General features: G+C 44.1%; 3 protein-coding genes across 4 annotated transcripts; 2 read left to right on the top strand and 1 right to left on the bottom strand.

The window, feature by feature from the left end:
* Window positions 1–27619: 27619 nt before the first annotated feature.
* Window positions 27620–30168, top strand: LOC134458369 (uncharacterized). The gene is made up of 3 exons (XM_063210665.1): window positions 27620–28232; window positions 28329–28408; window positions 28961–30168. The coding sequence occupies exons 1-3, from the start codon at window positions 27763–27765 to the stop codon at window positions 30166–30168; spliced, it is 1758 nt and encodes a 585-aa protein (XP_063066735.1). The 5' UTR covers window positions 27620–27762.
* A 1050-nt stretch (window positions 30169–31218) lies between these two features.
* LOC134441370 (uncharacterized) lies at window positions 31219–37282 on the bottom strand. Of its 2 annotated transcripts, XR_010033156.1 has the most exons (9): window positions 36771–37282; window positions 34761–35367; window positions 34044–34645; window positions 33843–33919; window positions 33527–33704; window positions 33302–33378; window positions 33018–33190; window positions 32576–32701; window positions 31219–32211 (listed from the first exon to the last, which is right to left on the bottom strand). XR_010033156.1 is itself a non-coding variant. In XM_063191730.1 (7 exons), exons 1-7 carry the CDS (start codon window positions 37164–37166, stop codon window positions 33097–33099), a joined length of 2031 nt encoding a protein of 676 aa, XP_063047800.1. In that variant the 5' UTR covers window positions 37167–37282; the 3' UTR covers window positions 32895–33096. The 2 variants fall into 2 exon arrangements, 1 of the variants encoding a protein (XP_063047800.1); XM_063191730.1 differs by lacking the exons at window positions 31219–32211; window positions 32576–32701 and having other exon boundaries at window positions 32895–33190.
* Window positions 37283–43390: 6108 nt separating this feature from the next.
* Window positions 43391–64329, top strand: LOC134458362 (uncharacterized). The gene is made up of 14 exons (XM_063210654.1): window positions 43391–43456; window positions 57227–57344; window positions 58044–58181; window positions 58271–58315; window positions 58806–58880; window positions 58993–59076; window positions 59178–59240; window positions 59540–59887; window positions 60263–60366; window positions 60619–60703; window positions 62193–62391; window positions 63241–63277; window positions 63518–63629; window positions 64304–64329. Exons 7-14 carry the CDS (start codon window positions 59189–59191, stop codon window positions 64327–64329), a joined length of 963 nt encoding a protein of 320 aa, XP_063066724.1. The 5' UTR covers window positions 43391–43456; window positions 57227–57344; window positions 58044–58181; window positions 58271–58315; window positions 58806–58880; window positions 58993–59076; window positions 59178–59188.
* Window positions 64330–67558: the final 3229 nt, after the last annotated feature.

Raw genomic sequence — 67558 nt, 5'->3', positions numbered from 1 at the left:
AGAAATTCACCATTTGTTATGGGTAAATAGTAGGCTAGTTAAGTTCACTTTACTATGAGAGAGAGAGAGAGAGAGAGAAAGAGAGAGAGAGAGAGAGAGAGAGAGAGAGAGAGAGAGAGAGAGAGAGAGAGAGAACTCATTGGATTGGTTAACACCCCTGTTAAGAGTGACTTCTTCTATGAAGGTTTTTTTTTTCAGCTCTCTGGGACAGTAGCACAGCAAAGGCTTTCTATTGTGAGTTTGGCCAATCGTTTTTTCCACAACTGGAACAAGAAACAGCACAAATTGAAGTGAATTCCATACATGTCAACTACTAACATTTCCCTTACACGCGGCACACGATGTAAACGCAGTTACCGATGATGCATGCGACTAGCGATTTGGACGAAGATTCTCACACATCGCCGCGTCATAACGCATCGTTGCGCACATGTTCTGTTACTGACCCGATGTTACATGTGTGCACACATGAATCAACTGCAATACCCTGACGGTCACTTCCTAATATTTTCCCCTCATTCTGTGTTACCGTGGGACTAATTATCTAACCAATACAGTACCAGCAGCTTGCTACATAGCCTACTTTTGAAAGACTCACATTACATGTCTCGCGATCGACTGCCACTCCCCTCGAGATCGACTGGTAGCTCGCGATCGACTGGTTGGGCACCCCTGATGTAAATGAAACATGTGTAACAGGGCGCACTGTCTGTTCAGTAAGGTGTGTCCCTCAGCAGTTCCCATACCTCAATGACGTCACGGGACTCAGGTAGCCGCTCAGTGGCTAATCCGTAATTGGTGGCTATGCCATTGTTTTTATAAAATCAGATGAATTAGACCGGCTCATTGGAGCCTTCCTGGTGTGCCGGTATTCGCTGATGATGCCAGGTGCCTTTGCTACTGGTTCGGCAAGGTATGTGTGATCACAGTTTTGTCTAGATGACTGCAACCATCTAGAAATGTGTATTTAAACATATATTGTTCATTCTCAGGAGCCAGAGTTCCCGTGGCGTCTAAATCCAGTCTTGTGGCTTTCCCCCCTCTCAGTATTGTGGAGGTGAGCTTGTAAATATTCTTTGTCACATGCGTAGCTCATGTTAAACATTTGTCCACTAATTGTATGTAACATGTACTGATCCGTGTGTGTGTGTTCACCTGATTCCAGACACCTCAGAGTACGTCGAGGGTCTCTGTGGGCAGACTGCTTGCAGCAGCTGCTCACCGCTGTTTTGCCCATAGCCAAAATATTTTAGCCTTTCTGTTTGTTTGTTTGATTTTCTTTTGCCTGTCCGCCGCTTCCGCTTGTCACATTGCTATTTTACAGGGTTTGGCTGTCCCAGTTCTAGGCCTGTAGGCTGCTCTAGTCGGGGCAGGGCCATACAGTAGACTAGTAGTTTGAGTGTGATTATACAGATTTATTCTGTGTGTAGTGGATATCCACGCTTATTGTCATTTAATCACTTACATAGCATAGTGAGCCTATGAGCGTGTGTGTGTGATTGGTGTTTACCATAGGCCCTTGGATTTGTGCACGAGTGGTAGTAAGCCTGCCCGGCTAGCCTGGCTCGGTGAAAATCCTGTGGCAGCCAACCCCGTTCTTGAGCATTACTGTTTTTATCTCAGCGGCGCAGGGTTTTTAACTATTGATTTGAATTGTATTAATAAAGAAAAGATTGTTATTCCTTTAAACAAAGGTACGTCTCTTGTCCATTCTATCCGAACCTGTTGTGCCTTATTGGTTGACATCAAAATATACTCTGGGGTGGCAGTCCCCCAGTGGCGTAGTCGTGCAATTACAAGTAGCAGGTTGGTGATTTATTATTTTAGGAAAACTAACATCTAAAGGTCCACCTTACTACACATTGAAGAAGCAGCGTATGAGAGTTATGGAAGCCCGGACATCCTTGATGCTTTGCTGTCAGCTGTTCTTGTTTGTTGACCTGTTAATCCACACTCCACTCTTTAATGTACCCCATAGGTTTCCATGCTATTGTAACGAACCAGAAATAAGCCCAATGGAGGTTTATTTCTGGTTCGTTACAATGGCCATACCACCAAAGCGCCTAAACGTGGCATGGAAATCTTCGGGGTATATTGAAGAGTGAATTGTGGGTCACCAGGTCAACAGACAAGAACAGCTGACAGCAAAGCATCAAGGACGTCTGGGCTTCCATAACTCCCATGCACTGCAATGTTAAACACATCATGGCAGTAATTAAGACAGAGTCCTAACCTACTTTTGAACATTGATATGTTATGTACAAAGTCACAAATTTCAACTGATTTGATGTGACCTGCATGTCTTGTTTTCTGAATATTCTTGATTATTCTGCTAGTCTGCAGCCATGTTTAAACGTGAAAAACACTTCTGATGGCAGCACAGAATTCCAGTTGACTGTTACTGAAAGGGTGAGTTTAAAGTCACCAGATTAACACAACATAAGTTTTATTTGTCTACAGGTACAGCCAAAAGACCATTACAGTAATGTTGAAACATTGTTGCCCGTCTCACTGGAGCAAGTTTTTTTGAGTATCTAAGAGTCGCCAGAGGAACCCAATGTCGCGCGGATCTACAGAAAACGTGCCCACATGCCTTCGTCCACAGTAGAAATGGGCGGTGCGAGGTACTTTTAGGAGATCAGAGCTAATCTGCAGCCCTAATTAACCGTCGTAAACGCTTCTGACGGCGGCGCAGAGGCAGAATTATGTGAAAAAACAATGAATTTGTCAGTGAAAATGCACGTTTTCAAAAGTCGCCAGATACACCAAAAAGTTTTTAGGCGCTAGATGAGTTTTTTGTCGCCAGGGCTGTCAAAAAGTCGCTAAATCGGCAACAGTGAAGTAATCGACTTTGTATTGAGACACGCAACAGAGGTGACTAAAGCGACAGTTTGTAGTTGAATTCCAGCTTACAAGTGACCTACAGCATTATTAACTCTCACTTTCTGTGGTCACTTGTGGGATTTTAGCTGCTACGCAGACCCCCGCAAAGAGTGAGATCTTCCCTCACTAGGCACGCGACTGGCGACCCACTCATTCGGTTGCTTCTTTTGGGCTTGTTTTCACAACGCCCGTCAGTCGCTTATTTTGGGCTTGTTTTCAGGACGTTATTTGTCGTAGAAAATCTGGCAACACTGGACCAGATCACTGTGGCATATTTCGTGCAGTGCCCCTGTCTCATCCTGGAGGTTATAACACACATAATTCTCAACAAATATCATTTCACTTTTAAATGCAGTGATTTCTGTGGTTACGCCCAGTAAGGAATAGGGGGAGTCGCCTATGTCCTCTCTCAGCTCTGCCCTGAGACGAGGTGCTAGCATGGACCGGATGACAGTGGTACATTTTGTGCGGTGCATCTGAAATGCCCCTGTCTCATCCATCCTGCAGGATATTAGATAGTTCGTCTATCACAATGATTGAGGTGTGGTTAGACATGTAAGTTTCAATACGCAACTCACACCTTTGAGGAGTTAGCCTGTCAGCCGAGAGCCCAAAAAGGGGCTTGTTTTGGGGGGTCAAATTCTCACTATATTTTTCTGAAAGCTGTGTCTCTGGAGTATATTTATGATAGCAAGCTGGATCTCATAGCTTTGTAGTTTCACGGTAGGGACACATAGGAGACGAAGCGAGCAAAGCGAAGAGGGGCGAAATTCAACCGTCAGCGAATCAAATGGAATGGAGCAGTTATGCTGTTGATTTGATTTGGCCAAGGCGGGCGAATTCGCTTCTCATTTGCATAACATTAAACTTTCTTTAATAATTCCGCTTTGCTTCGCTCCTGTTCGCTTGCCTTCGCTTGGCCAAATTCGCGTCTATGTGTATTGAAAATATTAAAAATCGCCTAAATTAAAATGTCTCTTAAACCATTTCTGGCTGTTATATCATTATTAATTCAGAAAAATATTCAACCTCATAGTTCCACCATCAAAATGACCATTTAAATTAATATGTTGAAATAAAATATTATAATATGGCAATTTATGCTCCCAATCATACATAATTGCATCACTACTAACAATGTCAATAGCTTTTCCTGCAGAAATGTCCCTGTCTGCTGCACAACTGTCCCATAGCACGGCTCACAACAGGCAGGACAGGTACGGAACAATGCCATCAATTCTTCCTTGCAGACAATGATTTTTTTTTCTGTGCCGCTGTGATAGCAATTTCAAGGCCGCCTCACCCCCATTCATAGTCTGGTATATGACTCTGTATTCGGACTGGCGCTTTGAGGAGTGCGCGAACCAGTTATAAGTTTCCCTTATCAGGTACTCAATGTGGCTTACAAACTGGGCCATTGCCTTGTGTGCCACAATATCAAGGGAGTGACAGACACACCTTATCAACTTGAGAGTCAGCTTCCTGTCCCTCAATAGCGTAAAAAACTGACTGGTGTTTGCCAACCGTCACACTGGTTATAAGCATTTTTTAGCACGAATGGATTCAGGCAACATGCCTCAAAGCCTAAGTGCTGGGTCAGACAAATAAAGTTTGGTGGGCGTGGAGACAGCTCCCTACAGCAGGTGCTCTCAACTGTTGTATCCATCAGCTGACACTATCGGCATGAACACCTGTCAGACACAGCAGGGCAACAACTAAGTGTAACAGGGTGGTGTTACACAGGTTTCAACTTTTACTTAATCAGAGTAGAAAAGGTGACTACGCCAGTCTCTTTATGGGTGAGACAACCCAGATGTTATAATATGTACACAATTTCCCCGACAGGTTCAGGATGATGAATGAGGACACAGCTGTTAACACAGAAATTCTTTTTATTTTCTTTCTTTTCTTACTCTGTGTTAAAATGGGCAGGTAGCAGGTACACAGTTCACTAAGTATTCATACATACATCCACAGCTATGTAATCACAACTGGATTCATACCAGGCTGTTACCGTGCAACAAGGCTGATAAGAAGATGACACTGAGTGATGCACTAATTTAGAGAGCCTATACTACTCCATTCGTTGCGAACTTGACACAGCAAACACACACAAAAATACAAAGGGGGGAAAACAAAATAATAAACCCCGATGTCAAACGGGGATAAATCACAGCAAACTCAAATGCAGTTCACAACGAGGAGGTGCTACTAATCAAGCCTCTTGTCCGAGAGGTTACTATAACACTCAGTGAATTACCACCTCATCAATAAATGTAATACACGATAAATGATACTAATCCCAACCGATCAGTCTCCAGTCGCTCATCCCTTACCTAAGGGGTGGGCGACTGAAGCTAGCCGTGTCAGACCGTACACACAATGAATGAACGACACGCACGCATGCGTAGTCCTAGGAACGCGCAACTTCGCTTCACCTGCCCCAACTAAAAGCTTGGTTATAAAATAAACAAAACAGAACCCAGGAAGAACGGTGGCGTCCCTCACCCTTGCCAATGGGCGCCTCCCAACCTGAAAGGCACAGTAATGGTTACTAGTGAACGACAGCTATGGTGTGGAAACCACACATAACTGGCACAGTTGAAAGTTACTTTGGGCAACTTTAACGTTACCTTCAGGCTGTAGTCGGATGACGAATCCTGAGGAGTTCGTCTTGCTCCCGCTGGCCCCGACTAGAAAGCTGCGACCAACAGCAGTACATTAGCTAGTGTACAACACACAGGAGTTACGCATCCCAGAATTAAGAGGAGCCTACCTTCAAGAGCTGGATACATCTCGCAACCCATATTCGCCTGCGGTGCGCTTTACGCGCCACCACCAATATGCTGCCCAAATGCCACAGCAGCATGCAGGGCAAGGGCACATGCAACGCCAAGGCTATGGGGACTGGCAGCAGCAGCGAATAACAAACAAACCGGGCCTTTTATACGACCCGGAAGTCGTCCGCCATCGCCCACCTGGCACTCATTTAATAATCATTACGCACACCAACCGGAGACCTGGTCCATCCGGTTACATAAGCATAGGCTACTGTAGGTCTGTTTTTGTACGCGCGGACGTCGCCTGTCCATTAGGAGTATAGCAAACAACTCCCTACATTGCATCTGCATTTTATTCTGTTTAGTTTCTGTGCACTTTGTATTGACGATGGCTATATGACTTTTTTATCTGCTGATGTCATTGCAGCTGGTCCTCGACTGTAAATGGCTTTGGTAAGCGTCTGTCAAACGTAACCTAGTGCAATGTAATATGAAATTTTAACTTCAGTATGAGAGACAATAACAGCAAGTGCTTGACGAAGTAAGCAGGGTGTCCGCGGAGTCTAAAAAAGTCTAAAAAAGTCTAAAATTACACATTATCCATTTTAGGCCTAAAAAAGTCTAAAATATAGGGATTTTTTGCACTTGAGTCTAAAATTGAGGTTGAGTAATTTAAGACCTACGTTTCAATGCAAAATATCGACAAAGGATTAATGTTTATTTGTTCTGTTTTGCTTTGTTTTTACGTCCTTTTCCACGCCACTTTTTCTGGTATTGTGGCAGTTATGGTCTGTGTAGTTCTACATGAAATGTTGCTTTTTGTAACGTACAATAATAAAACTACAGATGTTATACGGAAATGTACTGTAGCTCCTCCTCCCCTTTCACCGCACAGTCTGACTAGAAAGCCCACGTTAGTGGTGTTATATCTAGACATTGTTTATATCTAGACGTTGTAAAAGCGATATTGGCGTTGCGTTGGCCATACATTAGATAACTAGGCTTCTTGACTGTCTTAAACACCTGGAAGAAGTTAACTAATGAGGGAAGTCAGTCACCACCTCATTGAAAAAGAACGGATTTCTATTTGGAAGGATGATAAAAACAGAAGACAAATGTGACAGTGCAAGCCAAGGGAATATGTCAGCACCAGTGTGAATCGTTGCAGGTAAGAAGTGATTTTTAGTCCTTGCAGTGGTGATGGAATAGTCAGGTGTTGGCTGTGGCTTAGCAGTCTAGCGTAGTTGTTAGCCTCAACGTTGGCGAAGCTTGATTGTGTCTGTGCGAGCGAAAGAGAGTAGCGACAGTGTGTGTGTGGCTAATCTGAAATTATGAGTGATTTAACAGTCGAATTCCCATGGAAGTGCCTTTGTTGTAGTCCTATTCTGTTTGATGCCTTGGTATTTTGTGCTGGTTCTGTGGTAGCAATTTGCAAACTGGTGGGCATTTGAGCTGTTACGGTCATGTCCACGCACAAACGTTTCGTGTGTGCTGTCACATGCACTTCTCATTAGCTCAAAGTCAGTCCGTCAATGTTTGAAAGACCTCAGGAGTCAAAGCACATGAAACATATTGTGCAATTCATTTAACAAAATGGATAAGATATGCTATGGTGATGGATGATTTAATTGTTATAACCCCGTTTTGCGTTTTCTTTGCCTGCTGCTTATGAATTGATCACCATTTAGCTTCACGTTATGCTGCTTGAAAATATGTTAAGCCTAAACTACGTCTACATCAAAAGAGCCCTAGATTTTGAATACCGTAGTCAGCTGCGCATTACCGACTCGCGCCGTGGCAGAATCTTTCTCCCGTCGCGCTCTTGAGCTGTCATGCAAGTTTACTCTCGCTTGCGTGAGACCTCTGGTACAACCCCCCTAAAACGAATAAAGCATGAATCTTTGGATTGAGTGGCATGGGCTGAGTTGGTCAAAATTTCGAACTATTTTGTTATTAGTATTAACTGCCACAAGACGTTCTCTTGGACACCTCCAATAGATGAAACAAATAAACGTCATTTTATGGCAGCATTTTATGGCAGTAGTGGTGTTAGCTCATGTTCTGTTCTTCTATCTTGGTTAGGTCCTCTTGATATAGGCTTGCACACATGGCAATCACATTTTGATTTAAAAACCTCAGTCAGTGCAATGTAAAGACAGGCTGTTCACAAATGCTGGCTTTGATAATTTATTGTGAAAGCGAGCATTGCACCCTCTCACTGGTCATTTATGATCAGATCTCTTTATGCTTATAATATGCACTAGTGTGTGTGTGTGTGTGTGTGTGTGTGTAGTGTAGTGTGTGCAGGGCCACTGACAGCTTTTACCGGGCCCGGGGCTAAATCATCTGAAAGGGCCCCCCTCTCAATAAATACAATACAATTGGGTCCCAATTCTGCGGGGCCTCTTTGGGCCGGGTCAACTGTCCCCTCCCCTGTCGGCTTCTGTGTGTGTGCGTGTGCTTTTGTGTGTGTGTGTGTGTGTGCGCGCGCGCGTATCAATTGACCACAATCTGGCTTTATTTCATTTTTTATTACTCCGCGAAGGTCTAAAATTTTGCCCATGATGGTCTAAAAAAGGTCTAAAAAAGTCTAAAATTTCACTTGTTAAAAGCTGCAGACACCCTGGATATGGGTCAATGGAACCATGTTGTGTGATCTGAAGAGACCAAGATAAACAAATTTACTTTAGATGGTGTCAAGCATGTGTGGTGGTAAACAAGTGAGTTTTACAAAAAAGTGAATCCTCTCAATAGCCAAGCATGGTAGTGGGACTGACATGTTTTGGGGATGCATGAATGCTGTCAACATTGGCAATCTGAAATACCGTACACCTAAAAGAAATATGCATGTCAACATGCACTGTGACTACTGAAGCAGATCATGATATTCTCCATTGGATTGCATTCAAATCTCACACCAATCTATTTAAGCCAGGTGCACACTCAAAATGTAAAAGTTCAATGAAAAGAAAGGTTGAAGCACACACCAATGACCTCCCTTTTAATCCCTTTTCATTTCGAGACGATTCGAGCCAACACGGCCCCTTCTCTACCGGATTTCAATCTGGGATGTACTCACTTTTGTGGGCACATGTTCAAACATTAATGGCTGTATTTTTTTATTCTGGGTGAACAAGAAATTTAAGCGGTTAAATATGTTGTTAAAAGGTCACTAAACATTGTGTCAAAGTGAAATTTGTTTGATGCTTTCCCATGAAAAGATATACTCAGAAATCTGCCAAAACTGCAGGGGTGTACTCACTTTCGTGATATACTGTAAGAAACACTGACAGATAGGCAACTGACTGAAGGAATAAGGTAAAGACATGCAACAACTAGAATGTTAAAAAAAATAAGTTTGTAATGTAATATAAACTTAAATTATATTAAAAACAAATGATTTAACTCATGTCTGCCAGTGAATCTGTGTTGTGATTTCAGGGGTAACTTGTACAAAGCAGCATGCAACATCACCTGCGAGCTTCCAGACATGACCCTTTCACACCTGAAGTCTGCATACGAAGGGATGCCCAGGGAAACTGCTCCCCTCATCACCACCATGGAGGTCTCAAGCGATGTCCCTCTGGTAGACTGCACCTTTAGAAAGGTCCAAGAAGGGAGTCTCCTCTCCTACTTCCTACCACTAGGAAACCCTCCAAAAACCACCTTGCATGCCATCGCACCACCAAGACCATCCCTACCTTTAGAGCACTACCAGTTGGAACCCAGAAAGTGTTCCTTTGTTTTCACACACCACCAACAACTCCATATGGCGTCTTTGGAACAAATTGAGGAGAGTTATATAGTTATATTTAACATGTTCTTTCTATTCTATTTCCTATTAGTCCAGCGGATTGGTGAATTGATCATGCACTTTTGAGTAAAAGCATGAAAATTGGTACACATATACCTCTTCCTATGCTTATTAATATAAGCGTTGGAGGCGTCGCGAAAAATGAAGAATTTTCAAGATGGCCGCCAAATCCAATATGGCCAACCCAAATTAATGAAACTACCTGACACGTTGTTGTAAAAGCATGAAAATTGGTACATATATCCTTCTTGATATGCTAATTAATATTAGCAGTGAAGGCGTAGCGAAAAATGAAGAATTTTCAAGATGGCCGCCAAATCCAATATGGCCAACCCATATTAACGAAACTACCTGATACTTTGTAGTAAAGGCCTGAAAATTGGTACACATGTCCTTCTTAATATGCTGATCAATGTTACTGTTGGAGGCGCCACGAAAAATGCTGTATTTTCAAGATGGCCGCCAAATCCAATATGGCCAACCCATATTAGTGAGAAATCATCATGCACTGCGTCATAAATGCCTGAAATTTGGTAAATACATACTCTATGATGTACCTATTAATGTTAGAAATGAAATTGTTGCGTAAAACCAAAATTGAAATGTTCAAAATGGCCACCAAATGAAATATGGCCAACCCATATAACAGGAATTGTATAGCAGATGAGTGAATCCATTATGCACGTAGTAAAAGCATGAAAATGGTTACACATTTCCTTCTTTTTCAGCTGATTATTAGATGTGAAAAACACAGAATTTTCAAAATGGCCGCCAAATCCAATATGGCCAACCCATATTAACTACCGGGCACTTTGTGGTAAAAGCATCATAATTGGTAGCCTACACAGTTACGTCTTTATGTGCAGATTAATATTAGGAATGGAGGTATGAAAAAAAATCAGAATTTTCCAGACAAATCAAACATGTTTGACCCATATTAGTGAAACCACCATGCACTTTGTAGCAGGAGCATGCAATCAGCACACATAGACTTATTGATATGTATAATAATGTAGAAGGGTTCACGTGAGAAGTGTGTGTACGCACACAGACACACACACACAAGTAATAGTCCTAAAAAAGATTACTCTGGAAGTGATACTAACATAGCCTAATTTCGAAACATCAAACCCTACCCTACTAATGTTATACTGTATATAGATATGTAGTGTTACATATTGTGTTACAGTACATTAGTGAAACCAGGGCACAATTTGCTGTGAAAGCATGAAAACACATGTATCTTTTTATTGTATTAACATCATCAAAAAATCAAAAGAATTTTCAAGATGGCCCCACATCAAATATGGCCAACCCATAGATGTATATATGGGCATAACATATCCTATATTTATCTCAGTATAAATTTCTCTGTACTTGTAGTAGAAACATATTTGTAGTCTTTGATGAGTCAATAAATATTTTAGTCACATTTTCAATGGATTTGAGCCATTTATCATTGAAATAAATGTGCACAACCTTCATTCAAGTACTGTAGGTAACAAAACAAAATCTTGTCCCAACTTCACCTTGCATATGTTGCATAGTTTGCATACCTTGAACTACAAATACAGAAATGGGGGTTCACCATAAGCCAAATCTTGCACACCATTATTATAGCCAAAAAATGAATCCTAATACTGTACAAGTAAACTTTCACTCAAGATTACTCAAATTTACATACCCAGAGTTGACTTTGCACCAACTGTGCCATTCACCATTTATTCAAAGTTTGTGTGTATCTTTTAATTAGGCATTGTTGGCAGTTTGATTGATGTTGGCCATAGGATATACTGTATTACTGGGGAATCCCATGCTGCTTTGCACACTTTCTGATCTGAAAGACAGCATGGATTCCATCCCTCAGAAATTGCGTATGTAACCTTCAGAGTATCTCACTTGTGAGATCAACTGGTGTTAACCAGGCAAGACATACCCATACAACATGCATGGGACAGGATTGCAGTTCGTTTGAAAACCTTGAAGTACAGCTAGAAGTAGTAATTGATTATTAGTTTCTTTTCTTAACCATGTTTTAACCATGTCCATGAATTGACAAATCAATTGAACTTTCTGTCTAGCAACCTGCTAGAGGTACTGTATATCCCACAATGTGCCTGCAGGATTAATGTATATGGGTTGGCTACATTTGATTTGGCGGCCATCTTGAAAATTCGGGTTTTATCTGCTATGCCTCCATTTCAAATATTAATCAGCATATCAAGAGGTAAATGTGTACCATTTTTCATGTTTCTAGTACAACGTGGGTGTTAAATTCATCAATGGTTTCATTAATATGGGTTGGCTAGATTTGATTTGGCGGCCATTTTGAAAATTAAACTTTCTTGCAATGCCTCCATTTCTTTTATTAATCATAATATAAAGAAGTAACTGGACATCCATTTTCATAGGTTTACAACAAAGTTTCAGGTACAGTAGCTTCATTAATATGGGTTGGCCATATTGGATGTGGCGGCCATCTTGAAAATACAGCATTTTTCGTGGCGCCTCCAACGATAACATTGATCAGCCAATTAAGAAGGACATGTGTACCAATTTTCAGGCCTTTAATGCAAAGTATCAGGTAGTTTCATTAATATGGGTTGGCCATATTGGATTTGGTGGCCATCTTGATAATTAATAATTTTCCACGACGCCTCCAATGCTAATATTAATCACCATATCAAGAAGGATATATATACCATTTTTCATGCTTTTACAACAATGTGTCAGGTAGTGTCATTAATTTGGGTTGACCATATTGGATTTGGCGTCCATCTTGAAAATTCTTCGCCTCCAACGCTAATATTAATCAGCATATCGACTAGGATATGTGTACCAATTTTCATGCTTTTACTCAAAAGTGCACGATTAGGCCCTTTTGTGTGTCTAATCCGCCGGACTATATGTGTTTTAGAGAAGTCTGTCATGTGAGAGGCGTGTCCTCTGCCGACAGCCTGGCTGTCAGGATTTTGCGGCCAGGATGCCAGACAGCCGAAATGAAGAGAGGGCTTCAATTGGAGCCGGCAATAGAAATGTACTGCATGGAAAGAGACGTCAACCATTACCCCTGCGGCTTCCTGGTACACCCTGAGGCACCATGGCTGGGATCTTCACCTGACGGTGTTATTTATGACCCACATGCAGAACCCCTGTTTGGGCTGGTAGAGGTGAAGTGCCCCAATGTGAGGAGACACGTTGACTGCGCCTACCTGAAGAGCGTAGATGGCACTCCTTGTCCTAACACGGGCATGTGGGATGCACCCAATTCAAGCAGTTTTGGTCAAGCAAAGTCTGTTGCTAGCCGTGGGTCACTATCAAAGGCAATTATTTATCAGTCATATCTCTACTGTTATCACCCTCCCTAACATCTAAGGGATCCTAGACACCCAGGCACCTGCATCCCCCAAATCCAAGGCCACACACCTGTGCTCTTGGCCATGTACATTATTTGTGTGGAGAAGGATCCTCTATTAGTCTTAGTCATTTCCAGGGATAACCACCTTTATCTATTTTCATCGATAAATTTAAATATAAAATAATTTTAACGCTAACTTAATGCACTAATTATATGTTCTTCTTTTATTTATTTATTTGTGTGTAAGCATGGCGAGCACACACATGATTTTTTTTCTTTTATCCTAAGTTCTGCTTTGGCCAGAGTAATTCAAGGTCAGGCCAGTGATGTGCACAACCTGCATTTGGCAGACTGCCCAGACTTGGGTCTGTCAGGTGCAGCTCCTCTCACTAACACGCACACTCCGGTCACTGTGTCTCTGTTCAACATAAAGAAATTAAATATTAAAATTAAGAAATGAAACATGCAAATATAATATGTAATAAAAGTAATAATAGTAATGTAAGTATAATGCAAGTGGTATAATATACGGTTAGTTGTTACTGTCCTTTAGGTGCAAGCACTAACTACTCTGTCACTCTATATACCAGATTTCCTCCACAAAGTACAAAATTTCTATGGCAAAAATTGGGCAGGTTTTTCTGCTAAATGCCATTTTTTCCCGCACACAGCCACCCTAAGCAGCCCAATTGGGTGGGAAACAGGCCAATCTGGCAACACTGTCCACAGCCGTATAACTTTGAACCTCCGAGGCAATCCACCAGGGGGACAGGAAAATCCCCCAAATCTCCAACCCGAAGCTAAGCCTTGTAAATTAGCTTACAAGTAGGCCTAGGTTGCGACCCGAGAACGGATATCTACGTTGTATCACTGCAAGAAACAAATTGGCATGGTCAAAACCGATATTAACTCATTGAGTGCCAGCCATTTTCAAATTCAGACCGGGGGGTTACCAGGCTTTTTTCAACGTTTGAGTGATTTTTCAAGAGCCATAAAAAATTGAGTTCTTTGTCCATGTGAACAACAAACATACCAGATCAACGTGTTAGGCCCACCCCCCATAAAAAACGCAATTGACTTGATATCAAGTCTTTGACACTGTGCCATACATTCTGAAAAGACTTGTTTTCAAGTCCATGGCACTCAAAGAGCTACCGTCAACCTTTCGCCAACAATTATTCGATGACCATGATTAGACTACGTCATCCACCTGACAAACTACTTTTGATTCGCCTATTCACTTACTCAGGGTGTCTGCAGCTTTTAACAAGTGAAATTTTAGACTTTTTTAGACCTTTTTTAGACCATCATGGGCAAAATTTTAGACCTTCGCGGAGTAATAAAAAATGAAATAAAGCCAGATTGTGGTCAATTGATACGCGCGCGCGCACACACACACACACACACACACAAAAGCACACGCACACACGCACACACACAGAAGCCGACAGGGGAGGGGACAGTTGACCCGGAAAGAAAGAGGAAAGAGCCCCCCCAGAATTGGGACCCAATTGTATTGTATTTATTGAGAGGGGGGCCCTTTCAAATGATTTAGCCCCGGGCCCGGTAAAAGCTGTCAGTGGCCCTGCACACACTACACTACACACACACACACACACACACACACACTAGTGCATATTATAAGCATAAAGAGATCTGATCATAAATGACCAGTGAGAGGGTGCAATGCTCGCTTTCACAATAAATTATCAAAGCCAGCATTTGTGAACAGCCTGTCTTTACATTGCACTGACTGAGGTTTTTAAATCAAAATGTGATTGCCATGTGTGCAAGCCTATATCAAGAGGACCTAACCAAGATAGAAGAACAGAACATGAGCTAACACCACTACTGCCATAAAATGCTGCCATAAAATGACGTTTATTTGTTTCATCTATTGGAGGTGTCCAAGAGAACGTCTTGTGGCAGTTAATAATAATAACAAAATAGTTCGAAATTTTGACCAACTCAGCCCATGCCACTCAATCCAAAGATTCATGCTTTATTCGTTTTAGGGGGGTTGTACCAGAGGTCTCACGCAAGCGAGAGTGTAACTTGCATGACAGCTCAAGAGCGCGACGGGAGAAAGATTCTGCCACGGCGCGAGTCGGTAATGCGCAGCTGACTACGGTATTCAAAATCTAGGGCTCTTTTGATGTAGACGTAGTTTAGGCTTAACATATTTTCAAGCAGCATAACGTGAAGCTAAATGGTGATCAATTCATAAGCAGCAGGCAAAGAAAACGCAAAACGGGGTTATAACAATTAAATCATCCATCACCATAGCATATCTTATCCATTTTGTTAAATGAATTGCACAATATGTTTCATGTGCTTTGACTCCTGAGGTCTTTCAAACATTGACGGACTGACTTTGAGCTAATGAGAAGTGCATGTGACAGCACACACGAAACGTTTGTGCGTGGACATGACCGTAACAGCTCAAATGCCCACCAGTTTGCAAATTGCTACCACAGAACCAGCACAAAATACCAAGGCATCAAACAGAATAGGACTACAACAAAGGCACTTCCATGGGAATTCGACTGTTAAATCACTCATAATTTCAGATTAGCCACACACACACTGTCGCTACTCTCTTTCGCTCGCACAGACACAATCAAGCTTCGCCAACGTTGAGGCTAACAACTACGCTAGACTGCTAAGCCACAGCCAACACCTGACTATTCCATCACCACTGCAAGGACTAAAAATCACTTCTTACCTGCAACGATTCACACTGGTGCTGACATATTCCCTTGGCTTGCACTGTCACATTTGTCTTCTGTTTTTATCATCCTTCCAAATAGAAATCCGTTCTTTTTCAATGAGGTGGTGACTGACTTCCCTCATTAGTTAACTTCTTCCAGGTGTTTAAGACAGTCAAGAAGCCTAGTTATCTAATGTATGGCCAACGCAACGCCAATATCGCTTTTACAACGTCTAGATATAAACAATGTCTAGATATAACACCACTAACGTGGGCTTTCTAGTCAGACTGTGCGGTGAAAGGGGAGGAGGAGCTACAGTACATTTCCGTATAACATCTGTAGTTTTATTATTGTACGTTACAAAAAGCAACATTTCATGTAGAACTACACAGACCATAACTGCCACAATACCAGAAAAAGTGGCGTGGAAAAGGACGTAAAAACAAAGCAAAACAGAACAAATAAACATTAATCCTTTGTCGATATTTTGCATTGAAACGTAGGTCTTAAATTACTCAACCTCAATTTTAGACTCAAGTGCAAAAAATCCCTATATTTTAGACTTTTTTAGGCCTAAAATGGATAATGTGTAATTTTAGACTTTTTTAGACTTTTTTAGACTCCGCGGACACCCTGCCCATATCCTTCATCTGTTCATCTCTCTTGAGACCACGATAAACAAATTTGCTTTAGATGGTGTCAAGCAGCAAAAGTTACTGCCGTTTAGGGGCGTATTTATTCAAACAGGGAAAATGTCCTTAACAGTTAACAGTTGTATTTCCCTACACTCAGTGCATGTGGTGCCTTTCTTTTCTTCATAGATCTGAAGCAGTTTGCCCTCACTGACACCTCTCCTGCCTCATTCTTGTTAGACACTGGGAAAGAGAAGTGGCGTCCGTATTAGCAAACACAAAGAGCCAATTTACGTTTAAAATGGTCAACAACGGTATGATTATAGGGCACAACAGTACATACCCAAGTAAAAAAAGTGTACTTAATATATACTTAATAAGTATGTATTTTTGTATTTAAAATATACTTCAAAAGTGTGTATTTAAAGAATGTTATTTTGGGACAACTTATAGTATATTTAAATACACTTGAAATATGAACATTATGAATATTAAACACATTTTAAGCTGACTTTTTTGTACTAAAATCAAACTTTGTACAAGTGTACTTAATATACTGTACTTTAGCATGCAGTTTAGTGTATTTTAAGTATACTACAAATCTATTTCAAGGTCATAAGAAAGTACTTAATAGCATGCTGCAGAAGTACATACTTAAAGGGCTGATGACACAAACATGAATCAATTACATTCCTTAATTCAACTATGCAATGTGGCCAACATGTTTGATTTGTGTCATACACACACTAAAAGAAAACGTTATGTGAATATCCAACTTTTAATTCCACCCAGCAAGGAAAATTATTCTGTGGCCCATTGCCATGCTATGACGTCAACGCCAGAAGGCGATGTGGTTCATCACTTCACACTATCACTAGCTGTTCTTCACATTCACTTTGGACGCCCAGGATGAGTATGAACGCGGCAGCTGTTACAGTCTCGAAATGTTTGTCAGTGACGATGAAGATGATGGCGATTATGATTATGATGGTGATGGTGATAGGCCTATGTACTATGGCCATACCCATCCGTATAGATTTGAGCCTGTGCCTGATAAAACAACAACAGCTCACTCCGTTGAGGTGGAAACCCCACAGGCAACCATGGGTCCAGCTGCTGCATCACGAATGGAAAATAAAGATTGGTAGGTCAACCCGTCTTCGTGACAAGGATTACTTACAAAGTTAATATCTTGTTGTTGTCTTGTGTGTGTAAACACTTCATTGGCTATATCACGTGTTAGGACATGAACATAAACTGAATAGGACCTAGGAGGTAACTACGAATAGCTACCACAACATGCAACTATGCCCGAAAAATGTATTATATAGCCACCACAACACGCAACTATGCCCGACCAATGATACATTTAGATCATGGCAGGGACGTCTTCTAGTTTATGATTTCTTATCTTAATCCTTGAATGAAGCCAAAAGTGTTACATCAGCGTAAGCAAATCACAACAGGACACAATGTAGCCCACTCGCCTAAGTTAGCTTACCCCTGTCTATTTAGCAATTAGCCGTCATATGACAGAATAAAACCATAAATCCAGGGGGGAAACTTTGGTTGGTTAAAAGTTGCTTAGGTTATTTTGTATCAGTAACATGTAAATAGGCCTAAATCATCCAACGCAACCAAAGGCAGTGCTTTCCCATTGCTCTCGATGCATTCAGTTGAGAAGGCGATTGACTTCATTTTTAGCTTTTCTTTTAACCAGGTGAAGCCTATTTATTTGAGATATGAACCGTGTACATCTACCAAAAGTCAGGCTGCACATCCGCATAGGCTACTCACTGACAGTATGAATTGCACACAAAAATATCCGACTACGGACAGTATTCAAAATGTATTATAGGCTACGTATATGATTGTGTTCTTACTCCACCTGGTGTTGATAAAAGATCATAGCATTTTCACAGGTCTATTTGCTTATTTGTGACGAAGACTGGATGGTAAACTACTGCTATTCTATTTGTGCAGGTGTCAGTGTGGGCTGTGTGTAGCCATGCTTACAGAGAGGGAGAACATTTGCTGTCGGGACCAGGAGCTGGTGAATCAGAAATGACCAGATGGAGTAACCTGCATCACCAGCATTGACAGTAAATAGAATGGACGCCAAATCAACGCTATTTGCCATTCGACGCTTTGAAGCCAGATTTGGGAACATTCCAACTCACATTCCACCTTAGCAACGCCAAACGCAGGTGCTGATTGGACAACAACAAGACTTCTAACGGTCAATCAAACCATGTTCTGATGCTCATTGGTCAATTTAACTTTTAATATCTCTCTAAAACAAAACATCACCACAAAAAATCACCACCCTGGTAAGTTGGAGAGCAAGGGGACCTACTAGTTGAGCGAAAAATGATCCCCCTGGAGTGGCATTTAAGGGAGATACAGGGTTTTATGTCTCTCATAGGAATGAATGGGATTTGGCCATTTTTTGGTCTTTTTGGGTCCAACCTTGGCTCCAACTTGGCTTCAACAATGAAATAGAATTTTGGCCTCCATTCTATTTACTCTCAATGATCACCAGCCATCACAGCTTCTCTGCGGTGTGCCTCAACGAAGATGTGTTGAATGGCGCCTACATGACCTATAAGCAGTATGTCCGTCTGGATTATGGGAACAATTGGAGGAGGTATACTGCTTATAGGCAGTTTGTTTGTTGGGTCTACCATTATCTGAGCGAAAAAGTCAGAGTCCCCTTACCGGCCTGTCCAGTTGCTAAGATAAGACAGACATTTCCCTTGCAACAAGGTCAACATGTTGGCTTCACTTATGCTGGCTAAAGTGCATAATTAAAAGGTTTTTTTATATTTGAAATTGGCGTCTATGGTTTATATATTTTTATCTTATAATATTAGTTCTATTTATGGTTGTCAATAGCACAACAAACAGTTCAACAATTTGATGTTTACCACAGTCATGTACAAAAATTGTAATTAAATATTTGTATTATGCACACATGGTGTAAATAATATTTAAATCAATAAACTGGATCCCACATGAAGAAATTAGGTTATGGTTCTCTTTATTTGCATTTATTGGAACCTTGTTCTGTGACTTTGGATGGCCAACTCTTTGTCTGTTCTTTCGAACGCTGAGCACAGTGGTGGTCTGCAATGTGAGTCGTCTTCCCCTTTACTTCCCCTGAGTCATGGTCTTCACAGAGACTCTGGACAATTTTCAGAAGCTCACCCACATAAACTGGAAGGCAACATACATGATTAAAATTAAGTGGAAAAACAACTTTTTAGCTGGTATCATATATATAGCATTAACATGAAAAAAAATTACCATAGGTTGTATCCTCAAAGACTTTTTTTTACAATATGGCCCCCCTTCTTATATTTCGGGTAATGAACATCATACGTCGGTACCCCATCAGCTGTTACAGCTTGTGCCCGGTGAGCGTTCTCATTGAAATGAAATGCGGCGAGAGCTGTCCTGAAAAAAAGTGATATGGTTAGTGAATCCTTTTTTTTTCTTTACGTTTTTTTTTTTCTTTTTCGACAGGACAGTGTGAGAGGTGGACATGAAGCGAATGGGGAGAGAGACGGGGAGGGTGAGCTACCGGTTGACCATGGCAGGGGCCGGTTAGTAAATTCTTAACAAGACCTCTCACTTGATAGTCCAAAGACGTAATCCCCCTGCCTCACATATTATTTACCTGCATTCCATTCCAGTGAAGGAGAAGCATGTCATCTTTGGAGCAAAATGATTCACCAAGCTATGGAAGGCCTTAATGGTCGATGTCTGGTATGCGGGCAATAGACGTACGATGTCATGGCATAGTCTTGGGTTCAATACAATCCTTCCCAGTTCCACAGCAGCTCTTGTACCTTAAGACACGTCACAAGAAAAGAGAACATGCCAACGTGCATTGACATGTATGGTTTGCAAATACAGGCATCTACAAGACAAACTGTCCTATGTATCATATTTTTGACATTAACTTATGAAATAGGTCAGTGTTTCCCAAACTGGGGTGTGGTGTAATTTATAACTTGTCATGCAACAATTCCATTGTAATGATGGCAGAAAAATCATCAGGTCTACTGGAAAAGAGGATAGCCCAAAATGTGAAACTGTGCAACATTCGCGTAGGGAGTGCACAAACCGCAATGAAATGTAAAAGGGGTGCACATGGGAAAAAGTTTGGGAACGGCTGAATTAGATAAATTACAGAAGCATGTAGTGGATAGAAACGTACATGGTTGAAGCCAATCTTTCTCAACAAGTTGTGCATGCAGACATCTGCTGAAGCGGCCAGGGAAACCATGGTGTGTGTTCTGGATGTGGTAAACCATAGACTTCCACTTGTCCAGCACCAGCTCACTGCCGTGTGGCGGGGACAACACAACACACCAGTAAATATGGTTGGTGATGCTGCCAATCCACCCGCTCAAAGCCTGGCACCCCTTCAGCTGTGCAGATGCCTGAAGCTTTTTCTTTAGACCTAGTGTAATTGAAACACAGAGTATAGAGTATGTCAATGAACAGAGTACAAATCATGTATCATAAATTCAACCAGATATTATTGCTGTTCATCTGCTGACAGTGAAATGGACAACAGCAACTGGGACCAACTCCATACATGTAAATCAGTCACAAAATATGAAAACCAAACAGTAATATTGTACCTTTAGCAACATGCCAAATGTCAAAGAGATGTTTGATGTCAGGGTGATGAACTCTGATGTATTTATTAATTGAGATGTGTCGGTCGGTGATGAGGGTGTCGATGGGAACAAACGTTAAGATTCGATCCAAAGATCTAGCCAAGCCTTCCTGTTCCATATGGTAGCTACTACCAACCTCATTACTCTAAAACAAATACAAAAAAGCATTACGCCCAACCTTTTGTTTTCTTACTTAATGGAGACTCATACAGAAACATTACCTGATGTACATGCAGCACTGTGAAACATACCTGTACAACCTGTATGTCAATCACAGCCTTCTTCCTTAGTTCCATCATGGTGTAAGTGCCGTATTTGGCTGAATGTCCTGGGGAGTCAGCTCGGCCATCCCCACCACACACTATTCCACCATCCTCTGCCTCTAAGCTGGCCAGCATCCATAACTGCCTCTCCCTCCACAGTTGCATTACTGCCCGGTGTAAAAACAGTTTTTGGTGGCGAAAAAATGTGCGGATACTCAGGACAGCAGTTCCCATGTGTGTAAGTACTCTCAGCACTTTGGTTGCTGTTGCTCCGGCAAAAAGTATGCCTGAGGAGAGAAGAATGTTCCCTGCAGCCAGTCTGCCGTAGTAGGGTTGACTGTCCCAAGTGCCCCCATGATGGCAGTCGTCACATCTTCTCATCAGCTTCAGCAGCGTCCCCGACTCCTTTCTGGTGCAGATAAGCCTTCTACTTGCACAGCAAGGGCAACTTCCCCAAATGCTGATGAGTTGGAGAACAGCTAACCAAAATACCAGGTAGATACGATGGTCCTGACCCTGGGAGCAGTTGTCTGGTGAGTGGTCATGGTGGTGGTCTGTTGTTTCTTCCTCTTCGTCCATGGAGGCATCCGACATCATATTCGACATCACATAATCTGGATCATCTGGATCTTCCTCGGTCTCAGTCACACTGTCAAAATCTAGGTCTGAATCTGTAACAAATGTTGTAAAACACACAAACAATGTAAAGGTTATTTTCAAAGAGCAAATTATATAACAATATTCATATGACACACATTTACAGTCTAACCATGTGAATAGAAAACACAAATATAACAGAAGTCTTTTTACAACACTTACTGGCACTGGAGGAAACTGCAGTAGGCCTATCGGTCTGATTACAAGCATCAGCAGTTTAGTGGCCAGGACATGTTTGAGTACCTGCAATTAATTGCGAAACCAAAATAACACATCTCACTCAGTTTATGCCTTCAACTCATAGAGGTAGAAAATAACACTAGAGAGGACACAGCAATTTGCGACAGCACTGGGAAATGGCAGCTGGAGCTTCCCAACTTCCGTAGGTAGTGTAGGTACTTTCAGGCAATGCAAGTCAATGGAGAACACGCCCACCCCTGTCAAGAAAGTAACTAAAACTGTGTAAATATAAAGTAACACTTTAATCAAAGACCTGATTTGAAATGTCAGGCTACATATCTACTGAAATCATATGAGTCGATAAAATACATTTAAAAATCAAATAATATATTTTATGAACATAGTTAGCAACACACTTCAACTTGTCCTTGTGTAGTGTGTTGATGAACATTTTCACATGATTAAGCCATTTTTGACAGAGGTGAGCCTCGTTCTCCGTTAAGTTCCATTTCTCTGATCTACGTAAGGGTTAACGTTCGGCGAGAAGGTCGCTACCGTGGAATAGCAGCACGACAGAGAGAATCTTTAGACCCCGACGCGGAGCGGAGGGGTCTTGTTCTCTCTGAAGTGCTGCTATTCCACAAAGCGACCGACTCGCCGAAAGTTAACCCGCTTATTATATGGACATACTTAAATGATTCACACATGGCGGGGACATTTCTTTAGGCCTATTTAATGTTAAGATTGTTGCTGCGCAAAACAAAACAGTGCCGTTGTGGAACACCGCTAGGCAACAGCTAGGTAGCCAGGACAACAGGTGTTGTCTATCACAGCAGCTGATTAGAGTGACAAAAGACCGGACCCCCTGCGGAGTGATATGAAACATTCGCTTTAGCCACTGACTTGTAGGCTATACAAGCCAGTGGCTTTAGCAGTGAACGTCTTGTTGCCATTGACAGCGGTAGCCAACGCTGTCTATCACAGCAGCTGATTAAGTCTTGTTGAAAAGTCGCTTTAGCAGTGAAAAGTCTTGTTGCCATTGACAGCGGTCTGTTATAGACCAACCCGTCCGTTATCGAAAAATAACAGACGTCCGAACGTTGGGGAGCCCCGTTGAAATGAATGGAGCATTCGACAGATGACGTCACAACCATATAATAACTACAGATAATGGCCGCTACAGATTGCCGTAAAAGCGGGGCGGGGTCCTCTCTAGTGTTATTTTCTAACTCTATGCTTCAACTATCCTACATAGTAACTAGACTTGTGACTGCACCAGTAATAGAAAGCAAGTTATTTGTGTCAATACCAGAATCAATGCGCATAATATTCCTGCAATGTATATTTAGGCCTACCCATTTCTTTGACCCAGTGACAGTAGTGCTTTTAGTAGATGTTTTTTTTCCAGAGGGAGGTCAACTTGGCAGCTTGCGTCACAGTTCTGAACAAAAGAATGGACAAATACTGATACTGTACGCAGTAATCATGATGCGTGATTGTATCTGAAATAAGATAAGAAGATCGATATGGGAATGTTTACGATAGGCCTACCTCCGTGGCTTCAGATACACCAGCTCCATCATCATACGTCCTCTCTAAAGGCCAGTTCACATCAAAGATTCGCGACGAGACTGCCTGCAACGTTCTGAAAGCTGGCAACACTTCGCAACTGGCGTTCTACAACCAGGTATTCACATACCTGCGACGGACAGCTCGCAACGGCTACATTGTTTCCATAGCGGCCAGAATCAGACTAGAGATGGATCCAGCGGTTTTGTTAACAGCCGTAGCGGCTCTCTTGATCGCAAAAAAACCCCAAAATACCCCGAAAAAACGTATATGGACCCGGGGATGGATACTCCGTCGACCGCAACTAGGCGCATTTGCCACTTTATGCAGAGAGCTAGAAATAGAGGAACCCCTATCATTCGCTAATTTTACAAGACTATCCCCAACCCAATTTGACTACATAACGGCTAAAATTTCCCCTGCTATTCGGAGACAAAATACAAATTTTAGAGATTGTATATCCCCGAGAGAGAGACTGATGATCACCTTGCGCTTCCTGGCCACAGGTCAGTTTAATAGTTTCTTTTTGTTTTGTTTAAAGCAAACTGTCATGCCATAGGCCTAGAGGCTCTATAACATTAGGACACGTCTGATGTTGTTTAAATCAGTTAAACTGAGAACACATAGGCCTAGTAACAACAACAATAATAATAACGATAATAATAAACATGTTAGCTAATATCCTCCAAGCATGACAGAACCTAATGTTAATAACTCGCTTTACAGGGGACAGCTTCAAAAGCCTGTCATACCTGTTTAGAGTGGGCCATTCAACAGTGGCCAAAATTGTACCGGAGACCTGCGACACCATCTACAAGGCTTTGAAAGCAGATTACATGAAGGTATGCCAATGAGGATGAAGGACAATATTAACAGCACGAAATGTTGCAACAACTCAAATGCTTATCAAATGGGCGCAAGCTAATGTTGGCCACCACCATTTCTGTTCATTCTTTATATTTCAGTGTCCAAGTTCTGAAGAGGACTGGAGAGAAGTGGCAAAAGGTTTCCAAAAGAATTGGCAATTTCCAAATTGTGTTGGAGCTCTGGATGGCAAACACATCAAAATCAAACCCCCACATAATTCCGGATCCAAATTTCACAGGCACATTTTCTGTGGTTTTAATGGCTCTTGTGGACAGCGATTACAACTTCATATATGTTGATGTGGGATGTAATGGGAGGGTATCTGATGGGGGAGTATTTAATGGATGCTCTCTGCAAGAGGCGCTTGAAAAAAAGGCAGCCAGCCTCCCTGACCCAGAACCCCTGCCTGGGACTCTTCAATTGGCCCCCTTTGCCATGGTCGCAGATGAGGCATTCCCACTTAAAGAATACATACTAAAACCATACCCCAATAGAGGTCTGAATGTACCACAGAGGGTATATAATTACCGACTGTCAAGAGCCCGCAGAGTTGTGGAAAATGCTTTTGGCATTTTTGCCAATCGGTGAGGTGTTTTCCTGGACACTATTCACTTGACACCAGAAACCGTGGACAAAATTATACTCTGCTGCTGTGCACTGCACAATTATCTGAGGTCACAGAACCGTGACCTTTGTTCTGAACCAGGTATTCATTTCAATGCTGGATTAAAGCAAATTAAGTCAAGAACACTTTAATAACATGGTATAATATTTGTAATACACTAATACTAAAACTGTGACACATTTTCACTCCTCATTTCCCAAGACACAGAGATGCCAACAAACCTTCCCCAGGCTGCATTGCCCCGAACAACAAACGCATCTGTGCCAGCAAAGAGAAACAGGGACATCATATGTGAATACCTGAATGGAGTAGGAACTGTTCCGTGGCAGATGGATGAAATTTAAGGAATATTTAAATAAATTAATTGTACAAAGGTCCGTCAATCCATGTTTTTTTTTTTTTTTTTACTGTTTTCTTTAAATAAGAAAACACTTCAGCAATTGCACGAAGTAATTTATTGAAAATTGTTCCATAGTTAATTTATTAAATAATATATAATATTGCGGCTACCAGATACAACTATGGTTCAGCGCCGTGGTAGGCTAAGCAGGGGGACATCAACTTGTCTTACGCGCACTCAGAATAATGTATAACCAACCAGTATCTTCTTTATTCCACAGCCTGGGTTTCTATTTGGTGTATTAAACCAAATCAAGGCTAAAGCCAGCGACATGGCGCCAAGGCTTAAAAAATGTGCGCTCGTCCTGGATGAGATGGCAATAAGGCCACATGTAGACTACAATGTCAGGCTTGATGCCATCGAGGGCCTTGCCAGCTCTGGCAAGCCAGCCAAGCAGGCAATGGTGTTCATGGTGAGGGCCATTTGTGGAAAATGGAAGCAGGTAGGAACAGAAAATTAGCTTAATTCTGCTCAGTGACAAAGATGCAGATAATTCACAATGTATGCAAGAAACACTGCATGTACAACCCTTTCCCCCTGTTTTCTTAGGCAATTGGCTTCTTCCTCTCAGAGACAGCGATGGCCAGCAGCACCATAGTGCAACGGTTGGGAGAGGCCATCCAATTACTGGAGGGCATTGGTCTTGAGGTTTGTTACAGTGTACATGTATGCACTATTCCACGATTTAACAGAGCTATGAACCTGACAGTCACTGTACAGTGATGGTTAATACTTAATCTCTGGCCATTAAATGTAAATTAAATGAATGACATTAAAAAGTAAGGTTTTGCTCAGTATGAAAACATTGTGGGGATATTGTGATCACAAGCAGACCACACCACACAACCCTCAAATCAAAAACCTCTTTGGTAGGTGCCTTGTCTGGGTGGTGTTATATTGACGCCATAAGTGTGTTGTGCTTTCAGGTCAAGTGTGTGGTCTGCGACCAGGGGTCGACCAATGTCCGGGCTACGAAGGACCTTGGGGCACCCCTAATGCTCAGGGAGGATGGTTCCTTGTCCCATTGCTTGTCCCTAGGAAGAAGCATCCCATTGATTTTTGATGTCCCCCACCTAATCAAGTCAGTGCGGAGCAATTTAAAGAAACACCCCATTCAGGTAATACAATGATGAATTCTACTAATAATTGTATCTGTTACAATGTAAATACAGCACAGTAAACATGTCAAAGTAAGCATCTGAAGTCATTCATATATTCCATCTCCATTACTTAAGGTTGAAGGACAAGAGGTCACCTGGCGGCATATTAGCCCCATCAGGATCGCCCCAAAGCATATCAGCCTGCCGCCCTTCTCTAATATGACAGTAAAACTTGCCACACAGGTCTTCTCCCATTCTGTGGCAGCTGGTAAGTAATCTACATTACATTGCAAGTTAACATAATATTTGTGTACATTTTTATTTATTTCTGGAGATGTTACACATTTTTGGTTAAGTGTGCAAAATGCTGTTATGCGAGTGTAAACACAAATGTAATCATTTAAATCATTCAATCATAAAAGGCATGAAGACCATGGTCATTAATGGCACCCTGCAGGAAGAGGCACTCCACACGGCCAACTTTGTGGAAAAGTTGGACCGTTTGTTTGACGTGCTGAACTCTAGGTAATGCCACTACCAAAGACCAGGAGCCTCATGTTATTGTTGTGCATGTATGAAGATTATGTACAACTACTGTTAAAACTTAAATTTGATTTGGCAGAAGCATCAAGGACCAGAAATACTGGAGGTGGCCTCTGACCGACAATTCCAGTAGAATGGATTACCTCCAGACCTGCTTGGGTTGGCTAAAAACGTGGAAGTTTGGGTAAGTTAACTATGAAATTAACTTAAATAAACAAATCGATTGATTAATATATTTCTTAATAATAGCGCTTAATTGCATTTCTGGATTTCGCTTTAAATACTGCTCCTCTGCAGATCTTCGTGGACACCACCTTGCCACGCAGGCTTGATTGCAAGCATCCAAATCGTTTTAAAAATACACCAGGAGCTCCAGAGTGAGGGAGTGACAGTGCTCTGCACGTCAAAACTGAATCAAGACTGCCTGGAGGTAGCCTCGCGAGACCATCCACATACTTCCGGCCAAGGATTGCCTCCACTATGTGTCTGGCCTTGCTTTTCTGTGGAGCATTCTGCTCGGTAGAATTGTAACAGAACGCCCCCCCTCCAGAAAGCAGCCAATAAACGAAGAGACGGGTTGGTGGGGGCGAAAGGGGGAGGGCGCTCGTGACGATGACGTCAAACGCCTGCGCTATGTTGTTCTCAGCTTGCTAGAAGAACACAGAAGTTTGTAGCTAGCAACCCCAACGATGGCAGATGCCAGAGGAGCTATCCAGGCCGTTCTTAGTAGATTTCCACACATCAGTGTGTTAAAACCGGAGCAAGAGGATGCCTTGATTAATTTCATCCAAGGGAAAGATGTCGTGGCTTTGCTCCCAACGGGTTTCGGGAAGAGCCTCATTTTTCAGCTAGCTCCACTCGTAGCTAAGGAGTTGGCTACACGCAATGGCACTGAGTTGAACCCCATTGTTGTTGTTGTTTCGCCTCTCTTGGCTTTAATGGAGGACCAAATAATGGAAGCAGGGAAATTGGGAGTTAGTGCAGCACAGCTCGGCGTGCATGAAGAGCAGGACATCTTAGATGGACGCTTCAGTTTGGTCTTTGGAAGCCCAGAGTCTTGGCTGCTGAACTCTAAATGGCGACGTATGCTATCATCAGCTGCTTACAGAGACAACATTCTCGGTGTCGTTGTGGATGAAGTCCATCTCACGTACAAATGGTAAGTTAACATTTTACAACCGCTGCAACGTTACTACTAAATCAAGAGTATTCACGTGGCGTCATGAATAAATTTGCTCTGTATCTGTCTTATTAGGGGTGAGGTGTCGACAGGCGAGACTGCATTCCGGGAGAGTTTTGCAAAGCTCGGAGAACTGAGATCTATCACGAAGGAAGGTGAGTTGAATGACTCATCTGTGTTGTTAATGCCCGTCATGTCAACGCATTTGTCCTTTGGTTGTTTTACATATATTCGGCGCACTTTTATTAATTGTAATGTAAATGTACAGTTCTATCCATGTGGCTTACACAATGGGTGTTTGATAGCTAAGTATCCACATAACCACATACTACTGCTATAATGTGGAAGGAAATGGGAGCATCTTATTTATTTCTGGAGGGTGTTCCTCTGTACTGTAGAATCTGTGACCACCTCATCAATTCAAGGCTAAGTCACACATTGTGTGTGTGTGTGTGTGTGTGTGTGTGTGTGTGTGTGTGTGTGTGTGTGTGTGTGTGTGTGTGTGTGTGTGTGTGTGTGTGTGTGTGTGTGTGTGTAATGACTGCATATTAAGAACCTGGCTCAGTGCTCTTTAAGAACTTGTGCAGATCTGGAGAACACACCGACACTACCTCCATAGTCCAACTACATTAGAATATATAATGAAATGCAATATTACATGCTGTTTTGGGTTTGATTTTAATTTTGAAAATTTCTCTGACTGGCAGGTACACCTGTATTGGCGTTGACTGCTTCTGCAGACATCAAGTCCAGAGATCGCGTCACCAGCCTACTTCACATGGACAATGCCGTGCACATCCTTGCTAGTCCCAACAAGACCAACATCCGTCTGGGATTGAAGAATGTGCCCAGATATGAACTGGACTGCCTTGACTGGGTTGTTCAACTTGTGAAAGGCAAGGGATCAACTATGCAGCCAATAATAATTTACTGTCAGACTATGCCAAAGGTGGGAAGAGTTTTTGCGTACTTGAAGGCTGAACTGCAACAACATGCCTGGGTGGACTGTGACTCAGACTGTAAAAGTGAGAACCTCTTGATTGGTATGTTTCACAGCAAGACCCTCCCCCAACACAAGGACAGAGTGCTGGCTTCACTGCGGGGGGAAGGGAATTGTCGCGTTGTTGTAGCAACAACAGCTTTGGGGATGGGCTTGAATTTCCCAAATGTATCACATGTGATTATGTATGGTGTTCCAGGGGACCTTGAGTCTGTTATACAGCAGGTGGGGAGGGCTGGAAGAAATGGTCAGTCAGCACACGGCATTATTTACAACATGGGACAGAATTACAAGGCGGAGAAGGAAGTGAAAGAACTGCTCAACCTCGGAAAAACGACATGTGTCAGGAAAGTACTGTTCTCACATTTTGAAGCTGAGCCCTGTGGTGTTGAGCCAATGCACCAGTGTTGCACATTTTGTCAAACTGTCTGTTCTTGTTCATCGGGCACATGCACAGAACCCACACCAGATTATGAACAGACTCAGGGTAAGCCAGTGAACCTGAGATCAAGGCATGTTACTGCAGAGGACAAGTCCTTGATTGTTGACATGCTGAATGGATACAGAGACAGCCTGATCAGTCCATCAGCTCACCTCTTCACCTCACCTGAAGCATGCACTGGATTCAGTCAAAAACTGGTGGACTCTGTGTTGAACAACTGTCAGTATATATTTGACCTGCCCTACATTCTAGCCAACATTCCTGTTTTCAGAATAGAGCATGCCAGAGAGGTTTTACAGATCATAAGCGATGTATTCGGAGATGTGGACACAGATCAGCTTGAGGATGAGCAGTCTGATGCAGGGGAAAGACACACTCTCCCAGATTTGTATTACACTGGCTACTATGACGAAGCTGATGATACAGATGATCCACTCAGCAGCCATGTCACTAGCTCTGAGTCAGAGTATTAACATGTGTATGTTTTAGTTCTTTAAATTTATGTATATATTGTATATACACCCCCCCCCCCATATATATTGTATAAACACCCCTCCCCACTCTTCTTTGTTTAATTTGAATTGTCTTTAATAAAAAAAAATATGGTTGGAAAACTTTCTTGTAGGACATTTTTGCCACAACACAGGTTAGAGAGGTGTTACAGTATTGTAAATGTAGACAGACAGTGTAGCAGTTTAACTGTTATAAATAAAAACGCTGCAAGTATAAAGAATACAGTGAAAAATATGGCCTTTATTGGCAACACAGTAAAATGCAAGATGAAGTGCAAATGGTGCAATATGGAATGTTTAGAGAGATAAACCTTTTTGGTTCCACACAACTCCCATACATTTGTGTTCACATAAATATACTGAATAAATTAAAGATGTGCAAAACCCATAACAGGTAGACGAACTGTACAAAATGGCTTTACTGTAAAGTGGCCTGAGTGTTAACAGGTGATGTTGGCATTGATACTAGTGCAAATGCTTCATTTTAAGTACATTGACTTTTGAAGAACTACAGTCACATTTTCAGAAAGGTAAATTCACAGTACAAGGTAAAATGGTAAGCTAGACACAACTAAAAGCAAAAGGTGATGTTCGTTTCAGTGCAAATACTTAAAGACAAGAAAACCTGGAACACAATCGATTCCATGTTTTGTTGCTTAACTTCAGAGGTGCCCCAAAAGCTTGGTGATTGGACAGTTATGGCATAGACAAGACTTGAAGGATGATGATGTAAAAAAAAAAAAAAAAACAGTCAAAGATAGATGATTAGTTAGACATAACAGTGCAAGAGATGATATTGGCACAAAGTGCAAATGTGAGCATTTAAATGGCCCGGACAAACAAATGAAATCTATTAACTATAAGTTAATAATAATAATAATTCTCATTCTGGTTCTTGTTAGGATTCTTGCCGCAGAATTTTGAATGAGTTGTAATTTGTCAATTTTTTTTTTTTTGGAGACCAGAGAAGAGAGCATTACAGTAGTCTAGCCTACTGGTGACAAAGGCATGAATAAGTATATACACTATATACACTATATACACAATTGACAATAAATTACAAAGCCAAGCCTCTCCAGTCTTTAAGCTTTCCTCTCATCCATTTGTGAAGGTTCTCCCAGTCCATTTTGGACAGAATATTTCTGTCAAAGTTAGGAAAGGCGGAAAAGTGTCTTCCTGGTTGGTCTTTGAAAACTCCTGATTCTCTGAACACCCCCAGCAAAGTGTAGATGTCAGTTTGGCGATCAGGTGCATGGTGGGCACCGCTGTAACGTGCCAGCTGCAGCTGACTGTCAGCACGGTTCATCATTGTCTTTAAGACACCAAGTGACCTGCTGACCCTCATGGCTGTGCCTTCTGTCAGGTTGGAGCCCTTGTTCTTCAAGTATGACTTGAGAAAGTTGTTAAGGTGCTCCAGATGCAGGTCAAGGGGTATGTTTTTTCCTTTGCCACCAGTGCTGTTCCAGAACCTGTTCCATGTTAGGTCATGTGCCAGCCGGGGGGACAAAGTGGCATTTAGCTGGACAGATAAGAGGAAAGCGCTGTATGCATACTGTGTATGTCCGTAAGCTTTGTAAATCAGCAGAGCGTCTTTGTAAAGGCGAATCAATCGCTCGCCATCTCCCTCCTTTACAGCGTCCAACATGTTCATCAGCAGAAATCCGAAGGACAGCCGGGCCTCTGAATGCTGCCTCTTGCAGTCCACCAGGCTGGAGGAAGCAGGCTGGGCAGGTGGTACAGGTGCCACCACAAGATGGTGGACCTTCTGTTCATGGGTCTCTCTGCTTTTTTTGTTCACATAAATCCTTGGACATCCAGGCTGGCGGCAAGGAAGCTTCTCTTTGGCGTTTCCTTGGGCGGCATCTGTCACAGCAGCTGGCACGATGAAGGTGTTGGAGAATGTCAAGAACGTGTCCACAACCTCTGCTACAGAGTCATGGAGCCAGGTCCTTTTCACCTCCTCAGCGCCCTGTCGAATGTGGTCTGGCACAACTCCAGCAGTCTCTGTAATGACATGTTATAACACAACAGGACAGATGTAATTAGTATATTATAATCAGTGGTTGGTAACCTGGACTCATTGGTTACAATGTAGTTCACAATATTCCAAATGGCCTGGTTTTATCCAATGGAGTCTATCTATGTATATGGAGTCAATCTATGTATAGAGGTCAGTGGTTTTACCCGTCCAATACAACCAACTGATTGTATGGTGAAACGATAACCTTTTTGCATTGGACAAGTAAAACCAGGTTGTTTGGAATATAGGACTCTACATTGCAGCTCATGAACCCAGGCTTCCCACCACTGTTTGTGACATATCACAGAATCATCTAGTAGAAGGTTCAAAACATTGTGTCAAACAAACCTGTGACATCATCCAACTTGAAATGCTCCATAGCTGCAGCAAGGAACAGTGCAGTTGTGTCCATCTCAACAAATTGCTTATATGCATTGTAAGCTGCACGTGGACCTTTTTTTGGCATTGCTGCACCTGTAAATCATATTAATGTTATCCAACAGTAATTGCAAAAAATGTTAATGCAGAATCTCAAATCAGATTACAGTCAAATTGTACTACATTTAGTCAGTGTGCAACCACATAAGAAATAAGTACTCAAAAAAGAGACAGACATGGCAACACACACACACACACACACACACACACGCACACACACACACAGACATCGTGATTGTTTAAAATTCACATTGGTTATTACTCACACTCACAGTCATCCTTTCCATTGCATCTCATTTGTATTAGTTGAAGTGCTCAATGCAAACTCTGTCTTACCCAGAAGACACCTCACCTGTTTTTCAGTATTTACTGGTACTAATAACCCCACTCCCCAAACGGCCCCGAGGAAAAGCAGCCTTAGTTCATGGTGGCTATGCTTTCTTGGACATGCACAGTTCATACATCCACGCCACCGTCATGGGTTGGCGAGGATCATCGTAAAGGAAAGACTCCCTTGAGAGACTCCTTGGGAAATATGTAGTGAGAGAGAGAGAAAGACAGTTTAGCTCAACAAACAGAAATGAACAAGATAATAATTATTTTGAACTGTTATAATTATATGTAATGACCATGTACCTTAAAAGATTCATGTTGGCGATTAGTGTGCCATGGTCTTTTGCTGATGCCTCAGCGAAGAAGATCTGATGATAGATCTGTAAGATACAGAAATGCATTTGGAGCATGCACACAACACAGGAAAGACATCATTGTCCGTTTCACAACAGTAGTAAAGTAAGTTCAGATGTAACTAGTCGAGAGCTGTGAGGTTCGGGTGAAGTCATTAATTAATAATACACAAACCTCAAAGAGGTTACGGATGGCATGCCAGTCTTCGAATTTGAAGACAAGTCCCTCCAGCCGTTCCTCTTCGTCCCGTCCTTCTAAAAAACATATCTGGGCATTCCGGCAATTCCCCTCTGTCAGGCGGTCGCCCCCAACCAAAATCTTGTGTGGTCCACCGGGGAGTTTTGGGACATACCTTAAGATAAAAAGAATTGAGGACACACGACATAGCTATCAATGAAGAGGCATAACTGTAAAACTCATTCCATTAATTAGTGCAACTACATCATTTTATGATAACAGTGTATTGAGAACTGAAAAAAAAGATATTTACTGTTGATGAAGATGCTGGAGCACATCAATCAGTTCAGCCGTTTGGGTCTCATTCTTCATTAGAAGTCCAAGTGGGTACTGTAGGGAAGTAGTGTTGTGTCAAAAACTGCTAGAAGTATGACATGAATACTTTTAGTAGAATAAAATGCATTCAATGTAAAAGGTTTGGTTCAATTTGACAGTGAATAGACCTAAAACATACATGTGTAGAGGGCTGGGTCATCTCTTCGGAGAACTGGTGTGGAATATGTTTGATCACGACACTTGCCAAGCTCTTGAATGCCTCCAAATACTGGGTCAGGATGCGACTACCCAAGACGACATATTCTCTTCGTAGACTTTCTTGCGTGTCAGTATTGGGGAGTGAATGGCCAACGGCATAAGACATCAAAGCGTCTGCACTGCTTTGTTCGTCCAGGTGGAGTGAATTGACTCTGTCGATGACACACATGTGGTGAATCCAGTGTATAGACTTGTTGGAGTGATGGACAGACTGATGATGTGTCTGCTTGTAGAAGTCCAGATTGTCAAATACTATGGAGTATGTTGGAGGTGCCGGCGCTGGAGAGGATGGATGAACCGTAGCAGACAATGGAGCAACACCCAAATCATCCATGTCTTCTACGGTCAGGTCGCTGAAAGTGAATGTATCCTGGGCATTCCCCTCAGCACTTGCAGGTGTGCCTGTTGATGTGTTGGTAGTTGTGGCAGAGCTTGCTGATGTGGCAGGGATGATTGCTGTGACCGGGCTTGTGTTGGTGGTGGTTGTGTCAGAACTTGTCGTGATGGCGTGTGCCGTTGCGCCTTATGGGAAACAAAAGGTAAAAACAAATGTCAACATTGACATCTCTATAGAAATATGAGAACAGACCGAACACGGACATTCAATGTTTACATACACATAATTTCCTTAACTCACCTGATGATGGTAGGCCTCTTTGAATATTCCTCTGGATCAGGAAGGACTCTAAATCATTTTTTAGTGATTTCACAGGACTCTCACAGCGCTGAGCCAGTTCTTTTTCTTTGGCAACTGCATTGTCATGGTTTGTGCAGATGCCCAGTTTTGAGAGTCGCTGGAATGCTGCCTTCTTTGCTCCACCGTATAACAACACAGCATTTATGTAGTAGGCCAGGGCTGATAACCGGTTCTCTCTTCCCCTTAAGGCGATGGAGGCTGCGGCACAAATGTGTGGTAGGGAGTCCTTGGATATTTTGGCGAGCACGCTGAACAGGAAAGGGGACAGCCTCTTCAGGTCAGCGTGTAAGTCGTGGAAGGAAAAAGATTGAAGATCAGTAGCGGTTGCCCTCCACAGCATGAAATGATTTTGCTGGTTGCAGAGCGTCCGACACTCAACCTCCACTTCCTCCAACACACGGTCTTGTACCTCCTCCATCACTTCACTGTTTTGTGCGATTAGATTGGCTGCAGTCCGAAAGTTCCTCTTTGCCAAGTTCTCGACAATACCCGCCACATCATCCTGGCACTTCACTTTCACCTTCCGAGAACTGTAGTTGATAACAACCTGGAGAAGAGATAAAGGGTAGCACTGGATTAACAAATGAATCAAGTTAATCAGAATACCAGAAGAGTAGTTGGCAGGGTTTGACACCAGCCAACTGGTCAAAAATGGGTTGTGGCTAGTCATTTAGTCTCTCGAGTAACTTTGGCAGGTATCTCAATCTTGGGATTATGTCAGTAGCATATTGTTTTGGCCCTTGTGTTATGTTGGCCTCTTGGCCAGGACTCCCTGGAAGAAAAGTCACTGTGACTCAACAGGACTTTCCCTGGTTAAATAAAGGGTAAATGAAGAATAATAAATAATGTTTAGGTTTATGAAACAAAATCTGGATTCTATTTGTCTGATACACTTCAGATAGTTTCTTAATATGATCATACAGCACTGACTGCCTTGTTTTATCACTCATTTTGAGAGCTTATATGTATAATGGAAAAGAAAAAGTGCAATGCAATGCTGGCAACAAACATGTGGCTGAATGACTGTGGAGGTGAGCAAAAAGTTAATGTCTATCTGTGAGTAGTGGGCAGGGCTCTAAATTAAACATGTTCTTCACCAGCCAAAACAGCTAGTTGATGTCAAACTTACTAGCACACTCTCACTAATGGTCAAAGACAATAGTACTTTTTTCCATCAGCAAAATTGAAATTTCACCAGCATTTGGCTGATGCCAATTTAGAGCCCTGTTAGTAGGTTTAAGTTGAGCAGTAGGCCTATATGGGGGAGGGTCTCCACCTTCTGTGAATGGGACATCAAAAACTATACTTTGCCAACAGTGTAAGCCCAATTAAGTTGTCAGTGGGTCCAAACATGTAACATCACGAGAGTGAAGTACAGAATAGCAGAACAGACCTATCGGATCTTAGTGCAAGTAGAGCGCTAATCACTGTACCATCCCCCACTGCTACTCCAAGGTGGGGGATGGGGAAATCTTTCGACTTCAGTGGAAACGATCAAAGCACTTTCATTGCAACTAGGATGACAACTTGTAGCCTGTATTACATGGTTGGCTGACATATTCAACACAATAACTTATGCACTGCATACCATGGATATGTGGTGGTACACAACAAAGGGTTACGTGGCGCTATTCCGACATGTCGCTATTCCGACATTGATGTCTATTGTCGGAATACCGGCGCGAGTTAAGCAATTTCTTTGGTTTGTGCTACGTTGCTCAGCTTTTACCAGTTTAGGGAGAGTGCATACAGTTACCCTAACCCTAACACTAACCCTGACCCTAACCCTAACCCTAACCCTAACCCTACGGTATGTCGGCTGTCGGAATAGCGGTATGTCGGAATAGCGGTATGTCGGAATAGCGATTGCCCCCCACAACAAAGTTAGCCTGGTCCTGGCCCATCCCATAATACTACCAGTTAAGCATGGCATAGTGCTGTGAAACTTACCTCTGTCTCGCTGGTTCTCGCTGGGGGAGGCAATCCGGCTGATGTTCTGGCCTTTTTCAATTGCCTTGGCGTTTTGGATGGAGTGGGCTCCCGGTCCCTTTTGTCGGCGGAGGCCGAAGCAGCTTCGTCTGTTTGGGGTTGTAAAACCTCCGCGGTCTCCTGGTCGTGCCATTTCTGTAACTTCGCGTTGTCCTGTAGAAGCCGTGAGACAACGGAGCAGCACTTGCGACAGACCCGGAATGAACGCTGCGGCGTGTCCTTTACAATCAACCCGAGTTTAGATAATTGCGACGCAACATTGCCTTCCTTTTTGTCAAATAACAATTTGGAATTCGTGATTGCTCCATCAATCCTTAAATTTCCAAAGCAGAGCCTGCAGCTATCGTTCACAGCCATCTGCACAATCTTCAAGCATTTGTATCACAACAACTAGCGAGAGAGAGTAGGGAATGGGCTTGTTGTGAGTTAACTTCCTGTACGGGTCATGTGATCGCTCGCTCTGGGCGCATAACAGATACGTCATGAGTAACTATCGCCGATTGGGTGAGAGCTGTCCAATCAATTCAAACCAGAACTGGGCGTTCCTTCCCGCTTCCTGCAAGCGCTTCAGAGAAAAGAAATTCCAGACCATAATACGAAATGAAATGGTAGTATATGGGATGGTTAGGACCAGGCTAGCCTGGAGGTACGCAACATAACGTTAATTTCACCAACAATGAAATGTGCTACATCCTACTTATAACTAACAATGCTGTACATGTCAGGGTTTCCGCTACACTCATTTCAGTAGTGTATGAATCTTACATTAATACGCATGACAAACCGTCATGAAACTACTTTTATACAGCAAAACAAAGCCGTTGGTGTCATGGGAATTCCTCATGTACTCGACATTCATTGGATAATGCACCGCATTCGCTGCGAGTAATTTGCATAAAAGCAAATTGGTCAACTGCTAAATTAGCCACGCTGCGAATCCCAGAAGCCTTCGCTAGGGCGTTGCCGCATTCCATTGAAAATGAATTGAACGAGTGCACGTCAACACAGTTGCCGGTAAAGTGGGAATCGGGCCTAATTGTTATGTAATGTATACCTGTCCTCCTATGCAGAACCTTTTCTCCGTCATCCAGTGTTGGCAATTTAGACTTTTGGCTACCTCTGACGACAAAAAAATCATCTAACGACTTAGCGACTTTTCAGGCTCAATCTGGCTGAATCCTTAGCGAATATTTCGCTTGTCTTGTGAGAGGCAAAACAGTCTCCCTCCCCACGACACCACACAATGCATTTTCAGTGGCGGGTAGAGACAGACGTGACACATGATGCAGTACCGTGTGGCAGCTTTTGTGATACGCACAGGAATTCTCATGCGCATGTACATCTGCTTGTATGAGGCTACGGCAAGCGATATGGGACAAAGATAAGGCAGGAACCGAGTCAACAAACTGAGATAGGCTACACAATCTTCGATATGGTCACCAAATGTTTTGGGACTGTCATTTATGTTATGCCTACACTTTGGAATTAGATCAGAGTCTTGTTGTTACACAGGTATATTTGATTTACCTCAACTGTACCCTGTACTTAACTTTACTCGGTCTACCCTACAAGCAGATACATCCGGTGTGTATCACAAAAAGCCACCACAACGGCTCCTTGGGATATGCATATGAATTTAAATGAGCACTAGCAGGCTGGCCACACCGAGCGCAGTGAATCCCGGGCACTGGCGACAAAAATAAAAAAAAACTCATCTAGCGCTTTTAGCGACTTTTTGGTGCATCTGGCGACTTTTTAAAACGTGCATTTTCAGTGACAAATTCATCATTTTTCTGACTCTGCGCTGCCGTCAGAAGGGTTTCCCCCACGGTTAAGCAAGGCTGCAGATTAGCTCTGATCTCCAAAAAGTAGCTAGTACCGCCCATTTGTACTGTGGACGAAGGCATGTGGGCACGTTTTCTGTAGATCAGCGCGCCGTGCATGACATTGTGACGTCATACGCAGGGATTAAAGTTCTCCGGACTGTACCGGATTTCCGGCTTGCAGCGATTGACCGTGGGTTAAAAAAAAATAACAAATACTCGAAAATAAATTGACGGTAAATAAATAAATAAAAAGACAACCGAAATCCCTCCTGCGTTTGTCAGCAAATCGTAGCAAAGGATCGCACTAAAACTAACATTGTTAACCAATCAGAAGAAGAAGGGGGCAGGTCTTAGGAAAGCACGCTACTACCATATCTTGCGAGAGTCGGACCGCCACAGTTGGGTCTACTCGCCGCTCTTATGCCGCGGTCACAGAGCAGAGTAAACAACTCGCTCTACATGGCAAGGCACTATGAGCAGAAATATGTGTAAAGATATCTAAACTGCATGCTATGGATTGGTGATGCCGTTGTCGTCAAAAACATAAATGAAACGGGACATTGTGTTTGGACATAGGCCTACAGAATGTCGATAAGCACTACAGTGTTGATGGAGCTTCTCTGCTCAGTGCTAATAATTAGTTGTGGTTACTCGCTATGGAAATAATCATAGCTGATGGTGCGACGCACTCGGCAATCTACTTGGTGGGCTTTAGTGTCAAATAGTTGTCTTGACCGTAATTAAGATATTCTCAAGGTAGTAGCTTCACAAAACACATTCTGCAGACCTTTCAAGAATACATGAAGGACTTTGGACACTTTGGTTTATGTGTGGATACCCTCAACATATTACGAGGTAAGTGTGACGTTGTTTTGAGCTGTGCAAGACTTTAAAATGTTGTGTTTTTGAAATGTGTGTAACCGCCGAAAAACGATGCCCGCATCTTTCATATTGCATAGCTGATATGGCTAACGAGGCTAACGTGATATTATCAAACTTTCTCAAAACGCATCCTTTTGCCTTGATTTTGCTCTAGAATGACTGTATTTCATCCCAAGAAATGAGCTCTAGTCTAGTCAACAACAGAAATAGTAGCCATGTCGCAGTCATTTGGATGATTAAAACGTTGCCCTGCTATCGGTGAATAGCACTGTGAGTGGTACATTTTACAGAAGGTAATGTTGGCTCTTTTTTACGTTCATTGCAGGTTCATCACTCGTGCGCCCTCACAAGCGAGGTCCTTAAACCATGGGCTGTGATCCAAAAGGATGGAAGGGTTCTGTGTGGACACTGCACTTGCAAGGCTGGGCTCGGCGAAGTTTGTTCCCACATCGCAGCCTTACTTTATACTCTCGACGCAACTGTAAAGAAAGCCCAAGAAAAAAGCTGCACAGATGGCCATCGGCAGTGGGGACAGCAGGGCTCCATCGAGTCGGGAAAGAGCTTGTTTGCCACCGGTGCAGATATCGACTTTACCAACCCAGCGAGGAAACGCACTGGCCAGCCAGAAGAACGGGAGAAGCCACAGAAGAGGAAACGCACTGGGCAGCAATAACTTGCTAAACATACATTAAATGCAGAACAAAATATAAAACAGGTGTGTGTGTGTATGTGTATGTTTCAGAAAACAATGGATAGAAAAAGGAACTATGACAGACAATGGATTGCAGCACATAGACAGTCTCAGAAGTTCTCAAAAATAGGCATAAAAAAACAAACTCCGACTGCCAGCAGTGTTGCCAGATTGGGCGGGTGCCCGCCCAATTGGGCTACTTGGGATGAGCGTCGGCGGGCAAAAACGGGAAAAATTGGCCATTTGGCGTTTTTTTAAGCCGTTTTGGGCCCATAGAAGTCAATGTAATTTGTTGAATTTGGGCGGAATTTAGCGCATTTTGGCGGTTTTTGAGAACCTTTTGGGCGGGATTTGGTCAGACACATCTGGCAACACTGACTGCCAGCCACCAGTCCACACCCAGTGACACCTGCCCCCCCATCCCTGACGAGTCTGAATGGTATGCATCATCCATTGACATGGACATTCACGATGACCCAATAGACTTCGCTGAAAGCAGAAGCCTCCCAGAAGCTGTGTCTCCCAGAAGCCATGTCTCCCAGCACACTGAAAGTGTGTCTCCCAGCACACTGAAAGACGATCTGGCTAATTGGGCAGTTGACCACAACATCACACACTCGGCTCTAGATGGACTGCTCACCATTTTAAAAAGGCAGAACATACAACAGTTACCATCAACGGCAAGAACACTACTTGGCACTCAACAAACTGTCCCGCTGACAACCAAGTCTGGTATGGACTATGTGTTTTTGGGAGTACAGGTCATGCTGAAGAAGACCTTGCAAAAAAACCCTCTCCCAGCTGACACAGGAGTTTTAAATCTGTCCTTGAATGTGGATGGGTTGCCGCTTTTCAAAAGCTCCAAAACATGCCTCTGGTCCATCCTCGCAGCCACAGACCAAATCCCTCCATCTGTTTTCCCTGTGGCACTAACATGTGGCACCTCAAAACCGTCAGACCTTGACTTCATCACAGACACAACAAATGAACTCAGTGATCTACTCACAGAAGGGATTGTTCATGAAGGCAGACGTGTTGTGGTGAAACTACAGAGCATCATATGTGATGCACCTGCGAGAGCAATGGTGAAAGGCACAAAGCAGTACTCGGGTTATTATGGTTGTGACAGGCAGTGTTGCCAATTTAGCGACTTTTGGCCACCTCTGGCGACAAAAAAAATCATCTAGCGATTTAGCGACTTTTCAGGCTCAATCTGGCCGAATCTAGCGACTATTTCGCTTGTCTTGTGAGAGGCAAATCAGTGTCCATCCCCGCGACACCACACAATGCATTTCCAGTGGTGGGTAGAGACAGACGTGACACATGATGCACCACAGTGTGGCAGCTTTTGTGATACGCACAGGAATTCTCATGCACGTACATCTGCTTGTATGAGACTACGGCAAGCGATATGGGACAAAGATATGGCAGGAACCGAATATCAACATAAATCGAGATTAGGCCTACACACTCTTCGATATATTCACCAAATGTTTTGGGACTGTCATTTATGTTATGCCTACACTTCGGAATTAGATCAGAGTCTTGTTGTTACACATGTATATTTGATTTACCTACACTGTATCCTGTACTTAACTGTACTCTGTCTACCCTACAAGCATATGACAAATTTAAATGAGCACTAGCAGGCTGGCCGCACCGACCGCAGTGAATCTCGGGCACATGGCGACAAAAAACTCATCTAGCGCCTTTAGCAACTTTTTGGTGCATGTGGCGACTTTTTAAAAGAATCGTTTTTCCACATAATTCTGACTCTGCGCCGCCGTCAGAAGCATTTCCCACGGTAAGCGGGGCTGCAGATAAGCTCTGATCTTCAAAAAGTAGTTAGCACCGCCCATTTGTACTGTGGACGAAGGCATGTGGGCACGTTCTCTGTAGATCAGCACACCGCACGTGACGCTGTGACGTCATATGCAACGTCATGACGTCATCTAGCGACTTTTAGCGACTGTTCAGCAAGCCCATAGCGACTTTGGCTGATTTTCTTTTGGCAACACTGGTGACAGGTGCACACAAAAGGGAGTCTGGCGCGGAAGAATCACCTACCAGGAGGTAGAGGGATTGGACACACGCACTGATCAGGCATTCAGGGCACAAACTCAGACCGAGCACCATCAAACCATCTCACCTTTTCTGACACTTGGCATTGACATGATTAAGTCATTCCCTGTCGACTACATGCACCAGGCTTGTCTTGGGGTGATGAAAAAACTACTGCTGACCTGGGTCAGCGGCATCAGGCCGAATCGCATCAGCAGGGGTCAGGTGATGGAAATCAACAACCGCTTGTTAGGTTTGAGGGAGGCAATTCCAAGCATTTTTGCCAGAAAACCCCGCAGCCTGGATGAGCTGGAGCGCTGGAAAGCCACGGAGCGGAGGCAATTCATGCTGTATACAGGGAAAATTGTTCTGAAGGGAATTTTGAGAGAGGACGTGTACGAGCACTTCTTAACCTTCTCCGTTGCTCTGGCCATTCTCGTCTGGTAAAACAGCCCCACCAGTATGCCAAAGACCTTCTGACTCACTTTGTACACACCGCCAAAAACATCTATGGCCCAGAGTTCATTGTGTACAACGTCCACAGCATGCTCCACTTGGCTGACGATGCACACACTTTCACTGGCCTGGACAAGTGCTCCGCTTTCCCATTTGAAAACTTCAATCAGAAACTGAAAAAGATTGTCCGTTCTGGAAATCGCCCTCTGCCACAGATTGTGAGAAGACTGTCAGAGTGCAGTGCAACATTTGAAATCCCCAGAAAAACCCAAACTTCTTACAAAAGGCCAAACAACTCATTCCAAATTGGAACCGTATTTGTAGAGGTGTTGGAGAAGATAAGCCAGGTTGAGGTGATGGGAAGGGTCTACAACAACCTTGAAGCTCTTTTTGAAGTGCCATGCGACTCGAGGACCATCGGAGTGTTCTGCACAAAAACAATGGACACACACACAGAAAAGATCGAGATATCCAAATTAAACCAACAAGCAATCATGATACCTAGGGAGAACTCTGTCGTATTCATGAGGATTATCCATGAAATTTAAAGTGTGTACATTAAGAATAATCCCATCCCCAATTTGTTACAACTTTGTCTACGTACTGCACTGCATTTAACATACTGAATTCCTTTTTGACAGATGACCATATTCCAAGTGGTGGAATTTTACAAAGAGAATCCAGTCACGGTGGCTGTGGTGCCAAAGTCTTGGGTTGTGAGGACCACAAAGGTAGGTTAATAAACAGGGATTAAAGTTTTCCGTCACTATGACGGATTTCCGTCAACTGGATTTTCGTTTGGACGGATTTCCGTCCTTATAATTCATGTCAATTCATTCACAATTTTTACTTTCCAACTGAACTCAAATCGAGAGCACTCCTGGCCCTGAGAAGGGCACGAGAGGTGTGTTTGGTGCACGTATTTAGTTGAATACAACAGATTCACTCAGTAGTTTTGAGCCATCCCCTGGTCTTCCGTGTTCCAAAAAAAAAAGTACACCAGCGCAGTGTTTCCCCCAGAAAATTGGTTAGTCAAGGTGGTGAGTCTGTCCCTGGGGGGGGGGGGGGGGGGGGGGGGGGGGGGCGGCACTTGTGCAAAGATATTCCTTCTGTCAAGTAGCCATTTTTGCAGCTGGCACCGTTCGGCCCTCCAGCAACACACTGCTTGACACTGCGCTTTGTTTTGGTACTAGCCGCCATTGATCTGAACAAGGTGGAATGAGGTGAACTCATCCCTTCTATGTCACGCATATCATTCAAAATATCATCATCAAAATAGCACCCAGACAATATCCCATTTTATTCACAAGGCTTAGAACTTTCAGAATCTGTCCTGGAAATGGTCAAATTCCTTTACTTTGTTTTCGTTTCATAAACACTTTAAGAGTGACTTCTATGAAGTTTTTTTTCCAGCTCTATGGGACAGTAGCACAGCAAAGACTTTCTGTTGTGAGTTTGGCCAATCGTTTTGTCCACAACTGGAGCAAGAAACAGCACAAATTGATGTGAATTCCAGACATGTCAACAACTAACATTTCCCTTACACGCGGCACGCGATGTAAACGCAGTTAGCGATGGTGCATGCGACTATGCGATTTGGACGAAGATTTTCGCATATCGCCGCGTCATAACGCATCGTTGCGCACATGTTCTGTTACTCACCCGATGTTACTTGTGTGTACACATGAATCAACTGCAATACCCTTACGGTCACTTCCTAATGCTTTCCCCCCATTCTGTGTTACCGTGGGACTAATTATCTAACCAATACATAACCAGCAGCTTGCTACAACTTGCATTACAACTTTTTTTTTTACAACTTTTTTTTTTTTTTTGCCCTCGGACGCATTTTTTTTTTATTTTTTTAAGGGAACGTAGCCAAGGCGGGGGTGGGGTTTAGTCAAGGCGGCCGCCTTGATAAGAAAGCGCTGGGGGAAAGCCTGCCCACGGTCAACAATTCGGTTGCGGCGCAGCGCGAGAGATAAAAAAAAAATCAAATAGCCAACATTGTTGCTGATGGCAGAAAAGAAAATACGTGTAATACTATGTCTTTAAAGTGCAATGACAATCATTAAACGGGTTGGACTGATATTCCAATATGGGCTAATAATGCGCATGGAATTCATAGCTGGAAAAAGGTTGTATGTTTCCATTATCATTGCACCTGCCGTGGCGGATAGCCTAGTTAGAAAGAAAAAAAAAGAATAGTTTACTTCGACTGCGCATGATGTCCTTTTCATGAAGGGTTTTTCTTTTAAGCATTGTGACTTTTACTAACATTATTCGGGGGGCAATCGCCATTCCGACACAACGCCACTTCGACACACCGCCATTCCGACACACCGCCATTCCGACTTTTTTTTTTTTAATTGTCATTCCGAGCCTCTGATGTCCCTGCTCTTTCGCAGCCACCCTTCCTTCGCACCCAGTGTTTTTTTCAGACTCTAAGCCCACATTTAATAGAGAGCTCTGTTTAAAAACACCACTCTTCATATAATTTAAACATTGTTGCAAGTGCTTAGGCACGTGAACAACATTCTAACGCCAATGACATTTGCAACAATGTTGCGACACGAACGGAAAGCAGCGGAGAGAGTGACAGCACAGTTACGATCAGTGTATCATTTTGTCACGGTCCAAATGGCCTTATCTTGTCCCTTTTCCCTGCTTTGTCAGACTATCTGGTCCCTTAGCCTACATCTCGGATGCTTATTTCCCGTTGCCCCATATTAGAAAACTAGATAATTACCTGATCTTCATCACGGTCTAGCTGTAGGCATTTGGGAAAAAAAACGTAGTGATGCAAGTTCTCCAGCGGGTTCAGTAAATAGCCTACACTAACATATCCTGTGATCTGCGACCAGTCCTTGATAACTTTATAACCAGTGCGCAGTTTAAAGCAGGAACAGGCACATTGCTTGAGGACAGGAATCACAAAATCCATCCAACAGCTCACGATATTGAATGGTTCGTGCCGAATTCTGATCCTAACGGCTGTAATAATAATAATAATAATAATAATAATAATAATAAAACAGGGCATGTCCGCGACTGCACTGTGTGTCCAGGGTTTTTATTAAGACTATTAATAAAAGCAATCATGAAAGACACTTCAGCAGATGACGTGCGCCTACTGACTGGCTATGAGGTCCGGGCCTCGTAATTTTCGAGAAGGCTCGACCAAGGCAACGAGAAGGCAACCAAATAAGCGCACAAACACTAATATCAGAGGTGATTCTTTCTTTTTAAAGCGTTACATGCATTGCAATGACTATACGCGCATGGCGCATGGGAAATGCACTCTCCAACTTGCCGACTTTGATGGAAATGTTTATGAATTTTTGCTTGGAGATGTCCCGCCGCTTAGACTAGCCTACTTAGTGACAACAAGTGCTTAGTTTGTTTTGTTTGTTTGTGTGTTTATATTTGTCACGCGTCTCCTCTGTCCCTCCCATCGAGAGGAGAGGTCTGTTCCAGGCGGCCGCGCAGGAAGAGGTGGGAGAGTGCGCCTGGAATCTGTCATTCCAGCGTAATCATCCCTGCCCTGTGCCTTGTTCTTGCTCACATGATTTGGCATTTTAGATTAGAAATGCAATGATGATAGCAGGCACACGTATTGTTTTACCTTGTCTGCAACCAGCCCCATACCTTCCTGCGTTAGAGCATGACCAGCAGCAGTGCGAGGAGGGAGACGCACGCACGCCTCATTCAAGGTGTAGTCTATGCCTACTTCAGTAATCCACCAAAAAGTAATTTGGGGATTGAATAGCCTTAACATAAAACCAGAATTATTTGAAGACAACTAGGCCTACACTGCGTGTGCTATTTATTTAGGCTAAGGACTCGAGTGTCCAGACTGGCCGCAATGGTCCCGACCTCTGTAACAATCCATTCTTTTTTTAACACCAATATTCAACTTACAGTAAAAATATATAAATTTTTTAAATTAACTTGTAGCACGTCTCATAACCACTTGCATTTAGTTATAGCCTACTAGGCTATCCCTAGATGTGGTGTTCGGACGGTGCATGTTATATGCATAGGCCTATGTGCTGATTATTATTAATAACAATGAACGCACTTTGACAACAGCTGACAAAACTTTTTTATGAAGTCGATTGAATGTTCCACTGCAATATGCAGTGGAATAGTGTGGGCTAATGCTGAAAAGTAGCCTACCCTGAAGGCTATTCATCCGAATCTGCTTAAAAATGTGTCGACATGGCAGTGCCTTTGATAAAGATCAAACGCATCGCCACTACGACAATAAGGCGTCAATGTCGGAATGGCGGTGCGTCGGAATGGCGGGGTGTACCCCATTATTCATAGCCCTAATGGGACGGCTATCATTGGCAGCTAGCTAGAATATACCATGCGTAATAACATGCGTTTCATCCTCAAAGTTTAGCGCGTTTGACTGGCTACGTGTAGAACTAGTGTCGCCCCCTTGTGGCAACGCTTAAAACACAGGTTGTAAATTTCCCAGCAACAAACACACAAGGACAACAGTGTCAAAATCCAAATGGTTTCTTTATTTAAGTTTAAGTATGGGCCCTAAAGTGTGTGTAGCTAAAGTGAAAAGAGGGAGTTAAAAAGGGGGAGCTAGCTGGGAAAAGGAGGTGGCTCGGCACAGGTTTGACGGTCAGGGGGTTGGTGGCAGGCGTTCGGAGAATGGAGTGCAATCTGGCTGGGTTGGTGCGTCTGTTGGTGGGACCTGGTAGCTTGGGCCTCAGGGTTCTAAAACAGAGCACAATGGAGTTAAGACATAGGGTATAGAAGTATATTTGGGGTAAGTGGCACTCACGAAACCGAATCTGGTCAGAGTCTGCTGGGGGAGGTTACTGCGTTGGACAGCTTTGGCTGAAAGCCAAGATGATGTCGGGATGCGCCGCCGTCTGTCTGGACCGGGATGCGCCGCCGTCTGTCTGGACCGGGATGCGCCGCCGTCTGTCTGGACCGGGATGCGCCGCCGTCTGTCTGGACCGGGATGCGCCGCCGTCTGTCTGGACCGGGATGCGCCGCCGTCTGTCTGGACCGGGATGCGCCGCCGTCTGTCTGGACCGGGATGCGCCGCCGTCTGTCTGGACCGGGATGCGCCGCCGTCTGTCTGGACCGGGATGCGCCGCCGTCTGTCTGGACCGGGATGCGCCGCCGTCTGTGTGGACCGGGATGCGCCGCCGTCTGTCTGGACCGGGATACGCCTCCGTCTCTCTGGACCGGGATGCGCCGCCGTCTGTCTGGACCGGGATGTGCCGCCGTCTCTCTGGACCGAGATGCGCCGCCGTCTGTCTGGGCCGGGATGCGCCGCCGTCTGTCTGGACCGGGATGCGCCGCCGTCTGTCTGGACCGGGATGCGCCGCCGTCTGTCTGGGCCGGGATGCGCCGCCGTCTGTCTGGACCGGGATGCGCCGTGTCGTCGGGGGTTCACCGTGTCGTCGGGGGGGTCGCCGGGGGTTCGCAGCAGCAGGGCCGGGCAGAGCAGAGCAGAGCAGCAAGAGCAGCAAGGCAGACTTGGCAGCAGCAACGCCGACAGGGGATCCTCTTCCGGTGCGCTCTCCTGCTGATCTGCACAAAGACTGGCCTTTTTATACCCCTTTGTACAGGTGGGGGCGGTTAGACACATTAGCGTGTGATTGGACAATTCCAGCACACAGGCATAGCCCTGATAATTGTCCATTACTTCGTGCACAGACTAAAGGGTGTCTAATTAGACCCAGTCACAGCTCACAGGAAGCTGCGCCCATATATGGGCATCCTCAATTAGTGGCCAGAGTGGGGAGAGGCATTTCGGTAACTCTGGTGGAAAACCAAGTCCAGGTGCTCATTAATTTACTTGGGCAATCATTAGTAAAATCCACAGCAAGCAGGTTAGATAAAAACTTAAAATGCACTGCAAACAGGTTTGGTAAAACCACTAAACACTAAGATAAAAACACTCAAAAAAGCACAAGGGTTGAAAACACTGCAAAAAATTAGTAATTGTGACACACTGTTAAAAATGGCCCAAACTTCATAAAAGGTAGCACAGAACTTGGCCTGGTCCACTTGTGACATTTCCCCCCCACTTTTCTGGTGGTCGTCCCGACTACCTCTATTGTCGTCCATACCTTATTGGGGGTTGACCCCTGGTTGATCTCTCGGACCGCCGTATGGATTCTCCAGTGCTATTTCTAGGGGAGCTTGGTGAAGAGGAAACTGTTGCCTGGACTTCAGGGTTTCCTGGGTCCTGCTCTTCTCTGGAGCTCGAGGCCTGTGCTGTCGTTTCCGTTCCACCTCCGGAGGGCTCTTGGGTACTTCCGGTGTTCTCTGCACCCAAGGTGGTGGCCTGGGCTTGGTCAGGGGGCTGGTGTTGGCGAACTACTGGGACAGCTGCGACTGGATACCAGGCCATAAGTGGAGGTGGCGAAGTGGATGGTTCCCCTCCTCCCGACTCTTCTCTGGGTATCTCCACTGGGCAGCATCGCAGGTTGTTCCGGTGGATGGTTCTGGTGGGTCCCTCTCGACCTTCTGGGCAGATTACATAGACGGGTTGGTCTACTCGTGGCTGAGCCTTCACCACCCAGACGTCCGGGCCCCAACGTGGTGCCAGCTTGCCCCTCGCACGTCTGCGGAAGTTCCTTGGGAGGACCCTCTCTCCTGGCAGGAGCTGGTTTACCTTTGCCCGTCGGTCATACCTTTTCTGGTCGCGCTGTTGTCGGTGCTGGGTGTTGTTCTTCACCACACTGTAGACTTGGGTCAGCGTCCTATGATGTTGCTTCACCCAGTCGGTCAGGGAGTGCTTCGTGGCCATGGAGGGCGAGTCTACCACCCAGTCCACTGGGAGGCGTGCATGCCGACCAAAGACAATGAAGTGCGGGGTCATGCCAGTCGAGCCATGGGTGGTATTGTTGTAAGCTTGCAATAACGATGGGAGTTTCTGTGGCCAGTGGTGCTGATCCGCTTCTGAAAGGGAGCTGAGAAGTGACAACAAAGTTTGATTAAACCTTTCGCACACACCGTTACCTTGGGGATGGTAAGGAGTGGTCCGAGACTGGCGACATCCATACAACTGGCACAGTTGTTCCATCACGGCTGATTGAAATGCCCCACCTTGGTCGGAGTGTATCCGCTCTGGGCAGCCCACCACTTGGATGACCGCAGCGTATAAGGCTTTGGCTGTGGTGGTAGCGGACTGGTCCTTCGTTGGTACTGCAAAAGCATACTTTGAGAACAAGTCAGTCATGACTAATATGTATGGAAAGGGGTCCCCTGGCCTTCCAAGTGACAAATAGTCTATTCCTAATATTTCAAAGGGATATGAAGTAGAAATAGGCATTAAAGGAGCTCTCACCTCAGGTCCAGGCTTTTGTCGGAGGCAGCGAGGGCAGACTGCTGTCCAAGTTTCCACGTCCTTGGTCATGCCAGGCCAGAAGAATCGTCTGCTTAGAACTTGCAAATCCTTTTCTGCTCCTTGATGCCCAAGGCTTTCGTGGTACTCCTGCCAAAGTTTTTCTGCTTCCTGATCCGGGACCAACACTTGCCAGTATGCCTCCCCAGTTGTTGGATCGAGGCAACGCCGTTGTAGTTGGTGGTCATGGATCTCAATTCTATCCCAATACCGGAGAAGCCGCTTGGCTTGGGCTGGGGCCCTCTCCCTCTCCTTGTGTTCTGGCCGTTGATCTACCACTTTCCAGTGCCGGACAAGTTGCAATGCTGGGTCCTGGAGTTGGCAGCTGTGCCACCGGTCTGAGGGTTGTTTGTGGTCTTCCGCACCAGACACTGCTCCTACTACCGCCTCTGTGCGTTCACCTGCCAGTCTGGAGAGTGCGTCACAGTTCTTGTTCGCTCTACCTGGGCGGAATTTGATGGTGTACCGGTAGTTGGCCAGTTGGTTCACCCATCGTTGTTCCACAGCTCCAAGGTTTGCTGTGGCCAGGTGCACCAGGGGGCTGTTGTCCGTGAAAGCTTCTATTGTGGCTCCCCAGAGGTAGTCCTTGAACTTCTCCGTTATGGCCCATTTCAGGGCCAACAGTTCAAGTTTGAAGGAACTATAGTTTTGGTCATTCCTCTCCGGGGGGTGTAGGCTGCGGCTGGCGAAGGCAATCACCCTCTCTTGTCCATTCTGCTCTTGGGCCAGTACTGCCCCCAAGCCCTCCAAGCTGGCATCGGTGTACAGCTTAAAGGGTCGGGTGAAATCTGCGTAGGCCAGGATTGGAGCACATACCAGGGCCTCCTTCAGCCGATCAAAGGAGTCTTGACAAGCTTCAGTCCAGTCGACACGTGTGCTCCCCTGTCGTGTGGTCGCACTACCCTGCAACAAGGCATGAAGAGGGCCTGCTGTCTTCGAAAAGCCCTGGATAAACCTCCTGTAGTATCCCGCAAATCCTAGGAAGGATCGCACTTGTTTGACGGTCTGGGGAACAGGCCACTCCCTCACCACTGCGGTCTTCTGCGGGTCTGTGGCTACCCCTTCATGACTGATAACATGGCCCAAATAGGTAACCTGTTGTTGGAACAACTTGCACTTTTTCGGTTGCAACTTTAGGCCATGTTCATGCAATTTCCGGAAGACCTGCTCCAGGTGGTGGAGGTGGCTGTCGAAGTCAGGTGAGAATACCACAACATCATCCAGGTAAATTAACAGGAAGTCGTGCACCATGGACCCCAAGCACCTCTGCATGAGCCTCTGGAAGGTTGCTGGTGCATTACACAGGCCAAACGGCATGCGGTCGAACTCATAGAGCCCCATGGGAGTGGTGAATGCTGTCTTCTGGCGGTCTTGGGGGTCCATCTCCACTTGCCAGTACCCACTGGCAAGATCGAGGGTGGAATACCATCGAGCCTTCTTCAGTCCTGTGAGAGATTCTTCGATACGTGGAAGTGGGTAAGCATCTTTGTGAGTCACTGCGTTCAGTTTACGATAATCCACACAGAATCTCCAACTCCCATCCTTCTTCTTTACCAGGACCACCGGAGCTGCCCATGGACTGGAGCTTTCGCGAACCACCCCATTATCCAGCATCCCCTGAAGAAGGGTCCGCAATTCTGGGTACAGGCTTGGAGGGACGGGGCGATAGCGCTCTCGACAGGGTGGTGCTGTACCGGTAGGTATCTGATGCTGCACAATGTTGGTCCTGCCAAAGTCATCATCATGCATGGCAAACACAGCGCTCCACTTCCTTAGAAGCTGTTGCAGGCGTTGATGTTCATCCGGGCTCAGTCCATCGCCCTCTAGGGCCAAGAGTGGATGGTGACCTGAAAGTGTAGAGCAATCAGAGGGGTTAGACACAGCCCGGATGGCCACTTCCACAACTCCAGAGGAATCAGGCTGAACCACTAGGTCCTGCCCCAATTGAACATCACTCTCAGCAATTTGTGTCACCTTAGCCAAGGGCCGGCGCAGTGGGACCTCTACTGGGTAGGGGTTGGGGTTGCACATCCTCATTGGCAGTTTGGCTCCGTGCACCACTACTAGTGACCGTGCTACATACCATTCACCGTCGTGATCCTCAAGGGGTTCTATTAATGCATGATCAATCATCTGAGGGGCTCCTTCTTGCAGGTGAGCCCACATGACCATCTCAGACTCTGGGGGGATAATGACAGGTGGCTGTCGGGGAAGTCTTGCTATACCTTGGAACGGGGTGGTGGGAGCTGTAGCCGTTACCCGCTGGCACACAGAAAAGGCTTGTTCCCAAGCTTGACCTGCTACTGGTGAGACAAGAGATTTAAATGCAGTCAACCCTGGATGTTTCCCCCTGGCCAACTCTTCCCAGCAATGTGCAATTACATTCATGCCAAGAATGGCATGGTCTGCTCCCATACACCCATCCTCCACCACCACAATCCCCTTCTGCGGTACCTGCACTCCCCCAACAGCAAAATCCATGACAGCATAGCCTACATAAGGTATGTGCAGCCCGTTAGCAGCTCTTAGGGTTAGCCAGGGAGAATCATTAGCACAGTTCATGTCAATATCCCCAAAATGTCTGGTGAAAAAGGTTTTACTCACCAGGGTGACCTGAGAGCCAGTGTCCAGGACGCATGGGATCTTTTTTCCATTAGCTTCCACTTCTACCCGTGGGCATTCTCCAACAATCTGGGACTTGGTGGTCACTCCAGCAGAATGGGCGACAGTCCCTGCCACATGCCCCTCTGTGGCAGGCTGTGCTAAAAACCCGAAGTAGACCTGCGTCGCAGTGGGCAAAACCTCTGGATGTGCCCAACTCCACCACAGTCCCTGCAGATGGGCCTCCCCTGTGCATCCCATTGGAAAGATCCACTGCCTGATGGGGCCTGTTGGGGTCTTGGACGTACCTGGGGACCGCCGGACAGTTGAGGTAGAGCAGGAGATGGAGAGGTGGTGGAGTGGCTGGCCATCAGGGGGGTAGGTGACAGCTGCTTACGTAGTTCTTCCACAATGGAGACACTCATTTCTTTAATCTGACCTGCCACTTCTTTGCGCATTTCTGCCTGAAGCTCGCTTTTCAGTTGGTTTAGGTCAGGTGTGTTGTGGGTTGAGGTGTTGGCTGGCGAAGCTGCTGGTGAGGGAGTCATGGCACGTCTTACCCAGGCGTGATCTTCTCCATGTTGCTGCTCTTGCTCAAGCGCCACAGCTTCTGTGCAGATAGCAGCAAAGGTTAGCTGTGGGTTGCGACGCACCTGTCTGTGAATCTCCTGCTGAATTGGGCCTGGTCTTAGGTTCAAAGTGAACTGGTCCAGCAAATATTCTCCTTCTTCTTCTTGGGTTGGTTCGCGTCCCTGCCAATCGAAGTACAGTTCACGCAGTTTCAGGATGAAAGACTCCACTCCTTCCTCCTGGCCTTGTCTGCAGCTGAAGAACCTTGACCGCCGTTGAGCGCGACTTCCTCCATCACTGTACTTCTTCTGCAGGGTGTCAAGTAATGCCTTGGGGCTGGCCTTTTCTTCTGCCTTGAATAGCCGTGCCTGTCGTCTTGCCTCCCCATCTAGAGCTGCCAGCAGAAAATCCACCCCTTGTTGTGGAGTTAGCCCTTGGGCTCTCAGCATGGCCTCTACCTGACTCCTCCATTGTCCAAATTTTCCTTTTTCTCCACTAAACCGGGGTATCCATGGTCCTCCCATGAACCATGGTACTAGCAATTGGGGTGCACCCTGGTTAGCTTCAGCTCCAGCATTTCCGCCCCCACCCTGATCGGTTCCACTACTGTGCGGATTTGACATTGTTGTGTGTTGTTGCTGGAATCCTGCCGACTACGCCAAAAAAGTGTCGCCCCCTAGTGGCAACGCTTAAAACACAGGTTGTAAATTTCCCAGCAACAAACACACAAGGACAACAGTGTCAAAATCCAAATGGTTTCTTTATTTAAGGTTAAGTATGGGCCCTAAAGTGTGTGTAGCTAAAGTGAAAAGAGGGAGTTAAAAAGGGGGAGCTAGCTGGGAAAAGGAGGTGGCTCGGCACAGGTTTGACGGTCAGGGGGTTGGTGGCAGGCGTTCGGAGAATGGAGTGCAATCTGGCTGGGTTGGTGCGTCTGTTGGTGGGACCTGGTTGCCTGGGCCTCAGGGTTCTAGAACAGAGCAGCACAATGGAGGTTAGACATAGGGTATAGAAGTATATTTGGGGTAAGTGGCACTCACGAAACCGAATCTGGTCAGAGTCTGCTGGGGGAGGTTACTGCGTTGGACAGCTTTGGCTGAAAGCCAAGATGATGTCGGGATGCGCCGCCGTCTGTCTGGACCGGGATGCGCCGCCGTCTGTCTGGACCGGGATGCGCCGCCGTCTGTCTGGACCGGGATGCGCCGCCGTCTGTCTGGACCGGGATGCGCCGCCGTCTGTCTGGACCGGGATGCGCCGCCGTCTGTCTGGACCGGGATGCGCCGCCGTCTGTCTGGACCGGGATGCGCCGCCGTCTGTCTGGACCGGGATGCGCCGCCGTCTGTCTGGACCGGGATGCGCCGCCGTCTGTCTGGACCGGGATGCGCCGCCGTCTGTGTGGACCGGGATGCGCCGCCGTCTGTCTGGACCGGGATGCGCCGCCGTCTGTCTGGACCGGGATGCGCCGCCGTCTGTCTGGGCCGGGATGCGCCGCCGTCTGTCTGGACCGGGATGCGCCGCCGTCTGTCTGGACCGGGATGCGCCGCCGTCTGTCTGGGCCGGGATGCGCCGCCGTCTGTCTGGACCGGGATGCGCCGTGTCGTCGGGGGTTCACTGTATCGTCGGGGGTTCACCGGGGGTTTGCAGCGCCGTCGGGGGTTCGCAGCAGCAGGGCCGGGCAGAGCAGAGCAGAGCAGAGCAGAGCAGAGCAGAGCAGAGCAGCGCAGAGCAGAGCAGCGCAGCGCAGCGCAGCGCAGCGCAGCGCAGCGCAGCGCAGCAAGGCAGACTTGGCACCAGCAACGTCGACAGGGGATCCTCTTCCGGTGCGCTCTCCTGCTCATCTGCACAAAGACTGGCCTTTTTATACCCCTTTGTACAGGTGGGGCGGTTAGACACATTAGCGTGTGATTGGACAATTCCAGCATGCAGACATAGCCCTGATAATTGCCTATTACTTCGTGCACAGACTAAAGGGTGTCTAATTAGTCCCAGTCACAGCTCACAGGAAGCTGCGCCCATATATGGGCATCCTCAATTAGTGGCCAGAGTGGGGAGAGGCATTTCGGTAACTCTGGTGGAAAACCAAGTCCAGGTGCTCATTAAGTTACTTGGGCAATCATTAGTAAAATCCACAGCAAGCAGGTTAGATAAAAACTTAAAATGCACTGCAAACAGGTTTGGTAAAACCACTAAACACTAAGATAAAAACACTCAGTCAGTTAAAAAAAGCACACGGATTAAAAACACTGCAAAAAATTAGTAATCGTGACACACTGTAAAAAATGGCCCAAACTTCATAAGGTAGCACAGAACTTGGCCTGGTCCACTTGTGACACTAGCTGCAGTTGTCTTTCTGACAACGGATAATTTACAGTCTCACCTGTAATCATAGCATATTAACTTTGTTGTTGCCGATATATTTAAGAAATAAGTTGAAAATGGGTTGCATTTTACAGGGGTCACGGAGGCTATCCCTGGCAGAGCCAATATTTTATGCCACGTCTTGTTCTGGGAAGCAGTGTTCTCATGGGTGGTCAATAATTGCCGTTTCGGTGTTTGTTTCACTTTCAAGGCTTGTTGTAGGCTACTCTGTGATGCTATTTTTGCTAACTGGAATAGTGTGCAGCAACAGTTGTGTGTGCTCGTTTTTGAGTGGCTCAACGTCTGTGCCCATCTTCTCGGACTATACGCTTCGTTTGAGTTATTTGCGCACTGCGCAAGGTGGGTGATTTGTCTTGATTCGAGTGGAAAGTTGCGCGACAAGCCTGGGAAAGTGTGCTACTTTTGTTATATAGACGTATGTCTGACTGTGTCGTGTCAGCTTGTAGGATAGAACATGAGTGCGTGTAGGAATCGGGGACGTTTTTTTAAATCAATGGTAAGCGTGTGCCTGGCACCGCACATTGAGAAGCAAAAAAGTACCGGTAGCCATAGGTTTTCAAAACGGTAGAATACAAGAGGTAGACTACCGCACCCTGTTTGTAAACATCAACAAGTTATTTGTAACAGGACGAATAATGAAAAACATACAAAATAACCAACTAGTTTAAATGTCAGAAATACAACTGCAAGCAATGCGCACCAGTGCTTTCACCAAAACAGTGTTTGTCCATTCTGATGGAAAAGACAAAATATAGCCTACTACTACAACAACAAAAACATAATGGGATCACTGTATCAACGCATTGCAATTCCAAGTCAATAATTCTGTGATATCAGCTAGACCATTTTGAAGCAACACTCAATGTGAATCCATTCTGCATAATGTTGTGAACAATTCATAAACAATGGGTAGAAATATGAGGAAATAACCAAAACATGCCCCAAATTGCAGTTCAATGTTTGCAGTCTGATATAGTATCCATTATCCCTCCATTCTCGGCCAGTTCTAGTCAATCTGGTGGCCTAGGCCTGCCCCCTTTCCCTCTTTCCTTTTTTTGTATTTAGAAATTGGCATCTGTAAACATAGCATAGCATCTGATCTAGTACATACAGGTACATTAATATTGAGTGTGTATATAGGCCTACTGAGTGTATGATGAATATTCATTACCTCCGCCAAGGAGGTTATGTTTGTTAATGTGAAGTGTTAAGTGTTATGTTGGTTGAAGTTCTGATTTTGTGGCACTTTTTGGTATTACTGGCGCCCTCAATACATAGGCCTATTCTGCTCCAGGCGACTGCCCTGTCTGCCTATGCCTAGTGCTGGCTCTGGCACCATTCCTTGCATAAAACCAGTGTTTGTTTCGTTATGAGGGCAGAGCCTGGCTACATTGGTTTTCGTTGGGTTACGGAGTGATACTCGATCGGGTGCCTAACCGGTAAAAAAGTTCAGTCAGATGACTTTCTTTTGCTTTAATCCCTGTAATTAAGTGAATGTCATTTTCATTATCGGAGTAGTTTAAATTCCTCTATAGTTCAAACGAGCATGATGTTTTGTCTTCAACAGGGTGGATTTCTCAGCTATTGGCCCCGTTCTGGGGTTACCCAAAAGGTTAAAAGAGGGGTCTACCCCGACAAGGAAAAGTGGCAAAGGTATGCCGTGAAGTTGGTCGGCAGCTCCACAAGTAAGTCTACATGTGCTAAGTCTACTACAGTTGTGTGCATGAATATAGCAGTGCCTTCACAAATATGAGTTAATGTCAAAATTCTTCAAAGAAGAAAATAGTGAGAAGTGATTGAATTTGAAAGTATTTCATAGAAAGTGAAGAAATGTTCAAAAAATAGCAGTGTTGACAATCGCCTTTGGAAACTCAAAGATTTTCCATACAAACTAACAAAATCTTGACAATTAACCTTTGCTGAGCATCCTAAACTAATATTTGGTTGCTTAACCATGGTTTGGGACAACTGTTTCACATCTGTGGTGCATGGAATCAACCAAAGGCTGGCAACAGTCAATGGGTAGTGCAGTCCAGGTTAATTGTACTACATTCCACAATTCCTCTGCATTTCTTGGTTCTTCCTCATGAACAGCATTTTTTATGTCCACATGACATTTGTCCACTTTCTATGAAATACTTTGAAATTGAATAACTTCTCCCAATTTTCTTCTTTGAAATACAATATGCAGTGGATGCACAGTGTCCTCAAGCATTTTGGGACATTAAATTGCAATTTATTTGAAGAATTTTGACATTTACTCATTGTTGCAAAGGCACTGCTACTTTCATGCACACAACTGTATGTACAATTCATACAACACTGAAATGTGATCAGTAGGTCAATGCTTATTTGCATAATACATCTTGAATACTGAATGTTAGATGACTACGACAAAGCCCTGCGTTGTGCAAAGAGGGCTGAGACGGAACTCAATGCTAGGAGCAGCAGTGAGCAAGCAAGTAGACCTCACATCAAGCCTGCTCGCTACCTTGACGGCTGTGAAGGCTCGGACAGCGACAGTATGTAGTATTTTTTTTTTTTTTTTAAGGTTCAGACCTGATTTCCTAATTTGGAAGATCACACTTTTGATAGACATTTTGTTTTCCAGTAACAGATATTGAGGACAGTCAGCAGCATGGTGCCAGAGTGGCAGGTAGGTTAATAAAGTGGACATTAACCCCTTAATGCACGCCATACCTCCAGTGGTACGCTGTAATAGTCATTGAAACGTAACTACCATAGTACTACAATACTATGACACAACACAGGCCCTTTAGTAATGCACCACGACTTGGTCATTACCATACTGGTAACAATACATTTATAAAGCCGTGTCTTAAGGGGTTAAAAGTCTAGACACCCCCATTTCATTATGACAGAAGTTGAAATTCTGGGTCATGAATATACACCCGTCTCCAAAAGAGTTGTTGCCTATCCATCTGTTTGGAAAAACAGCTAATAACCTTTCAATTAATCAATTGGCTTCAGAAATCACTCATATGAAAGCTACAATCCTCCCGAATGAAAATGTATGTACAAAAATAAATGTATTAATTGGATAGGCGACAACTCTTTTGGAGACGGGTGTATAATGTATGAAGGGAAATAAAACACTTTCACATGTTATTCTATATTATTGGCAGCTGAGGCCAGTCAGCAGCAGGCACACAGTGCCAGAGCCGTGGAGTTGCCTAGACCTCCACCTTACAATGGTGATGGTAAGTGTCACATAAGTGTGTGTAAAGTTGGGGATACACTGTGCGATATATTCAGTCATAGTTTTAATCATGCTCCTCTCTTAACAAGATTCTTATTGTTGACTTCCTTCAGAGAGAGGCTTGGGATCACACATAAGGACGTCGCCCGAAATTCCGATTCTACCTATACCCCGCCCGAGAACCCCAAATATTTCAAGTAACCTTCTCTAAGCTTATTATTAAAACATTCCATGACCCATTGTCATACCCATGACTTAATATTTAACACTTACCGGCTTCTGTACTGTTGTAATCCAGGCCCAGTACACATGTCTGCCACCCAAGCCACCGACATCAGCCAGCTGGTCGCCATGATGTCCTGTAAGTAAATGGGTAACACTTCAGAATAACTGTCAAAAAAACAGAGTTCTAACCCTTTCTTAAATCCTTTATAAACGCTTCCTAAATATGGAACAAACATTTGCAAATGTTAGTAAACTCGTAAGGAATATTATGTTAAGCAACTTAATTTGTTCATAATAAACAAAATCTGTTGAAGTGTTACCAGTGAATGTAGTACATCATGCTACAATAACAGTCTAAAATGTTCCCATATGTTCTTCTCCGGTCTGATGAGGTCTTACTATTTTTTTTCGTTCTTTTTAAAAATTATTTTAAAGCATTCACCACCAGGGTCCTTACAAAGATGGACCAGATAGTTGAGGCCCAGCAAGACTTGAGGAGGCTGGTCAGCGCCAATGTACAGGCAAGGGGTGCCGTGGACCCCCTCCCAAAATCCTGCCAGACAGAGGATGAACTAAAGGAACTTTGCCAGCGTCTCCTGACCGACCAAGCATATCGGAGGCAATTGGTGTCCTTCCTCTCCCTCGACGGGACCACGACATTGGGCAGGTCGGTGCGCCGCATGTTGACCCGTGTGGGTTCCACAGACCTGTGGTCTGGCTACAGCATGAGAGGGAGGAAGAAGAAATCTTTCAGTGACCTGCCCCTCATGCAGGTTTTACAAAGTAAGTTTAAGTTTTCTCATGAGCAAATAGATATACAGTATTGACATTGAATGGGTGTTTATATTGGTGTAGGATAATTTGAGCCGGAGTCATTTAACTCCTAATGACTAAACTGCCCACTGGTCACTGGTCTAAAAACCCAGGAGACACCGAACACATCTGCCAACACTGAACAACATGCCCTGCACGCATGAATCCCCCATGGCTAGCAATTAAGTTATATGTATTGCGTAATCATTTACAAATACACTCTACACGATGTAACTTCGGAGATAATTCAACACAATGCTCCAAATATGCAGTCTAACATCACAATACTGTATATACAGTTCAGCAATTGAATATGACTAACCAAAATCTGCGCTTTATTTCCAGAGGCATGCAACAACTGCCATCCAGCCTGCAAAACGGTGGACGTGGAGAGAGAGGTGGCGGAATTTCTCAAACATGCCCCCTTTAAAAAGGGTGGTTCGGGCAAGGTGAGAGATTTTTTTGGTGTGTCTTCTGGTTTTTACCAACCCGCGGTCACGAGGCTCTCTCCAGTGCCATAATAAAATAACAAAAACACATCCTAAAGTCTGTGCATGCCATGTTGTTTAATGTAGCATAAAAGATAAACTTACCAGAAATTCAATGGATGATGATGGATCATGTTCTCCACAGCACCAGCTTTATTTGGCCTACATTGTCTTATCTGATTAGCTACTGTTGTTCTTCGTTTCATGTTTCAGGTGGGAACGACCCAAACGCAAGGCCAGGCAAGCATCAACAGCAGCGACATCAATGGCCCGGACACTCCAGGCGGCAGTCCGATTGGCAGCATTTTGCTTTTTTAGATTTTCTAAATAAATTACATTGATTGTTCATCGCGTATGCTTTATTCTTTTGCATAGGGTAGGCTATGTTAATAGGCCTAAGCCAGGCATAGGCTAATACTACTACTACTACTACTACTAATAATAATAATAATTACAATAATAATGGCCTCATAAATGCTATAGGATAAAGCATAGGCCACATTTTAAGCCCCTAACAGAAAAAGCAAGCCCATATGGCGCTGCGGCAGGTTTCATTTTTGGTGTCAAAAATAGGTGTTAAACACGTAATAAAACCCAAATGTACACCTTATCTGTACGTCCGTGGACGTGTTTTTCCGAACGTGTTGTTTCACACCATTTTGAAACGCTTAGAGAACGTGTTGGACACCAAAACATAACCCTTTCAGAACGTGCTGAGCACGTAATCGGGAACCTACAAATTAACCATATCTGAACGCAATTCTGAACCTATTCTGAACGTGTCACTCACCAAAAATAAACGTTAAAAAAACGTGTTGGGCACATTAATTTGCTGCTTGGGATATGCGAGCAAAATGCTCGCACTGTAGAGCCCTGAATTTACATACCATAAACCTTATATTTCAATTATTCCTACCCATGGGCCTACTATATGAAGTAGATGAGCTACATCTATTGCCAAATACATATAATTAAGGTAGAGACTTGAGGTGCTGTAGTACAGCGTATGTGGAAAGTGAGTTTGCTTCTTATTTTCTTTACTTTATGCAATCGAAAGATTTCATGGGTTGTGCTAACTTCAGTTAGGTATTTTTGAGGATCACTTGTTTTTTTCTCACTTTTTTGGAGGGGGGGCACTATTGTATGTCATTTGATTGAATTTAAAATGGGGAAGAAATGTCACTTTGCTAACTGACATGGCAAAGATGACGACTTTTAAATAACTGGACCCACTGGTATAGCTATCATATTCAAAAACAGCAAAGAGTCTGGTGACACAGCTTTTCACAAGGCTTTGTTGAGTATTACTGCCAAACATGGTGCAACATCAACCTCTGCAACATGTCACAAATCGTATAGCCTACCTCTACATCTCACAATGTACAAACGAAAGTCAGTCAGGTCATATCCAGGTAGGAAAATGAAATGTTCGACCACCGACAGCAGGGTTCCAATATTCAAAACAATGTCTGCTCCGTGGAGAGATGTGTAAGCTAATGCAGCTATTGACCTCCATACTGCGTATAGTCAACCCATACAAGGCCTCTGGCCCGGACAGGGCGGGAGAGTGTTGAAAGAATGCTCCATCCAGCTAAGTGGTGTTCTCACCAGGCTTTTTAAGCATCTCCTGGACTCTGGCTGTGCCCCTGACCAATGGAGGGAATCCACCATCATCCCCATCCCGAAGAAGTCAACTGCCCAGGACTACAGACCAGTGGCATTAACATCTGTGCTGTGCAAGTGTATGGAGAGAGTGATGTGTGGCCTTCTTTCCTGTATGGTGTCAGACCAGCTGGACCCACACTTGTTTGCCAACAGGGAATGCCGTGGTGTGAGGAATGCAAGGCTCTCACTTCTGGACACAATAGCCAGGAACCTGGACTCAATACACCCACACACCATGATCCTGTTCATGAACTTCTCTTCTGCATTCAACACTGTGCATATTGACACACTCCTCCAGCAGCTCTCCAGCCTTCAGATCCAGTCAGCACTTACCCAGTGGATTAAATGTTTTCTGCTGGACAGACCACAAGCAGGTATTTTTCAATGGCGCGTCTTCAAAAATCACCTTGAACTCTGGACTTCCTCAAGGTTGTGTTTTATCCCCAATCCTCTTCTCTGTGTGTGTATAAAATATGCTAATGACATTGCCTTAGTGGCACATATGTCTGACCCTGATGCTCCAACTCGCTACCTGGAGGTAGTTGACAACCTGAGCCAAACTATTGTAGATCTTGAATCTGTCTGAATTTCTCAAAGACAAAGGAGCCGGGGCAGGGACAAGACATCAACTCTGTTCCACTCTCCATCCAAGGACAGACAGTGGAGTAAGTGGAAGTTTTTAGGTACCTAGGCACTGAAATGGAAAGCTCTCTGTCTTTCTCACAGCACGATATTTTAAAAAGCACAGCAACGCCTTCACCTACTCAGTAAACTCAGGACATTTCAAGTCAGCAAGGACATACAGTTATTAGTACCATTTCATACCTAGACACTCACTTAAGAACCTTGGCATGAGGTACAGTGACATACTTTTGAAATGCAGCTGTACATGATGGTCTGTCGGATCAAATGCCATGATCCACAACAATGGTCAATCATCAGTCATACTGAGACCTGCGATGATGCAGACCCTCATGTCATTCATTAGCTCATTAGGTCATGTGATTAATTCAACTGGCCTGAAGGAGCTCATAGTGGCTGCATATGGAGGTATGACCTCAATCTTAAAAAGCAGGCCTGTCTCACGGACCGGCTATGGGCAGATTGCTTCATCACCCCAGCATTCATAGCTCACCGAATTGGCTCATTCAAATACATTGTCTTCAACAGATGCTACCAGTTGCTTCTGGTCATCACCTTCATGCAAGTGGGATCACACCTGTTTGAAATGCAGCATATCCCTGATGCTGTCATGGAGGATTTTCTTGCTGGAATTATGTTTAAAGTCACTCATATGGTGGGACAGCACTGAGTGCAGATATGTTTGGAGACCAGACATGCATAAGGCAAGGTTGGAGATGAAAGGTATCTCAACAAACCCTGATCAGGTTTCTGTGTCATGTGTAATCTGTCACAGTCATGTGTAATCTGTTCCCATTTGTCCCAGTCACTGAGTGAGATGTGTACAGAAGCACTGGACAAAACAATGAAGCCCAAGATACACAAAGAGGATGGGGAGGGACAATGGAAGTTGGATGCTGACAAGACTGGGCTCAATTGTGAGTGTTATGAGAAAACTCTCACCCACTCACCACAGACTCTCCAACCCTCCACCACATTATCAGTGGGCTGGTGGCAGATGAAAAGGTCAATCTGCAAGATGCAGTGGAAATTGAACAAAGACATGAGTACGTTGTTTTCTTCTTCAATTCCTGGTGGGATTTCATGCAACCATCTCAAATGAAGTTGTGACAGTGAAAGTAAAGACAAGAGGGTTGAAAGTCGACAGAAAGATCATATATGCATGGTTTGCTCAACTGCTGATGGCATGCACCCAGAGAAAAGTAGAGTTGTCTACAGTCTTTGACTGAGCTGAATCCTGTCCCAGTTTCAATCATTGATGAAAATGGATGCCTAAGGAAGGGCAATAAGTCTACCATTGTCCAGCGTATTGGTGTTCTTCTCAGCTATCCTCACCTCATCCGTATGTGTTGCAATATACCCACCCAATAGCAACAAGTTCCAAGAATCAAGGGGATGTTGGTTAAGAAGAGACTATAACAGAACAGTGAAGATGAAGACAGTGACAATGATGATGATATCTCTGTAGATAAGCTAGTATACAGTGTAATAGTTACAGATGCTGGCTAGCATAGCAACCAGCCCAAGTTGAGAGTAATTGTGTTGTATGTGTTCTTGTTGTAATTTATATATCTCTATGTGTCATGTGTAGGCATCAAAGGGGCTTTACCTTTTTGATAAAGAACAATTTCCCATAATTGCACCCTTGGCAAATGTTGTTCCTATACACTTTGTAATGCATGCTCTAATAAATTGTATTACTATTATTACTTTGTTTATTGCTATTTCATTATCTTAGTTTAATTAGCTTTTCCTCTATTGTGATTACATTTTTTCTGTACAGTAGCTTTGGGCTTTGACTTGCATTATCAGTTATTATCTATTCATTCTCTTCTAACCCACTTTCAACACAAGCTGCATTGCAATGATTTATGTTAGTGCCTTAGATATAGCCAGTTAACTACATTTAGTATGATTTTAAATAATTGGAAAAAATAGGTGTGCATTTTACCAAAAATATTGCCGCAATCATCACCCTTGACATGAACTGGAATTTTGAACGTGGCAGGCATTTTATAAATGTCATAAATTACTTCAGCATCCTACAACCCCCAAAACCACACCAGGATTGAGAAGATTGGCAAACTGATCATGTAATAAGGCCAGGAAGGTGCGTATGCTAATTTATGCTAATTATGCTAATAAAAATACACATACACTAGTGCCATAATGACATACAATAGTGCCCTCCCCCTACAAAAAACTGAGGAGAAAAAAAAGTGATCCTCAAACTAAAATACCTAACTGAAGTTAGCACAACCCATGAAATCTTTCGATTGCATAAAGTAAAGAAAATAAGAAGCAAACTCACTTTCCACATACGCTGTACTACAGCACCTCAAGTCTCTACCTTAATTATATGTATTTGGCAATAGATGTAGCTCATCTACGTCATATAGTAGGCCCATGGGTAGGAATAATTGAAATAGGTAAGGTTTATGGTATGTAAATTACCTAAAAACGTTGCTTAAATCAGCTCATAAAGGCATAAAATGTGTGTACCCTTGACATTAAGAGGAATTTTGAATCTGATGGGCATTTATAAATGACAGAAATGATTTCAGCATCCTCCAAAACCCCCAAAACCACACCAAGATTGTGTAGATTGGTCAAACTGATCCTATAATAAGGCCATAAAGGCGATTATGCTAATTTATGCTAATTATGCTAATTAAAAAAAAATTGCTCAACATTTACAAAGTAGCATCCGGCAGTTTCTATGTACTGGGGACCTATACTACACATTTCCATCAAAAAACTTTGGGGTACCAAACATTTCCGGGTCCCCTCTCATGGCAAGTAGACTATTATCTTGTCGCTCTTTTAGTCACTAGATCGCTTCTGCCCTGTGCCTCTCTTGTGGTTAATGGCATCTATTTGGCTGTCGTGACTGTGGGCCGCTTTCGTCGCTTGCATCGCCTGTATGTGGGTCTTGGCTAATTCCGTAGCCCTACACAGTTCTAACGCTCAAGTCAATGTTAACTCATTTTCCCGCAAAAGTCTTTCCTTGAGTTCTGAATGCTAAACACTAACTTGTCTCTAAGCATGTCCTGTTCACTGATGCCAAACTCGCAGTCTTTACTTTTCTGCTTCAACTCAGTTATAAATGTGTCCACTGAAATACCTTCAGCCATTGAATGTGTCCAGAATTGGTGCTGCTCGAAAACAATGTTCTTCTGTGGGCTACAGTAGTCTCGGAATGCCGTTAGCACGTCGTCCATCGTCTCGTTCTCTTCATCTACCAGGCTAACGGTGAGTGTGTTGTACACTTCTAGCGCATCTAAGCCTATGGTGTGAAGAAGAATGCCGATTTCAACTTCTTCGGTCTTGTTCAACGAACCTGTCTCTGTCTAGTCCGAATCGTTGTTCCCATCTGCGCCAATTTTCAGCCAGATTGCCGGTCAGAAGAAAAGGTGACAGTGGCTGGAATTGCTCTATTTTCCGCGAGCTGTTAAACTAGCCATTTATCGCCTAACTATTCTAGTCAGAAACTCTTCAACAATTATTACGGTGTAAAGTGTCTCAGTTCCGCAATTCTGACACCATGTTATGTTCTCTTATAGTTATACTTACGACCCGAGTGGAGGGTGGCTATTAGCTACAACTGAATAACACTTTAAAGGGACACTGTGCAGGAGATGGTCAAAAGCGGTACTGCAACTATGCTGCTTATTGAAATTGGGCTGCCTATTGCCAAATTTGATCTTTACATGAAAGTTTACTAAGTATTAAACAAATATTTTCTAGTACAAGTACAAGTCCAAGTCCAAGTACAGTTATTTTTGGAAATTAAAAATGGCGGACCATTTAGAAAATCCCCCTTTTCCAACCGTATCTCACTCATTTCGTGAAGTATTCACGAAAAAAATAGAGTAATTTTCGTGGTGCATTCACGTTATTGCCCGCCTTTCGTAAAGTCTTCACGAAAATAATAGATTAATTTTCACGTTGCCTATTCACTTGAATTGCCCGACTGTTGCCTAGCGACCCACTAGTTTGATGCCCTTTCAGTAGCCTACCGTCACATGGTAATCAGACATTTCAAACAAGCAATTTAGGGTTAGGTTTAGGGTCACGGTTAGGGTTAGGGTTAAAGGAACAGACCACCCTTTTTTGATTTACACAGATTTGTAGTATTTCCCAGCATTATTCATGAATGTGCATATAATTTTCCTCTCAGTGTTTTCAGTACTTAGATTTATTGATTCAGAATTATTAGCATAGCTTAGCATAATCACTGGAAGTAACTGGTATCTTTAGCATCAAGCCACAAGTGATCACTGGACGGAATTAAATTGCCCTTTTACATTCTGGTGAATTTTACATGCATTTTAAAATGGTTTATAAGTACATTTGATGATGTTTTATTTTGTACCATAGACTTGCATTACTATGCCTAATTTGGCCATACTGTTAAACTGGGCAATGCAAATACATAGACAAAAATGATATGCACATTCATGAATAATGCTTGGAAATACAGCAAATATGTGAAAATCAAAAAAGGGTGGTCTGTTCCTTTAAGCTTAGGGTTAAGGTTAGGGTTAGGGTTAAGTTTAGGTTTAGGGGACATAAGGCGTAAGTACCGAAAGGGCGTTGAATTAGTGAGTCCCGAGTGTATCAGCAGTGTTCTGTCAGCACCCCCTCCCCGCCCCTGCAGACGTTTGGATAACCATAGCAGCAGTGGGGCAATTCAAGTGAATAGGCAGCGTGAAAATGAATCTATTATTTTCGTGAAGACTTTACGAAAGGCGGGCAATAACGTGAATGCACCACGAAAATTACTCTATTTTTTTCGTGAAGACTTCACGAAAGGCGTGAGATCGGGCTCCCTTTTCATGTATCA

This window comes from Engraulis encrasicolus, chromosome 1 (assembly GCF_034702125.1).
Source record: "Engraulis encrasicolus isolate BLACKSEA-1 chromosome 1, IST_EnEncr_1.0, whole genome shotgun sequence".
NCBI lineage: Eukaryota > Metazoa > Chordata > Actinopteri > Clupeiformes > Engraulidae > Engraulis > Engraulis encrasicolus.
This window is presented reverse-complemented; position numbering and strand designations above follow the sequence as displayed.

What these genes read in the sequence shown, in the direction of transcription:
- LOC134458369 (XM_063210665.1), top strand. Translation starts at nt 27,763, where the DNA reads ATGGCAGATGCCAGAGGAGCTATCCAGGCCGTTCTTAGTAGATTTCCA. An exon ending in GTCCATCTCACGTACAAATG is followed by an intron (nt 28,233 to 28,328) that starts GTAAGTTAACAT and finishes CTGTCTTATTAG; the next exon opens with GGGTGAGGTGTCGACAGGCG. An exon ending in GAGATCTATCACGAAGGAAG is followed by an intron (nt 28,409 to 28,960) that starts GTGAGTTGAATG and finishes TCTGACTGGCAG; the next exon opens with GTACACCTGTATTGGCGTTG.
- LOC134441370 (XM_063191730.1), bottom strand. Translation starts at nt 37,166, where the DNA reads ATGGCTGTGAACGATAGCTGCAGGCTCTGCTTTGGAAATTTAAGGATT. An exon ending in CGAGAACCAGCGAGACAGAG is followed by an intron (nt 35,368 to 36,770) that starts GTAAGTTTCACA and finishes TCTCTTCTCCAG; the next exon opens with GTTGTTATCAACTACAGTTC. An exon ending in TGACCCAGCCCTCTACACAT is followed by an intron (nt 33,920 to 34,043) that starts GTATGTTTTAGG and finishes ACTTCCCTACAG; the next exon opens with TACCCACTTGGACTTCTAAT.
- LOC134458362 (XM_063210654.1), top strand. Translation starts at nt 59,189, where the DNA reads ATGTCTGCCACCCAAGCCACCGACATCAGCCAGCTGGTCGCCATGATG. An exon ending in GCTGGTCGCCATGATGTCCT is followed by an intron (nt 59,241 to 59,539) that starts GTAAGTAAATGG and finishes ATTATTTTAAAG; the next exon opens with CATTCACCACCAGGGTCCTT. An exon ending in TCCAGGCGGCAGTCCGATTG is followed by an intron (nt 60,704 to 62,192) that starts GCAGCATTTTGC and finishes GTATGGTGTCAG; the next exon opens with ACCAGCTGGACCCACACTTG.